Below are 60,948 nucleotides of genomic sequence, written 5' to 3'. Positions count from 1 at the left end.
CTACTTACAATTATTTCCACTCCATCTGTCTATGCCACTGCAAAAACTCACAAAACTGTATTATTCACATTGAAAAAAAAAAAAAAAAAAAAAAAAAATTATTAAGAGCATATTATTGATATTCTATTATAGAAATACTTTTACATTAAAGTTACAGCACAATCATATTTATTTTTGAATAATGTGTGGAAAATCTGATAATCTACTGTATATATTATACCTCACCCACTCATCCAATGGTTTGATCTCTTTTGAGAATTTTGATATGATGCATGTCATAACTGCATCATAGCAAGTGTTTAATAAACCAAATTGAAATTTCTAAAACAAATCTACACTTACCTAAAACTAAACATCCTGTTGAATATGATTTGTGAGGTGGTCAAATAAAAATCTTGAAATTAGTGTAATTCTAGTTTTTCAGTTGAAGTCCAATTAATCTGGTTCATATTTTCACAATTGAACATTTTATAGTTCTTAATGCAATCTGAAGTTTTGTTAGACGCAAGAATGTTTGTGTTTGGTGCAATCTGTGAACTATAAGGCAAATGGACCACAAATATTTGCATAAAGTCTTTATTTAACCCAGTATCTGTGATATAAAAAAAAAAAGAGTGGATACATGTGAAAAGGCATGCAATGAAAAAGATATGCATATCTTAGTTGATAATTCAGTGTAGTGTTAGTTTGATCCCAGAGGGAGGGGGATGTGTTGTCAATGTAAACTGAAAACTTGAAATGACAATCTGTTGTTAAAAATACATAATACCATCACTGATAAGTAATACTCAGATACTTCCAGCAACTCAAAAATGTGCAGCAAAAGTATTTTGGTTATCTCGGAGTTACTATAAGGTAAATTACATTCGATCAACTCTAATCCATCAAATACATATTTTTTTTAAATTTCTAATCATCCAAAAATTAACAATTAAAATAAAAAACTTTACACTTAAAATAGAGTTGAAATATTGTTATGAGTAATGTTTATAATTAGGCATAATTTGGTGAAATTCACAATTCAATATTAAATTCTTTAAAAAATTTTAAAGAGTCGTGCATGTAAGTTACTGCAGCTTTCAAAGGCAAGACATTAAGCACGATACATTCAGCACCTGGTCCATTGATTTCATATCACATTCAATGTCAATGACTTTGGTGTAAATAGATTATGTTCTGAACGTAACATCATGTGAATACCGCACGCAACCAACTTTGTGTCACACTGCTACAGTTTGAAATTGGCTCCAAGTGTTAAAACTGCACGTCATCTCAACAATGCTCACTAAACACGAACCTCTGTAAGCTTGAGGTGACACTCAAAATTCAATCCTACTTTATTTACAATGAAAGTCCTTGGTATAACTGACTCTGCATGGGTTATTTTAGAATAGCAATAACAATTACACAATGTTTGTAATGCTACAAATGCATATACATGTGATTAGAAATGACTTAAACTAATTTTCAGTCCGGTGGAGAAAATAAAGTGGTTGAAGTAACTGTGCAATGCATCAATAGATGCCTGGCATCGCACCGCATAGGACTTTTCCAGAGTAGACTGCTTCATTGATTGTAATGGGAGTGATCTAGATTAGTTGTGTTTGCGATGCACCACACGTTCTCGGTGTAAGCTTGCAATGCAATTCATAAGTAAAATGAAAAGTTCAGGACAGCCAGATGACAGGGTTCCCACACTTTTTGACCAGGGAATTCTAATCATTTGTGATTACTTGGGAGTTTTATGAATCATTTTGATTGACTCACTAATCACTAATCAATCATTCAGATGGTACTTTGAACTGTTTTTTTTTTGCAGATGAAATATTTTACATGATTTTAAATGACCTGATAATTTCAGGTTTTCCATATCCATGGGAACCCTGCAATGAAAAGAACATTAATTGTTCTTTTTTGTACGACTGATAGCTTAAGGCATTCTCAAAACTCTGTATGTCTGTATGAATGTTTCTCTTTATTGAGGTCTATAGCTGCTCTGCTGTGGCATGTAACATGATGTGGAGGTGGGCGGATCCTCTACGATAGGAGACATCTGCTCGTCTACTGGACAGAAGGTCAGAGAGCTCCCGTTCGGTTCCTCACCCTCGGCCAGCTCGAGTCCTCTGCCTCGCCTGAAGTAAGAGTTTCTAGATTGGCCGCTGCCCTCTTGCAGATGTTCCGTATGTTCCTCACAATCTAAGAGTGGCTGGGTGGACTCGGAGCGTGCAAAAACTGGCGTCTGATGGTTGGGGGTCTGACCCTTGTAGCCGCTTGCCACCACGGCCGAGTACTGCACGGTGCTGGCCGTGGTCTGCCCAGAGTCTCCCTCGTCACTGTCAGACACACTGTGGCGGGGTGACGACATGCAGGACGAGCCGCCTATACCGCTGCTGTGCTCCTCAGACAAATATTTGTCCTTCTTGAGTGGCAGCACAGTTTTGTCTTCCTCAAACAAAGACTTCCTGTCAAACACGTCTACTTCCACCACGCTAACATCTTCTTTGGGTAAATCGGTCTGTTGAAAGATTTAGAAGGTGTTATGCTTGGGTGTCAGACATCAGAAATGCGCCATGGGCATGTTTTTGTGAGATTCACCTATAAATAATTTTGAAGGCTAATAGTTTACTGACCTTTACAGAGAAATCGGGTGACCAGTGGGCAATAGAGCTGTCATTGGGGTCCGGGACATGCGGCCACAACAGCTCCTTAATCCTAAACACACACAATAATGACATTTCCCACAACAGACAACCATTTGAAAATGCTTACATAGGAGTGCTTATAACAGACCAAGTATTCTCCTAATTTAACTAAAATGGTTAGAATAATTGCTTTGTCTTTCATTTTAAGAGCAGAAGATGTGATGTGAAAGGGAAGTGGTGACTCACACTTCTCTTTTCCGAAGGCAGAACATGATTGTGAAGACAGTGAAGAACAAGAAGCTGAAGCACACCCCCACCACGACCATCTCCACCTCTCCATCACCTACAGACAAGACACCAATGCATGAGGTCACACCTTTATGTAGCTTCATGTATGCCTTCAATGGATTTCAAATGACTTGTTTGGTAGGGCTATGCAGGGCTGCAGGATTATGACAAAAACAAAAAATCTGAATTGATTATTATGTACCTTGATATTTTAATCATGACTAAGGGAAATTACATTAAAATCCTTATTTTACATGGAGCAACTGTAGCCATTTTCCTTATGTAGACCACACATCCAAAACCAACAAATAGGCAAAATATCTGATTATGAAAGGTGTTTTGTCAGATTACAAATAAATGCATGAATTGCTGAGCAGCCAAACACTGCGTAAAACAGCTGTGCATTCACATGTTAATCATGCACTGTTAATCATGTACATCACTGTTTTAATTATTGTTTTTTGAAAGCTCAACCAATCATCTCCTATAAAGCCGGTCTTCCAGGAAGGACAAAAATAAAGAGATTGTAAAACCAAAGAACCAATAGGCAATCAGATGCAGATCCAATGCAAAAAGCACTCACAAAGCTACATAGACTCCATAGTGTCACTTGTCCAATCAAAAACAAAGAAAATGTGGATGTTACTTAAACCAACAGCGCAACAGTGATGTGTACGTTTTAAGACTTTTATTTGCAAAAATATTGCAATGCTCAAAAGAGTACTATGTAATTTATGCGAGTGTTTGTGACACTGAAAATCCAAAATAAATCCAAATGACTTTTTCACTCTTTTTGAGTGTCAGGTGATGTTTCCTTCCATAACCATTTTCACATGTGTACAAAAGTGAAAGATAAAGCAAGCTTCTGTGCATCAATCTCGCACACTAGGACCAATTGTCATTGCTGAGCAACGTGTCTGTGATTGGTTACGATTAGGGATGCACCGATATGAACATTTTAGGCCCATACTGATTTTAACAAACACCATTGGCCCAACACCAATGCAATACTGATATTTTTCCACTTGCTGTATTTTGTCATCAGATCAGTTTTGCTCAGGACTTGTGTTTTAAAAACGTACAAAGAACTACAAAAGCTTTTTCTCAATTTTCATTGTACACTGATTGGATCTGATGAATAAAAGATTTTGAAATATATATTTTTTTAATTAAAACCAATACAACTCACATTTTACATGTTTGTACTCACAAAATCACAAATTAATTTCATGCATAAGTTGGGCAATTCCATAGAAATGTCAACCATATCATGGAAAAATCAAGTTACCAAAGGAACAAAATGGCCTTTTAAAGTTTATTGTGGTGTATAGGATAATGGAAAATGCCGTTTAGACCGCTAGAGGGCGCCACTTGCTTACACAATGCTGACTGAAGTGCTAACTCAAGATCTGATTGCAGTCTTTTTTTTTTAACACAGCCTTTCAAGCTTTCGTAATCATGCAAGACTTTTTTACAATTTAAATTTTATTTCTGATAAACAATTTTTTATTGATTCACATATACAGAAAAACAAAACATATACACAGAATCAACAATTAACCCCATTATTAAAACCTCCTCTCCCAATCCCCAACAACATCTCAGTGGTCATAGATGATTTTAGACACACACACAAAAATTATAATAATCACACATATTGACAACTACACTTCTCCATTGCCCCTGCCCGAGAGCCCTCCAGAAACGCCAGATATCTGCCCTATTTCCCCTCAAACAAGTCCAAATTCACCAGTCTTCTAAATAACCCTTCTTCAAAGATTGCCACCCTCCCCATCCCCGAGCACCACTCCTGGAATAAGGGTGCTCCAGCCGACCTCCATCCCCTTAAAACTATCTGTCTGGCGATCATGACACTGGTTAGGACCCAACTCTTTATGTGTCTATTCTCTACATTGATGACCGCCCCATCGCCCAAAATCTGAGGGCAAAATGAAACTCAAGTGCCCGATATGTCACACACAAATCTCTGAACCTTCAATCAAAATTCCTGGGTTCTGTCTCCATCCTAAAACCAAGCCTATACAATCTAGAGGGGGTCCAATATAATCAATGTAAAATCTTGAATTGCATAAGGCACACCCTTGCATCTCCAGATGCAGACATGACATTTTTTAGAATCCTATCCCACACTCCAATACCAAGATTTAATCTTTCTCCCATAATCTCTTGAGAGAAGTTGAAGCTCCGTCCCCCAGACTCTGAATTATCAGGGAATAAAACAATGATGCCTCGGGACCTTTTCCAAAAGCAGTAATAACCTCTCCCAGAGTATCTGCTGCTTTAGGGGGTGTAAGCTACTCCCAAAAATTGTACAGAGCAGGTGGCACAGCTGTAAATACCTAAAGAACTGAGATATGAGAATCCCAAAATGTTGAACCAAATTTTCAAAGGATCTCAACACTCCTCTCTAAAATAGGTCACTGAGTGTATTACCCTCCCTCACAATCCACTCTGACCAGCAGAAAGAAGAGTTCTTAATAAATAATTTTGGGTTCAGCCATATGCTTGAGGCAACATTGAAATAAATGTCTGAATTAAACACTCTGGATACTTTTGTCCATACCGAGTGCAAATGCGAGATAACGGGATGTAACTTATCTTCTCTGATTAGTTTGATAGAAAGGCTTTTTTGTAATGGCAAGAACTTCCTGTTCACTACAAAACCAGGGAGGGGCTCTCTCAGGAGGAAGCGACCAATGAGCCAAAGGTCTGAGACCGAACGCATAATAATAAAACAAAATCTTGGGTAGGCCCAGCCCACCTTTGCAATCGGCTTATGCAGCTTACTGAAATGTAATCTGCAAGGCTGCCCCAGACCAAAGAAATTCCTAGTCGACTAATAGGCTTTAGTTTAAGCCATTAGTCGACTAGTCGTCGCATGTTTATTATATTCATTTAATTACTTATATACATATTTTTTGGTTGGCATCAGAATGGTTTGAATTCCAGGGCTGAGAAAGAATGTTATAAATAACATTGCTAACACCGTTTTACATTACAGAGAATTACTAAACCGTAATAATGAACATTTAAAATATAAATTTTACAAGTGCACACATGAAGTGAGCCGCAGATTCTGAATGTGTCAGAAAAACCAGCAAGGAGACTGTCTGAACATTTAGTTAGTTTATAGAGAGAAATGCACATTAGGGTTGTGCCGACAGAGGATGATCTCGGGGATCAATGATGGTCAGAGTGATCGCCAATAGCTGATGCCTTTGACCATTTCAAGACAATATTTGGCTCATTTTCCCATTAATGTATTACATTATTATTATTATTAGACTATTATTATCAAATGAATATTACAAATAATTTGCCCGTAGACAGACGCGCTTGAAGAAACACTTTATTATATAATTAAGAACAGATTACAGAAAAGCGTCTATGTGTGTGTTTATGACGCGCTGTTTGTACGGAAGCGTGCAGTCTCGTGGAACACACGTATGTAAAGGGTTCCCACTCTTTGTTTCTGTCTTCTGAATTTTTTCTTGCAAGAACAGTATCATCTATGAGTGTTGCAAATGACCTCAGACATCGACTGGTAGAGAATGCACAGATGTTCTTTGCCAGAGAGATGTTGCTCTTCACACCTGTCGTAAAGCCACCTTCCAAAAAGTCGAACAATACACATTTTAATTGCACTTAATTTGTTTTCCCAGTTTAATTTGCATTTTTAGTTAAAATAAATTAAAAATAAAAAGTTCAAGATCAAGGTGTCTTGCTTTATTGTGTAGGCATAACCATAACCCTGCTTAACGAAGATTACCCCATAGTACCACCTAGTGTCCAACCAGTGGTAATACCGGCGTTCGTCGTTTTCCTGTGGAGTTTTTTTTTTCTACAACCAAACAACCAAAAAACTTGGTCGACCAAGACTCTTCAAATCGACTAACATTTGGTCAACTATTAGGGGGCAGCCCTGGTAATCTGGGACGTTTACCATTCCAAATGAAGGACTTCGCTATGCTATCATAACAACCAAAAAACTTGGTCGACCAAGACTCTTCAAATCGACTAACATTTGGTCAACTATTAGGGGGCAGTCCTGGTAATCTGGGACGTTTACCATTCCAAATGAAGGACTTCGCTATGCTATCAAATTCCTTGAAATAAGAGAGGGGGACATTTACAGGGCGAGACAGTAGCAGGTAGTTGAATTTTGGAATACATTTCATTTTAATAACATTAACCTTCCCAATCATCGATAAATGTAACGAAGCCCACCTGCCCATATCGTTCGAAAACCTTTTTATTAGGTTTTTATTAGACCCTTTATAAGGGTCAAAATTAACTAAATCAAACAAATTTGCTGGGAATAAATAACCAAATACTTAATGCCCTGTTTGGGCCACTAAAAGTAACCCAGCTGAAAAGCTGTTATTGGGCAGTATGCTGTTAGACCAATTAACTCTGTATCCCGAGAACTTAGACAAGGAATTAATAATTCTGTGGAGGCAAGGCATAGATCTACAGTGAGGAAAAACGTATATGATCCCCTCCTGATTTTGTCTATAATTTTAATGGTAGGTTAATATTCAATTTTATAAATTGAATTGCATTTTAATGAGGTAAATAAGTATTCAACCCCCTCTCAATCAGAGATTTCTGGCTCCCAGGTGTCTTTTATACAGGTAACGAGCTGAGATTAGGAGCACACTCTTAATGGGAGTTTGACAATATTTTAAGGTTGGTGGAAGCTTTCCATTCTTTAATGATTCTGTATAAACTTCTAGCAAAAGTGGAGCCAATTCTGTAGCACAAGATCTAAAATACTCAGTGGCAAAGCCATCTTGCCTGTAGGCAAGGCCTTATTTACATCGCCAAGCTCCTCCAAGGTTATCTCAGAATCAAGATAATTTTTTTGCTAATTCGTCAGTTTAAGGAGTTCTAATGGTTCCACAAACTTTCTAATATCTTCATCAGTAGACAAAGACCTAGAACTATAGAGATCAAGATAGAATTATTTAATTAGCATTATTAGAGTGGTGGTGGCGTAGTGGGCTAAAGCACATAACTGTTAATCAGAAGGTCGCTGGTTCGATCCCCACAGCCACCACCATTGTGTCCTTGAGCAAGGCACTTAACTCCCGGTTGCTCCGGGGGGATTGTCCCTGTAATAAGTGCACTGTAAGTTGCATTGGAAAAAAGTGTCACATTTCGGCAGCATCCCTTCAAGATCAATAAAAAAAGCCCTGATCATCAACGTTAGGTGCGTAAATGTTAGCCAAAATCAGACTTTGCCCCTAAATTTCTGTTAAAACAATAATGAATCTAACTAATTTATCTTTAGTCTGTTTGAGACATTTGAATTGTAGATGCTTGCTTAGTGTAATGACTCCCCTGCTCTTACTTGAGCCAGCACTAAAGATAACATGTCCACCACATTATCTTCCCAAGGTTTTGAGCTTCCTGTGGGGAAAGATGCATTTCTTGAAGAAACACTATATCATATTTCTTACGTTTAAGAACAGAAATAACTTTCAATCTTTTTATGGGGTGTCCCAACCCATTCACATTCCACGTGGAGACAATCCACTCATAATAACATTAAAAATGTTGACATTAGAAAAAAAAGATTGTGTCAAAAATTTAATTATAAAGACCACATTCCACATCAGTGCAACAATCAAACCCTGAAACAAACAAAAAAAAGCACATCCCCTACGAGAGCCCCCGCTACAACTTTGCCGTCGGATTGCTCAAGTTCGGTGCTTCTATACATATTTTGTAAAACACAATTACACAACAGAAGATAATCTATAAATTAAACTCCAGCCAATAGGTGGGATAAACACAAGAACCTGTAGATTCATCCACATAACTGCCCCGAAAGTGTGTTCCTCCACAAAACAAACTCCAGCTTCTAGCAGAACCAGCACACAAAACAATAAAAAAAGCCATTCAGTTTCCTCAGACAGTCAAATGAATGTTCAGTGAGCCGGCCCATTCAACTGCTACATGAGTGCAACAAATTACCCAATCACTCCAATGTCCTGCAAGAAATTCTCCACAGAACAAACTCCAACCAGGCATAAGGCATAAGCACAAGAATGAGCAGATTCATCCACAACACTGTCCCGAAGGAGTGCTGCTACACAAAACAAACTCCAACCGCAAGGTGGAACCAGCACAAAAAGAAACAAAAACGGTGCTCAGATTTGGATGTTCAGTGAGTCAGGCTCAACATGAGAACCACAAAATAACTTAATCATTGACTTTATTTAAGGACATTGCTTGTTGGTGACATGTAAATACTTAATGGCCATCCTTGGTATCTATTCTTAATTTGACCAGGAACATAAGTGCAAAAGTGACCTTCAGCTGATTTTCTTGCATTCCTTGAATCAATAATGTTTCTCTCTCTTGTCGAATTCGAAAAGTCTGGGAACAAAAAAAATGCTGTTATCCTTTTAAGAAAGCCTTCTCTTACTCCTCGCCTAGCATAACATGTGATCTTTATCGGATGAGCTCAGAAATGTGGCCGAGATTGATCAAGGCCTGTGTCCCTCAGTGGATCACCAAGCTGGGACCCTATGAGCTTGCTCAATTTCCAGCTTTTGGTCTGTTATGTCAAGCAGATTCGGAAAGAGCCCTTCCAGGAATTCCAACAATTCGGACGTTATTCTACCTGTTAAGATTCTCCATTAATTCCAGCTTCACCCAGACGTGCTCCAAATCTGCCTTGGTCTGTTATGTCAAGCAGATTCGGAAAGAGCCCTTCCAGGAATTCCAACAATTCGGACGTTATTCTGCCTGTTAAGATTCTCCATTAATTCCAGCTTCACCCAGACGTGCTCCAAATCTGCCTTGGTCGCTAGCAGATTAGCAGCTAATTCCCTCTCCGATGACTCTAGATTAGGGGTGTTGAAATTAATCGTTTCTACGATGCATCGCGATGCGGACGTGGACGATTCTGCATCGATGCAGTAATAGACCATAATTGATTATAGCCTACTGATGTTTTTCTGATGTCATTATTCGCATATGCGCTAGCATAAAATGGCGGAGGGAGGTGAAACACAAAAGCGAGTAATAAAAAATGCACCCACCATTTTAAAAGCCGACATCTGAGCACATTTCGGCTTTTATGAACAAACTGGTAAGCACGAACTGGACAAAATACATGCTGTGTGTAAAGCCTGTCACACATGAATAAATTTTTTTGGTAATACCACTAACTTAAGAAACCACGTTAGCCTTTTTCACCCTGAAATGCTATCGCCTGCCAGCGTAAAGGCGGACCCAGCTCAGCCAAAAATAGATCAAACTAGATCAACTTTGCCGTCCAACTCAGAGAAAGGAAAGACAATAACCAAATCAGTGGCAGCTTTCATAGCGAAGGATATACGGCCTTATTCTGTGGTGGACAACCCTGGGTTTTGCCACCTGTTGAAGATGCTAGAGCCGTGATATAAGCTCCCGTCACACAGCCACTTTACAGAAAAGGTTATACCTGAACTCTACCACGAAACCAAAGCCAAGGTAATAGCGTCAATGAGCCAAGCTAATCAAGTAGCAATAACATGTGATTCATGGACTTCGCTCACGACAGAGTCTTATGTAACAATAATGGCATATTATGTTAGCTTGGACTGGCAGATTTTGTCACATATGCTGCAAACGAGAGCTGTTTATGAGTCTCACACGGCAGAGCTACTGTCTCATGTAGTGGAGGAATGGCAGCTATCAGATAAATATGTAGTGCTTGTGACAGACAATGTGTCGAACATGATCGTTGCAGCTCAAGTGGGAAAATTCCCTCATTCCCTAAAATGCTTCGCACATACGCTGAATCTCGTGTCCCAGCAGGCACTTAAAGTAACCACGCTCTCCAGGCTTCTGGGAAATGTCAGACAAATATCAACATTCTTTCATCGCAGCACCACAGCGAGCCACTGTCTGAAAGTGAAACAGCATATCTGATGTTGCAACAAGGTGGAACAGGGCATACGACATGGTCGAGAGGTTCTTGGAACAACAACCTGCAATCTGTGCCACCTTGCTGTCTCCAGAAGTCAGAAAAGGAGAGTCAGATCTGTGCACTCTCACTGAAACAGATGTGACAAATGCAGAGGACGCTTTAAAGCCTATTCAGAGGGGCATTAAAGCCTATGAAAGATAAAACCACCCTGATGTCAGAAGAGTGCAATCCAACAGTGTCTCTCATTGCTCCTCTAAATGCGCAGCCCCTCTACTTGTGTATCCCAGGCACAAGCGTCTCTGCAGAGCAGATTTTCTCTACTGCAGGAGATGTGGTCACTGCTAAAAGAAGCACTCTCAAACCAGAGCATGTGGATCAATTAGTGTTCTTACAGAAAAAACAACAAATTCCCAAATGCTGAGCAGCGATTCATCTTTGTGATGTTTGGCACATTCAGGAAGTGCCCTGTTCCCAGTGCTGTTATTTTATATTTGTTATTTGCTTATATTTTGTATATTAGAGCACTGCAGAATGTTTTGTTTTTGAAGATTGAACATATTCACAAACTAAGTAGGCTCGGCCTCTATTTGGCCAAGGATTTGGATTATAATTTAATTTAGTGCTTATACATTTGTTAACATTTAAATATTTTTGGAAGAAGTACACTGCACTATATACAAGTACTAAAAGAGCATGAAACTGTCAAGTACTGTACTTTAGTATTTACTAGTGTTATTTTGTTCTAAATGCTCCTGTTGTCTGCTGGGTTCAGACTTAAGGTTTGTTTTATGTGTGCTACATTCAGGAAGTGTACTTTCTTGGGAGCAGATAAAATAAAAAGGGAGTTAATATATCTGACTACTTGTATTTATTGACGAAAATGTAGCCATGTGCAGTAATATTGAAATTGAGGATGCAATGCATCGTGATATTGAATCGAAGACATGATAATCGTAATAGAATTGAATCGTGAGGCCAGTGAAGATTCACACCACTACTCTAGATAATCGTTTTGTTTCTTGACATCCACCACTCTTGTAACCATTTCAGTGAATTTCGTCTCCATGGCCGTGATCGATCAACATACTGCAGCAATATCCTCCAAGTCAGCAATGACCTTCGTCAGCATATATGTCATGCCGATACGTTCCGCAATTCTCGCCCAATCTCTTTCCCCTCTCCGGCCAAATCGACTCCCTGGCTCGAGGCCTCCGGAGAGGCATCAGCTTGAGCACCTAAGTGTCTTTTAATGTCCCCAGAGCCAGATGATTTTGAATTCACGGCGTCACGTGACTCTGCAATTTCAATCTTAACTCAATCAAAAATGCAGCTTTAATGGATACAATACCAATGTCTCAGAAGACAAAATTTGTGGCAGTTTCAAAACATTTTGGATGGTTTTACCTCATCATGTATAGGTAAGTGCCACTTTCACAACTGTCACATCTGTAACAACGGTTTTTCCTCAATGTGAGAATGAGAATGATTATAAATTAAATAATACATGTTCTTAAAGTGCCAACGCTTCTACATTCTGTTACTATTTTTGGATTGTGCAATTGAATTCAAAGAGTTTTTACAAAGTGTGTTGATAATTAAATATAAATATTTTTTTCATATCGGCATTTTCAGGCTTAAAACCGATTTGCTGATGGTTTTAATTTAGTCAATAATTGGCCAATAAATTTCCGCAGCTTATACATTGGTGCATCCCTAGTTACAATGTTCAACCAGTGGAATTTCTTTTTTATTAAAACTGATGCAAATGGAATACTGAAAACTCTTTTCCATAATACGCAAATCCTTGGACAAAGCTGGCAGCTGTAATCATAATATTGATTATTTATTCAGATGCATCATCAAACAATTACAAGAAAACTAATAAATATGAAATACTTACCATACTTTGCTGTTTTGAAATTGAAATCTGAGCCATTTTTGGAGCCTGCAACTGTTGACACCATGATATGAACCACATATTCACTTTCACTGGTCAGATCAGTCAGCACCGATGAACAGAGATGAGCTTTTACCGGCAAAACTGCCAAAAATATCAAATGAACATCAGACAATGTATATAAAAATCTAAATGATTAACGCTTAAACATGCTGTGTTAAACATACATTTCTCAATGTTCCCCGTCTTATAGAATATGGTGTAGCCGGTGATAAATCCTCGCTGACTGTCCAGTGGAATTTCCTCCCATGTCAACTCGGCACTGGTTTTCTTGGATTTTGTAACTTTTGCAGTAGGGCCTTCTAGTGGAGCTAGATAAATAATAAAAAAATGGTTTTTAGAACACTATAGTAATGTGTTATCTATAAAATAAAAACCAAAAGCCTGCATTAAATGAAATGTAAATTTGAGACATATTTGCAATACATACACCCTTGTTTAATGTAGGCTGCTGTGGTAACTGGTCGTCCGGCTTGGCTGTATCTGTGTGTCTTGTTGGAGTAACGAAAATGATCAGTGTAAATTGGATACACTGATATGTTGTACCGCTTGAATGGCTTGAAATCACCTTGATTGGGGAGGGAAACAGTTGTTCTGTCACCTTAAAATGGCAGCTGCATCATTGTTTCTCAAAAACAGTGTAAAAAGTAACAAGTACTGTATTAAAGGAATAGTTCACCCAAAAAGGAAGTCTCTAATTTTCTCACTCTTATGCCATCTCGGATCTGTATGACTTTCTTCAGCAGAACACAAACTAAGATTTTTAGAAGAATATCTCAGCTCTTTTGAGCCATAAAATGCAAGTGAAACGGTGTCAAAATGTTGACGCTCCAAAAATCACATAATTTAGCATAAAAGTAATCCATACTATTCCAGTGGTTAAATCCATAACTTCAGAAGCCATATGAAAGGTGTGGTTGAAAAACAGCTTTTTTACTATAAATTAGAGACTGCACTTATCAGTTAAAAATGACTTGCTCTTATCATTTGATCGTGGCTGCATTTCTCTTGTAGTGCTTTTAGATCTTAGTGCTGCATTCAACACGATAGATCATGACATTCTCTTGAATAGGCTAGAGAATTATGTTGGCATTTGTGGACTTGAATTAGCATGGTTTAGGTCCTATTTCGTGTAAACGAGGGAATGTCAAATCAAACAAAAGTAAAAATATGGAGTGCCACAGGGATCAGTTTTAGGGCCTCTGCTTTTCTCCATGTATATGCTTCCCCTTGGAGATATTATCAGGAATCGTGGAATAAGTTTCCACTGTTATGCCGACGATACACAACTTTATATTTCTTCTAAACCTGATGAGATATCACGATTCTCCAAATTAGCAGAGTGTATCAATTAAATCAACGATTGGATGGCCAGAAATTTCCATCTACTCAATTCCGACAAAACAGAGGTACTAATTATTGGACCAAAAACCTCTAAAAACTCTCGATGGATGTGCTGTTACATCATCTTCAACAGCAAAGAACTTAGGTGTTATATTTGATACCAATCTGTCCTTTGAAAATCAAATATTGGAGTGGTGGTGGCGTAGTGGGTAAAGCACAGGGCTGTTAATCAGAAGGTCACTGGTTCGAACCCCACGGCCACCACCATTGTGTCCTTGAGCAAGGCACTTAACTCCAGGTTGCTCCGGGGGGATTGTCCCTGTAATAATTGCACTGTAAGTCGCTTTGGATAAACGCGTCTGCAAAATGCATAAATGTAAATTTCCAATGTTTGTAGAACAGCATTCTTCCACCTAAGAAATATTGCTAAATTACAACACATGCTCTCTTTTACTGATGTCGAAAAACTAATTAATGCATTCATGACCTCAAGACTAGATTATTGTAATGCATTACTGGGAGGATGTCCAGCAAGATCAATAAATAAACTTCAACTGCTTCAAAATGCAGCAGCCAGAGTGCTGACAAGAACCAAGAAATATGATCATATTAGCCCCATTTTATCATAGTTACATTGGCTACCTGTTAAATTGTGTATTAACCTTCGAATTTGTTAACTACAAAAAAAGCTTTGAATGGTCTAGCTCCGCAGTACTTAAGTGACCTTCTACCACACTATATTCCATCACGTTCATTACGATCACAAAATTCTGGCCTGTTAAAAGTTCCTAGAATATCAAAATCCACAAAAGGAGGTAGATCATTTTTCATCATTTAGACTAAAGACTCATCTATTAAGCCAGGCATACACCTAATTTATCCTTCAACTCACAATTAGGCTGCTTTAGTTAGGTCTGCCGGAACCAGAAACCGGAAACATTTATCATGCCCTATAAAGCTGCAAAAAAATTTTATGGCATCTATTCTAATATTATTCTATTTGTCTCCCTGTTTCCCTGATATGAATCCCGAGGTTTCCAGAGCCGGCCAGATTCACCTCCGTTCCTGATTGGTGTCGGACTCCGCTGCAATGTGTCTCTTGAGTGATGACGACTAAACACAGCTGGTGCCAGCCAGTCATCACTTCAGTCTTTTACTATGGACTTCAGGAGATGAACTGATGCCAACTCCAACCGTAAGACATGGGATACATCATATACCATTGCCTGAACCTGGGACTTAGATAGACCACACCGGACCTCACCGAAATGACCGGCCGGTTGAACTACAATGCACCTCACATATCTCTGCCCGCATCACCTCAGTCTAATGATGGACTACACTCTTGAAACAGAATACACAGACTATCAATGAATTGCCAACAAAAAAATGTATCAGCCAACTAACAAAGGACAATGCATATGTGAATTTCTGCAGTTAATCCAGGATGGACTTCAAAAGACATTACTCATTAATCTTACAGTTCATAAAAAATCTTTTTTTAAACACTGACCCTTAACACTTACTTAGTTTAATCATTTTAAACCATGACTTTAACAATACATAAGTAATATTTACATTATATTCATGATGTTAGCCAGAAGGGAACTGGCCCCCACAGTGAGTCTGGTTTCTCCCAAGGTTATTTTTCTCCATTAATCAACATCTTATGGAGTTTTGTGTTCCTTGCCATAGTCGCCTTCAGCATGCTCACTGGGGTTATTAATACAACTATTATTTAATTATTTACTTTTATACACAATTTACAATCATATTTAATCAAACTACACAATGATGACTAAGACTTTATAAATATTACAGTTTAATTTTCTGTTAATGCATGATTTTCTGTAAAGCTGCTTTGAAACGATGTGTGTTGTGAAAAGCACTATACAAATAAAAATGACTTGACTTTTTGGAGCATCACAATTTTGGCACCCATTCACGTGCATAGTATGGACCTACAGAGCTGAAATATACTTCTAAAAATCTTAATTTGTGTTCAGCAGAAGAAAGTCATACACATGTGGGATGGCATTATGGTGAGTAAATGATGAGAGAATTTTCATTTTTGGGTAAAATATCCCTTTAAGACATTTATACTGTATAAATAAGAACCTCTGTTAACATCTGCAGAGAATCTGCCAATTCTTAATGAACCCATGAAATGGCTTGATTAGTGCAGTTTTCTGTCATGTGTTGACAGATTAAACATTTGACTGGACAAAAATCTGATCAAAATTGAGTCGTTAATATTTCTGGTCTGTTTTTCTTGAAAAGAAAAAAAAAAAAAGACTTTAAATTTTAATTGTGTATCTGCTAAAGGTTAATTTGGTCAACATTTAGGAGCACACTAGACCTCCATGTCAACAAAACTCACATTTTGATTAAATTGGTTCAATGCATGTAAAGCTCAATTGACAGCATTTGTGGCATAATATTGATTATCACAACATTTTTGAACTCGTCCCACGTTTGTTTAAAAAACCATTACAGAAGGGCATCAACAATGGAAGTGAATGGGGCCAGTTCATAACTGTAAAATACTCAGTTTAAAAAAAATAGCCACAAGAAATAAACATTATTGTGTTTACATGCCTTTCGTGTAATACATTCTGTTCTTCGTGATTTTAGTGTGATAAATCACTTTTTTTTTTACAGGTGTTGCATCGTCATGGCAACAAAGTTGTGATATGGGATATAACTACACTCACCAGGTCAGTAAATTATTTCTTCACACAAAATATCTTGTGGCTATAATTTAGGAACAATTTGTATTTTAACGTTTATGGACCCATTCACTTCCATTTTAAGTGCCTTACTGTAACAGCAATTTTTCCTTTTCTGTAAAAAAACAAAAAAAAACAAGGGACAAATAAAAAAATATTTTTTGTGGCAATATAATGCCACAACTGCTGTCTATTAAGATTAACTTGTACTGACCCTGGAATATTCCTTGAAGATTAGAACACACATTTGAAGATGTGCATGTATGTGGGGTGGGTACCAGTCAGTGTGGTCCTGTTGACCTGTGGAGGAACTCTCTGCCAGTGTGTATCTGATTGAAACTCTCTCAGTGGGATTTTCACCCACTCCAGCAGATATTCAGAGACAGGCAGGCTGCTGAGAGGGGGGGGCAGCCACTTCACCTGCAGCTGTCCATCATTCACCGACCAGCTGACATCGTGCACACCAGGAAGCTCTGCAGGTACACAAACCACACCCGATTTTACACCAATACATTCCCCCTTGCTTAGATCGCAAATTTCTCAAGTATGTGGACATGACATTAAAAAATCTCAAAGGAGTTCAATGGTGGTCTGAGTTTTGTTTAGGTTAGTCAAGTTCTTCCATACCAGACACTGTAAACCATTTCTACTAGAGATTGACCGTTATAGTTAAAGAGTCCTGGTGGGTCTGTTAAGAACAGCACTCAAAAACATCACTACAGTGCATTAAACAAGAAACAGCGGTGTGCACAGGTTAAATAACATATTCCTTGCATTGTTCACTTTAATAATAATACGTCATTTCTATAACAGACCTTTATGCTCACGTGAGATGCATTACAGATACGACATATGTAGCTTGAACAGTAAGTGCAAACCACAGATAAACTCACGTGGGATGTGTAGTAGTCTTTGTAGTCGATCTGCCAATAGGCATTAAGTTAGCAACAGTCATAGGCTGAGATAAACATTAGTAATAGTTCTGATGGTATGCTTTCTTGGGTGGATGTATGTACTGTTAATCACTTTTCTTAGATTGTATGATTATTCCAGTAACTTTGACTATCATAGAGCAATAAACACTATCAAAACCTTTTAAAACACAATAGTAGTTTAAAAGAGACAATTATATTTATGCAAATTTGTTGTGTGATTTGAAAATCGTATAAATATATTTTTTTATATATATTTGTGATTTGTATAATTTATATGATTCACTTTATTAAAATATGTGTAGTCTGTATTCTACTGATTATTTAGTAACCATTGTGTAAAATTATATGTTGATTATAAAATATATCGGTTATAACATAAAAAACAAAAAATATCTCTATTTTCTATATGGAACTTGCGCTTGAATTTTAATTTTTTTACATGTTATTGTTTTAATTAACATTTTGTTAAACATTTCAAAAGGCTGCATGAAGGATGCAATAAAATGTGTAGGTTACGGATGTAACCTCCCTTCCCTGATGGAGGGAACGAGACGTTGTGTCGAAGAAGCGACACTAGGGGTCCAATTCAAATCACGCCATGCGCTGAGCCGTCTATGTGTACTGCTGACACAAGAGCGGGCAGGTTTTTTACGTGCAAAGGCGACCAGTTGTGTCAGACTGCACATACCCTTCCCCAACGCCCCATAAAAAGTAGTCGGAATCCTTTTGGTTAACCTAAGCAGGGGAACAAGGTGACGCCTGCCAACCTGGGACGATTCAAGTCCACAAATGCCAACAAGCCTAGCCGGGCCTCTTTTATCTCCATGTTTCTCGCATAGAGCCAAACAGCTGGGGCCATTACACGCATTGTGGGAAGGGGGTTTTACCCAGTTTCCCATTCTTTCAGGGGGAAAAGACCCTGCAGAGACCACACCTGCCCAGAGACAGGGAGGTAAAGTGGCGAATACATCACATGGGCCATTCAGGTCACATGTGGAAACATGGCACGGTGGTACATCCAGCCTCAAGGAGAGGGGAGTTGCTACAGCTGGAACTGCCTAAGGGAGATGCGGGTCCACTCGCAAGGGGACCATACCATGGAAAATACACACAGGAGGAGTCCAAGCAGGAGTCCCGACCTGTGGAGCACCTATTCCAGTACAGGGTAGATTTGAGTACCTGCAGTGGATTGGGTCAGCGAATTCCTTTACCGAATTGAGGACCCACAGGGCTAGGGAGGAATCATCCAGGGATCCGAATATACGGAATCTCCTGGGAGAGAAAGCACATGGTTTTACCTCAACCAAGGAAAAGGGTGCTAGGTGCAAGCGATCCACCCGGCCAGTCCATCATTGTGTTACCGAGTTCTACCGGCTCGGACCTGAGAAAATACGGGACGATACTGACTCAACCCTGAGATTGTAACATCTCGCAAAGGTATTGGGTGTTGCCTAACACGCTGCTCTATATATGTCTGCCAGGGAGGTGCCCCTAACTAGTGCCCACGAGAACGCAACACTCCTTGTTGAGTGTGCTTGGCCCGCAAGGGGGGGGCACGGCCTGGGTGTGATAGGCCAATGAAATGGCGTCCACCACCCAGTGGGAAAGCCTCTGTTCCCTTTACGCTGTCCACCAAATCCGACAAAGAGCTGCTCAGAACGTCTAAAGCTCTGCGTGCGGTCCAAGTAGGTACGCAAAGCATGTACCGGACACAGCAACGAAAGGGCTGGGTCTGCCTCCTCCCGGGGCAGCGCTTGCAGGTTCACTACCTGGTCTCTGAAGTGCGTGGTAGGAACATTGGGCACGTAGCCCGGTCACGGTCTTAGGATCACATGTGTGTCTGCCGGACCGAACTCCAGGCAAGTGTCGCTAACAGAGAACGCTTGCAGGTCCCCGACCCTCTTGATGGAGGCGAGCGCGATCAGCAGGGCAGTCTTTAGAGAGAAGGCCCTGAATCCAACTGATTCTAGTGGCTTGAAGGGGGGTCTCTGAAGGCCTGTGAGGACCACTCAGAGATCCCAGGAGGGGAACAGGCTTGGCCCGGGAAGGATTTAACCTCCGGGCGCCTCTAAGGAACCTTATGATTAAGCCGTGCTTACCCAGAGACTTGCCGTTTACTGCGTCTCTCCAATCTCTCCTGCAGGAATAGGAGCACTGACCAACTGCGCACCTCTGTGTGTCTTCAGCCTGGGAAGAACACCAATTCGCGAACAAGCAGCACTTGCGAAATGCGTACTTGCGCAGCCCCGAGGGCCAGCTGTGTGTCAGCGTGTCTGCCCCGAGGGAGCCTCTGTTCGGGCATACCAGAGCGGGCAGTGGGAGGTCTTCTGGAGGCAAACAGAAGACCTGGGCCTTGCCGAATAGTTCCCAAATCAGCTGAACCGTCTGGGGGTGAAGCCTCCACTCTCCACCGGGTCAGCGTACGCCGCCTTGGCAATTTATGTACGCTACCACGGTGGTGCTGTCTGATCTGACTAGGACATGTTGGTCTCGAACTAATGGGAGAAACTTCCGCAGAGCAAAATAAACAGTCAGCAACTCTAGGCAGTTGATGTGCCAGTGCAGCAGGGCCCCTTTCCAATGACCCGCGGCTGCGTGCTCGTTGTACACGGTGCCCCAACCTGATCTGGAGGTGTCGGTCGTGACCAGGACGCGTCGGGACACCTGCTGCAGGGGCACTCCTGCCCGTAAAAAGCAGAGGTCTGTCCAGGGTTTGAATGTCTGGCAGCAGGCGGGGATGATTGTTACCCGGTGCGTGCCGTGGTGCCATGCTCGTCTCGGGACTGGAGTCTGAAGCCAGTGCTGAAGTGGTCTTATATGCATCAACCCCAGCGGCGTGACCGCCGCGGAGGATGCCATATGGCCCAATAGCCTCTGGAAAAGTTTTAAAGGGACCGTTGTGCCTGGCCTGAAGGGTGGCGAGGCAGTCCAGCACTGACTGTGCACGCTCGTTGGAGAGACGTGCTAACATTGAGATGGAGTCTAACTCTTTTCTCGGTTGACCTGAAGCCCCAAATGGCTGAGGTGCTTGAGCACCTGGTCTCTGTGAGTGCATAGTAACTCTCAGGAGTGGGCCAGTATGAGCCAGTCGTCGAGGTAATTGAGTATGCGGATGCCGGCTTCTCGGAGCGGGGCAAGATATGCTTCTGCGACTTTCGTGAAGATGCGAGGGGACAGAGACATGCCGAAGGGGTAGACATTGTACTGATAAGCCTGGACATACTCGAACGCAAACCGTAGGAAGGGTCGGTGTCGAGGCAGAATTGAGACGTGCAAGTATGCGTCCTTCAGGTCTACCGCTGCGAACCAATCTAAATGCCGGACGCAAGTTAAGATGTGTTTTTGCGTGAGCATTTTGAACGTGAGTTTGTGCAAGGCCCGGTTGAAAACTTGCAATTCCAAGATCAGTCGTAAGCCGCCGCCTTTCTTGGGTACGATGAAGTAAGAGCTGTAGAAACCCTTCTTCATCTCGGTTGGAGGGACAGACTCTATCGCGTCTTTGAGTAGAAGAGTAGTATAGTGCGGAGAAGCCCGCGAAGGGGGGCGGGGGCCTGGCAAACTGAATTGCGTAACCGGGTCGAATGGTCCGGGACAGACAGCGTGACGGGTTGGGAAGTGAAAACAACACATCCAAGCTCCGTGCTAGAGGCACCAAAGGGACGTACCCGGTGGGGCTTCACAGCGGGGTGGAGCAGGTAGTATGGTGTCGGGAGACGCAGAAGCATCCCGAGGCTCTGGTGCCGAGAAAAGAAGCACTTACCATGCTCCGCACACCTGGCAGGGGGCGGGTTAGTGACTGAGGAGGTGGTTCTGTAGCGGCGTCCAGCGGACCCTCCGACCAAATCGTCCCTTTGGTGCCCCTAGCACGGAGCTTGGATGTGTGGCTTTCACTTCCCAACCAGTCACGCTGGCTGTCCCGGACCATTCGACTCGGTTACGCAATTCAGTTTGCCAGGACCCCACCCCCCCTTTGCGGGCTTCTCCGCAGTATAAGCCGAACATGCCAAATCTCTGCGCAGAAATAGCTATTTTATTGAGAATGTGGGTACCGCAGCCCCACGCAGGAGGACGCCCTCGACGTGCAGATGGGGCATGGCCCATGGCGGCAGGCTTGCAGCGGGGCAGGATATGCGAGATGGACTCCGTCTGTTTCTTCACCGCGGAGAACTGCTGGGTAAAGAGGCCGAACAGGGAGACAGGGGCGTTGAGGAAGCGCGGGGATTCATCCGCGTCAGACGCAGCTCTCTCCGAAGCAGTGGCAAGCTCATCCACCTCGAGCTCTAGAGAATAGGCAGGCTGGCTGTAAGGCGAGCCGCTGTTACCTCGAGCACGGACGGGAGTCAACGAGCGTGCCGGGGGGCAGGTGGTCCGAGGGGGCGTACCCGGCGGAGCTGCACCCGCTGACGTCCCCAGATCGCCTCCATCGCCATCCTCAATCCCGTGGGAAGGAGGAGCAATGCGGGGCACGGCTGGAATGGTGTGCTTTCTGTTGAAAGCGAGCTGCGACCGCAATGTTGCCATGATCATGTTCTCGCAGTGAGAACATGAATCACCCACAAACGCTGCCTCGGTGTGATAGCAGAGAATGGAAAAAGCCGCTGAAGTGCGCTGTAGATCCAACAGCAGGCAAAGCCTCAGAGGAAACAGGACCAGGTGTGTGACTCACAGCTGACTGCAACACGACCGTCGGATCCGAAGAACATTTCTAAATGAACGATGTATTTCTCCGCTTTTATACCCGTATGTCCCGTAAGCGAGGTATGCAAATACTGTCTGCCTAATTCCCATTGGCCTTTTTTCATAGATCAGAGGCATATTCGGCGCTCAAGAGAGACCCATAGTGTCGCTTCTTCGACACAACATCGAATTGAGCGACAGACGGGGATCTAAATTTACAATTTTCAGTTTGTAGCCTGATATTATCACTTTCTTCACCTAAAAATTAAAATACACTTTTGTCTTTTTGATACCTTTATCTGTTCTGGGAATTAATAAAGTTGCTTTAGGTGACACTCCGGCTGAATTTGTTGCTGTTATTTCAATAGTGGCCATTTTTCCTGGTTGCAGATCCATGGAATACGTGTGATGTGATCTGAAGTTTTCCAGTTCATTTAATCGAACAACTCGTCTTTCAAACATCTCACGGTCTTGACTGATTTCTAGATCATAGCGCAGTATTTTACCATTAGCTTGCACAGGAGCCTGCAACAGAAGACAACACAAAAAGTTTAACATTTAACCTGTAGTCATCAATGAAATTTCAAACAATGTCAACACTTCAAGTGACCAATGATGCATCACAAGTCTAGATTCTAGACTTTAGCAACCGTAAAATAGGTAAAACTACGTATCCATCTTTATTTTCAATAGAAATCAATTGACATAAATAGACAGGTATAATTATATCCTTCTAAAAAAGGAATTTACCGTCCATATTAAAGTGACGTTTCTATTATGAGTAGTGAGCTGAATGAGTCTCCACAGATCTGGACTGCTTGCAGGTTCTGAGAAAAAAAACAAGTGACTTGATGAATAGCAATGACTCGTTCTCAGTGTTTAGAATTTTTTTTATTTTTTATGATCAAACTCCGGGATCTATCTGTAAGCAATCCAAATAAAAACATTTCAGAGCATATAAATCGTGTCATACTGGCTTCTGTGGTGCGTTCTGTAGCATTGGCACTCCAGTCACTCCAGTAGCTTTCAAGCAATTTTTTAATGCATTTCATCTGCACCACATACTCAGTGTACGGATGCAGGGGCTGCAGTCTGAAGGACTTTGTATGGGACAGCTTCAAGTTTTCAGGCACCTAAAACCATAAGCAAATTCATAATTAAAACAGTATGTTACATAAAACATGAAGTATAGGGCTCTATTTTCTTGAGTGAGCAAACAGCAGCACTACGGGTACGACCACGTGCAACGTCTTATTCAATTTTCATTAGAGCGTTAATTCTAGGTGAATTTTCCCACCAGCATAAAGCGCAAGTGGTGTTAATGGGAGTGCTTGCGCTTCTGTGTGTGTATGTGCACAGACTGTGAGTGTAGAGTTGGGGTTCTTGAATTCAGACTCGAGTCCGAATCACGGGTCCAATTTTAATGGACTTGCATTTTTACTCGGACTTGACTCGGTCTCGAGCCTTTCAGACTTCAGATATTTTTCTGAGTCCATGGCATTTGTGATGCAATGAAAAAATAAAGAAATAAAGAAACAGAAATAAATGAACACATCTCTGTCTGCATTCAGCTGTAGCACCCCCTGATGTCATAGATGCAGCCAGAGGTTTCGCCATGTTAGCAAACACACACACACCTACGCATACAGGCTCAACCATCAATACACTTCAATGTTACTACAGAGATAGAGTGACCAGTGATGGTTTTAAGAGGTGGGTACCAGTGTATTGACAAATCTCTAAAAAAGTAATTATGTCCCCGTTTCAGCTGGTAGGCTCACTGCTAAGTTTTTCTTATTGTGAAGGTTAAAATAAGCTTAAAATATTAATGTTGAGTTTACGGTTACAATTATAATATAGATTCATGAACATTCATTCGGACTCAACTCATAGCGATTGCTATGGACTCAGCCTTGATTGTTTAAAGACTTGGTCACAAAATGCAATTTGCTATTTTCCTGAGAAATAGGTCCATGCACTATGATGTTCTCAGCAAAGAAAAGTCTAAATTCAGTTTGAAGATGGGGCAACTTCATGGTTTATTTTTTCATTTATTATTATAGGTAATATTATTATTACAATTATGTTTATAATTATTACCTTAATATTTACAATTGTATTTATGATCTGACTTGTTTTTGTAATTTTCCACATGTTATCAGAGTGATTTTAAGTCACTGCAAAAGGGCCGGCTGAAAAATTGAAGAGGGTAACATTTTTGGATTTGGAAAGGCTGTTTTATAAAAACATTTTGACCACTTCATTATTTTGATTATATTTTGGTTTCGTTTGAAATGTAATTTGAATTTAGAAATGTTTTGGTTAATTTTTTGGGGTTTAAATACATTAATTCAAAATGTTTAAATCAAAACTGACCAGCCTATCAAAAATACCAAAATTTAATGGCCATGTCCGCTGACTTTGTTTGTTTATAGAGTTAAAAAAAATATGCTTTAGGACAGCAAAATAATTCAATTCAAGACTAAAAGAATTCAAGCTTTTACTGCATTGTTTGAACAAAAGAATGTTGATCTAATTTCAAGTTTGATATCAGACATAAAACAAGAGATTGCATCAGAAAAAAGTATAATTATTACTTCTTCGGTGTATACCTAACAAACCGTCAAAAATACCTTTTCTATTACATTGTGAGATCCATGATTTTATACAGTGACATTTTAAAATATGAACTGAATCAGGCTCTTATACCTCGGTCCAAACGGGGAAGCCTGCTTGGCAGTATCTGATGATGCAACTGAGTTCCATAACATCTGGGTGAAGGGGAGGTTCCCAAGTAACCATGAGAGACGTGGAGAAATTAATCTCACTGAGAACTCGTACATGAAACGGTGGGCTTGGTTTCACTACAAACACAAAAACAAATAATAAAATAAAATGAACTACAGCAACAGACACCAACAGATTATGCACAAAAAACAATTCTGAATGTAACAGCTGAAATTATACCAAAATATGAGGAATCTCTCAGGAGCTTGTCTGAGTGCACCGAGCCCAGCGTGTTATTCACTTCCACCCACACTGTCAAATACATATGATGGGGATACGTTTGCAGGTTGACCGTACAACTGCTTACAAGACGACCTGTAGAGCTGGTGTTAAATGACTCTAAAACAGTTCTAAAACAAAGACAATAGACACACAGTTGCTCTTAATTTGAATCACTTAAAACGTTTGACAGAAAAGTTCAAATAGAAAAATGTGAAACACTTTTAAAGGAAAAAGAAAAGAAACTTTAGTTTAGAAAGTTTAGAATTATTCATTGTGTTGTTACTTTTAATTATTTAAAGTTTTTTCTTTCAATTTATTGATTTTTTTTGCTAGTTTTCACTCTATGGCTTAGTTTTTTTCAGCATTTTCTAGTTTCAGTTCTTATTTTAGTTTGAGTATTTCAGGACTGATTTAAATGAGATCTTTTTAACAGTGTGACATTTCTCAGGGCCTTCGAGTGCCATCGCTGCCTAGTGGCATTTTCATGTTTAATGATGCGGATTGTAAATGTTTGAAATAAAAACCGTACTGTGCATCAAACACTAAATCTAACATAAAAGTCCAGAAGTTGCTGCTTGCAGCTATATTTATGATTGATTTATTTGATGATATGCATGTATTTTTATCAGTACTGAGTGGGTGTGATCCTGGATGGGAGACCTCCAGAAGAAAACTACGGTTGCTGAAAGTATACCATTCACTTCCATTGTATAAAAAAGGTGCAATGAAAGTGAATGATGAATGTGGCTAACATTCTGCCTAACATCTCATTTTGGCATTAAGACAACATGAGGGTAAGTACATAATTACAGATTTTTTTATGTTTTTATTTGGTTTTCGTTACTGATAATAACACTGGTATGTCCAATACTTACTGTTCTGAAGGGGAAATGTGGGCATAAAGAGTGTATGTGGTGTCGAGCAGTGGGTCCCGCGTTCCTGGATCCCAAGAACAATTTAATTTAGGGGAAATAGCCTTGCCTTCTTGCACAGCAATGCACGTAAGATTCTTCGGCACCAACGGTGGGTCTGAAAGTCATAAGAAAAGAAAAGGGCTGATTGCATTTAAAATTTTCTTAGAAATGCCTCTTTGGCAAATATTTTGTCAGCTTATCAAAATCCATTTGAAGAAGGAAAAATTGGCTGGCATTTTCCATTGCTCACCATAAAAGGGTTCAATTGTTTTTTTCCCCACATTTCTAAAAGAATAGTATAAAACCTGCACAAAATATCTTTAAGGGACAGTTATTCAAACAAACATTCTGTCACCATTTACCAATTCTAAGTCTCCTTAAGTCATACGATAGCTTGTGTGTGAGGAATAGTCCCACATTAAGAATAACTCTGTCTCTTATCCTTCACTGAAGTCTCTGAAATCTCAATATTCATTTATTTCAAATATAGTTTGTCAAGACACAATGCGATAGAACCAATGGCATTTGACAGTGATCTCAAACCTGGTGCCTTTATTGAACTGAACATGAGTGCTAATGAGATTTGAAAAGATCATAATTCAGCTACTAATGATTTAAACTTTTCCTCACACAAAGCTGCCGTGTCTCAGAATATATCTTCTTTTATGTTGCACATAAAATCATAAAGGTTTGGAAAGACATGAGGGTGAGCAAATGATGACAGAATTCTCATAGTTAGATGAACTTTCCAAGTTTTGTGTTCAAAACTAGAACCTGACTAGAGTAAAAGAATGAAAAATGCTTTAAACGAGAAAGCAACATTTGATGGGCTAGACACATTAAAACACTCACATCCTGCAATAAGGGAGATTCCGTAGAGACATGACGGTTCGTATGACAAGGACTTCTTAGCTGCACTGCATTTCAACCAGCCGTTCATGTTCCTGCTGATGTTAACTGTAACACTGACAGCGGTTTCATTGATTTTGACATAATTCTGCTTTGGAACACTTTTATTTTTGAACAACCATTCGATGTCGTCGGTGGTGTAGCGGGACCCCTTGAGCAGGTGACAGGTTGCATTGAACTCTTTTCCAACTTCAACTGTAATCGGCTGATCAGAGTCTGGAAGTATTTTGACACAGCTGCTGGACTGACCTATGTGGAGAAAACCGCACTGATCATCATAACAATTAACATGATATAAACATAGTTAATGGAACCATTCAGTGATTTTCAAATCCTCAGATGGGTCACAAGTTTTTTTTAAACTGTTATTTGACTGATTGCACAACTTACCTACAGCATACTGCAAATATATCACGATTAAGAGTAAATGAAATGAAGAGTCCATTGTAACCCCTAGATTGGAATCTGAAAAAAGAGCAGATAAGATATTCATGCTATACGTCCAAACACACTGTAAAAAAAAGATAAGTTGAGAAAACTGTTGAATGAAGTTACTTCACACAACAAAAATGTTAACTTTGCAATATAAAACAAGGAGGAGTTATTTTAAAAATAGGACCATGTGATATTTCAGTTTTTCCTTTTTTAATAAATGTGCAAAAATGTCAACAATTCTGTGTTTTTCTGTAAATATGGGGTGCTGTGCGTACAATAATGAGGAAAAAAAATGAACTTAAATGATTTTAGCAAATGGCTGCAATATAACAGAGTGAAAAATTTAAGGGGGTCTGAATACTTTCCGTACCCACTGTATAACTTCCTAGCTGATACTTAAATGATACTTCCATAGTCCAGCTTTGAGTGTACCATGGTTCTGTACAAGTTCATAAGAGTTGAGCTATCTGCTTCCCTTTTGGTTTTGGATAAAACCTTTAAAACATTTCTATTTTTAGTGATTTAATGTGAGGAATAAAAGACAGTTTGTTGTCAAAAGTGATACCAAGAAACCTGTTCTCTTTAACAACTTTAAACTCCATCCATAAATAGCTCTGGTTCATTGTGTAGCGAACGAAGCCGACATAAATGCATACAGATGGTTTTTGTTTGTGAGAACTTGAAACTGTTCTGTGTTGACCAGCAGTTTATTTTGTTTATATTCGATTGGATTTTTTGCTCAATAGAATTCATGTACTTGCTCTTGTAGCAAATATCATCTACGTATAAACTACAGAGGTCATCAGAACCAATGACTTTTGCAATGCTATTTATTTGAATACTGAAGAGGGTTACTGATAGGATACTTCCTTGTGTCCTTGTTTATGAAGGTTACCTACAAATCAAAGAAAACAGTTACAATGTGTCCTTTTCTGGTAAAGGCATCATGAATATATTTCAAGAAAATAAGTTGATCTGTAGTGCTTCGACCTTTCCTGAAACCACATTGGCCGTTACATATGTGGTGTTTAGATTCCAGAATCCAGAGCTCTTATATAGGCCTACATAGCTCTTGTATACACTGAAGCGGCAGTTTAAGATAAACCCAGACCAGCGAACGTCAAATAACTTTCGTCTGGTTAATACTTTTAAAGAAACATTTCCTTGGCCATAAATCCATAATGTCAAATCAAATGAAAGAAACAAGGTGAATATGAATAACACACATTTATTAAAACATAGAAGAACAACAAATAAGGAACAAGAAAACGGGACTCAGACCGAAACTCGGCATTAACATTTCACTTATAATTAGCAGCACAATTAACTTCAGCACAGGCTACAAAATAAATTATGTTATTGAAATATTGTAAAGTGGTCATATGAACTACACAAATGAACGTTTAAAAAATAATATGCAAAATCGAATAGCTCCGCAACGGATGGCGAAAAATGCGTAAAGAAGTCTAATATCTTTCACCATAGACCATGTTTAAATTTCGATGTTTCTGGCCAGAAATACCAATATATTCACTTTATCTGGTTTTAATAAGCTGCGGATTGGAGTAACTACACTACCCGCTGTGCTGAAGACCCGCTCTGATGGAGTACTGGTAGCACATAGATATTTCCGTGCTAATCTTGACATGAACGGAAATCTTTTGTCGTCCTCTTCCCCATCAATGGTCATTTCTGCCTCGACCTTTTGCTCATCAGTGAGCGTGGCTGCCCAAAGACGACATTTTTTTCTTAGGCGCAATATATTAAAAAGCCCGGATGAGTAGGCTACTAATTAGTTGGGCTAGTAAAATAACGAAATTATAGTTTTTCAGTAAAAAAAAATATATATATATCTATGTAAAGAGATATATTAAAATAAAAAGTGCTTAAAAGTGCACATCTCTTCTTAAGTGGAAGAAATATTTTTCCCCCTTACGTGCAACCTATTGGAAAGCGCGGATGATTCAGTTGGGATAGTAAAATAACGAAATTATAGTTTTTAAGTGGAAAATAGTATTTATGTAAAGACATATATTAAAATAAAAAGTGCACATCTCTTCTTAAGTGAAAGCTAAAAAAAAAAATGCTTCACGTGTCGTGCAACCTACTGATAAAGCGCCGACGAGTCATTAGTTGGGTTAGTAAAATAACGAAATTATAATTTGTCATATCATTTTTGAAAATTATATGAAATTATATAACCCGCCCCGCCCCGCCGACGATATCATCGTCCATCGCGATGTTTTACTGTCAACATCGTCAACTGCCAATTTAGGGGACATCGCCCAACCCTACTAAGCAACCAAATTGGTGACATGACGTTCGGCTACTTTGGATATTGTTAGCGTAGTTGAAGTTGCATTATCACAGCAGAAGGGTTGCTATCATGTCACAATAAGTAAGCAAGAATTTTGCAATTACAGACAGTGAATCTGAGACTTTTATTTGTTCTGTTTGTGTGTCTTATATTTGAGAGGGTTGTCACTCAATGCAGAGAAATAAGTAATAAAAAAGATACCAACGCACTATAGGCTATTGAAGGACTGGCTTTGGTAAGCTCGGACGTTATCGGTTCTGCTGTCGGTACTGGAGAAATTAAGAAAATACATTTATTATTGCTATAAAGAGAAAGTTATTTTATCTCGCCAGCCATTTCTATGTATAATAATATGAAACCATTTGTCTGTGATGCAATTTAGCTATTCGCAGTCAGAGAGAGAGAGAGAGAGAGATCTCGCGCACAGCGACCACAACAATAGCCCCGCTTAATGAGTGACAGAACTAAACATTCAAACGTAGCCTGGTTTAGATCTGTGATATTAGTCTGACTTTATTTTAGATTTCGCCTTCCAAAGATCATAAAAATTATATTTATACATAAGCTGCATTCTGTTTTGCACAACTTCCTTCCCTTCACAGCGGTGCACTGACATTTCTCCCTAAAACTCAAACTTAACGTCAGAATCAGCACGATCGGTGATTGTTGTAAAATGCAGTCTAGCTACTGTTGCTAAATTGCGGGGCGCGTTTAATAATAAAAAGAGCGCAAGAGATACTGTTCCCAAGGCGGCGCACACTCCGAAACACACCGCAACGAGACAAGCAAACTATAGGCTACTTTGGGTTTCATGTGCGCATCTAAACGATCAACTGTACACAAAAATATGTCAAAACGACCGGCTTGGAGATTCACTTAAACACAGTTTATGTCTTAAATGGACGTAGTTATGGAAATAGTTGGGAGAAAATATGGCGCATCAGGAGCCTATTGGACTCGGTCTTAAAGGGGAAGCAGTCTAATGAACATGCTGACGATTGAGACATTACTGCGAATCAAACAACAAAAGGCAAAGAGAAAATCACTTACAGCTCTTGAATGAATAACTTCTGCATTAATCTATCTATGATAAACTATGCAGTGTTATTTTACAATTGATTACTTTATTAGATTTCTTTTTAGACCACACCTGAACAGTAATGTTAGTAGACCTTCCTGAAATTAAATCACTGTGCCTATATAACGTTTATCTTTGTTTAATATATATATATATATTTTATATATATATATACAAAAAGAACCGTTAAGAATACCGTTGAAGTACCGGATCGATAAGTAGTATCGGTAAGATAGTAATACCATTAAAACCTTAACGATACCCATCCCTAGTTATGCCTGTGCTTCTCTTGGATGCTCTGAATATTGGATTACGTGTCTGGATTGCCCCTTAATTAAAGCTGCATTTGGATCTCAACCTTCGTGTCTCGGAGCAGTTCGTAACACCTGCTTTGTTTATTTAATATATTCGTTATACATTATTTATACAATATGTTTTTACATTATACATTTTGAATTTAAGTGTACAAGTGCAGATTGGTCAAGTGTTCAATAAATTTATTTGTTGAGATATTTTGTCTATCTTAAGTAATTATTTGTGTTACATTTAATCTTTCAAATAAAAGGTTCAAATAAGAGGTTAAAAACAAGCAAATACCGACCAAAATAAATCGGCAGCATTAATCGGCCAACGGCCGACCCGGATTTCAAAAGATCGGCATCGGCCTGAAAAGACCCATATCGGTCGACCTCTAGTGGTAATGCACTCAGTGAGCCACTTGATAAGATGCAAGGATTTTTAATTTGCCATCTTTGTACATTTGTTTCTTCCTCTCTGCCTTTGATGGTTACAATGACTGGGAAATGGTCACTTCCACAGAAGTCATGACAAACTTTCCATGATAGGTCTAAAAAATTATTCAGGCTGACAAATTGTTAGGTCAATTGCAGAGTACGTTCCATGTCCTGGATGTAAATAGGTATTCAATATTTATTTAAAAGATATAAGGTGTGGTTATCTATAAAATCTTCTTTCCTTTTGTGTTACAGTGATTACTGCCCCACAAAGTGTTATGACTATTAAAATCTCCCATGAGAATAAAAGGAGATGGGAGCTGAGCAATAAGGTCTGCCAAATGCATAAATGTAAATGTAAATGTAAATGTAAGGTGATCTATGTCCATATGTGTCAAGTTTAAATTTGGAGGAATGTAGATAGAGACAACTGTAATGGTGTTCTGGCGTTCTGCTGTTGCTATTAATATTTATATGACTATGGATCACATCTTTTCTTATTAAAATGGCTGTACAACCGGAATCCCGCTTGTCATTGGGACTGAAAGTGTTAAAACTTGTAAAATTTTTAAAAGAGAGGTAATTGTGTTTCTTGAAGACATATGGCTACAGGGTTAATAATTGCAGTTAGATGCTGCAGCTCCAAAAATTTGCCCTGATACCACGACAGATCCATTGGATGATAGAATTTTCCATAACCTATTAGGGAGAATAAGAATCGTTTTCTTGGTTCTGCCTTTAGGGAATGCACTTCTACTATGGTGTTCATTCTCTTTCATTTCCACATCTTTTTTTTGTTCTGTCTTTGAGGTTTCGTCTTGGATACATTTGATTATGAAGAACTTGCCTCACTGTTTATACCTTAAACACACTGCATGAAAACTAAGAACCAGTAGCATGTATTGTGTTTGTTACGTTCCAGAACATTATTTGTTTTGTGAATGTTGAGTGCATACATGTTTGCCTGTCTGCTTTGTTTTCTGCTCTCCTAAGATGGAGTAGTGGCACCTGATGTTAATCAACACGCCTGAGTGTCTGTGTCTTCTTATTGGCGACTGTGGCCATGTGCTCTGATATAAAAGTTGACCAGTTTGCAGTTATGGGAGAGACATTTTCCCTGCGGTCTCTCTTACTGGGTCCCTTTCTCCTGTCGCAGACATGGGATAATTTCTTCTTGTTTATATGTACAGTATGAGGTATTGTAGTTGAGTTATTGCAAGGGAGTTTTGTTGCACTATTTGTAATTGGGTGTTCATTATTATCCCTGAGTGCAGGGCATTGTATTATCATATGATGTCTTATTTAATGAGTTTATTTTAAGGAAGCTGTAGGGAGGTGGGCGCCAAATTATTTTGTATAACTTTTTTTTCTCCTGTTTATGGTTAGAGAGGGAGTAGGGTTTAGTATGGTCTTTTGCATGTTTGTTTTGTATATAGATTATTTAAAAGCACAGGTGGACAGCTTTTAGACAGATCGGGTATCAAAAAGGTCCAGAATGCAGGTGAAGCAGGGGCTGTTCTGGAAGCCAGTCGTCGTCGGAAAATGGTGATGATCGCTGCAGATGAGTTTAGCCTCCGTGTATCCTGCTTATCCGTGGATTGATTCTCAGTTTAATGTTACTGATCCCACTCATATAAAAGGGCATATTCTAGATCTTGTCTTTAGCTTTGGTTTACATATCAGCTCTGTTTTGAGGACCTCTGTATCTCAGATCATAATCTTATTTCATTTGACCTGCACTTTAATCTAAACTCATCATGTGGTAGTCGGGTAATTCATTCTCGCATCCAAAATAACCAGTCTGCAGAAAAATGTTCTGCTGCTTTTGAAAATACCTCCATTATTATGTCACATATTAATGTCGATGTTCAAATACAATCCTTTAATAAATACTGCTATTCAATCTTGGATGAAGTTGCTCCTATGAAATCTAGAGCAGCTCCTTCGATCAATTCCACCCCCTGGATGAACGATAATATTCATTCTTTTAAACGGATGTGTCGTAAAACTGAGTAGTTGTGGAAATCTACTAATTTACTAGTTCACTATCAGCATTTAAAAGAACTCTTAATGGATTTGAATAGCTTATTATGGATGCCAGAATTAAATACTTCTCCAATCTTATATCTAATAGCAGACGCAATCCCAAAATTCAGTTTGACACCATAAATAACATTGTCTCTCCTCTATCACCGGCTTTTCAAATCTCTTCAGTTGATGAGTGCCACAGTTTACTGTCTTTTTTCATGACTAAAATAAACAATATACGAGATAACATTATTCCCTCTCATTCCCTTAAAATACCTTGTCTCTCCAGGCCAATAATCCTGGAGATTTTTTCTCCTATAACATTAGATCTTACCAAACTGGTTAGTTCTATGAAAATTTCCACCAGCTCTCTTGATGTGGTACCAACTGCTCTGTTCAAAAATGTAATTGACACTATTGGTCCTTGTGTGCTGTCTATAATTAATAATTCACTGATATCTGGATATGTTCCAATTTATTTAAAAAAAAGCTGCTGTTCAACCACTTCTTAAAAAAACTAATCTGGATCCATCTTTGCCCCCAAAACTATAGGCCTATTTCTAAGTTACCATTTGTGGCTAAGGTTTTGGAAAAAGTGGTGCTAATCAACTAACAGCTGTTTGGCATGCCTATAATGCATTTGACAAATTTCAATCTGGCTTCCGTCGGTTGCACTCTACTGAAACTGCTCTCCTTAGAGTTTAAAATGATTTGTTAATGCAAGGTGATGCAGGTAAATGTTCTGTACTGATTCTTTTAGATCTTACAGCTGCTTTTGACACTGTCGATCACTGTATATTAGTGGAAAGGCTTAGAAAAGGTGTTGGTATCTCTGGAACAGCCTTGAGGTGGTTCTCATCATACTTATCTGATAGGTCTTTTTCAGTCAGAGTTCAAAATGATGTCTCAACAACAGCATATGTGTCCTGTGGTGTTCCCCAGGGCTCCGTTTTGGCCCCATTGCTTTTTGCACTTTATTTGTTGCCTTTAGGGCAATTAATAAGTACATTTCCGGGAGTATGTTATCACTGTTATGCAGATGACATTCAACTATATATTTCTTTTAAGCCTTAAGAAGTAACTAAATTGTCTATTATTATAAATTGTAGGGATGTCCCGATACCACTTTTTCCAACTTCCGATCCGATTCCGATATCGGAAATCTCAGTATTGGCCGATACCGATACCGATCCGATACAGTGTTGTTTTTTCACATAATCAGTTTATAATATCTTTACAGTATTGTGTGGAAATAATTGGGTGTACTCTTTAATAGGCTATGTAAAGAGTTAATGTGTTAACTACACATTATTTCAATATAAATGTATAGCTTAAGAAACACTTTATTATTAACTAGCATACTGGCACTCCCTGAGTTCTGATTACACGCACCTGCATATCATTAGTGGCTAATCAATGACTGCATAAATAAATACCCCGCTTTCGCACGCGCTCACTCACTCACTCACTCACTCTCTCACACACACACACACACACACACACACACACACACACACACACACACACACACACACACACACACACACACACACACACACACACACACACACACACACACACACACACACACACACTCACTTTCTCACTCTGTGCCTGTTCTCATTGATAGTATTTCTGAGACTCCAGAACTTTCTACTATGTCAATCATGTGTCTTCATTATTGCCTGCATGTATCATAAAATTGTTTTGAGTTATCTCTTTCATCATATCTATACACTGTCTGGATATTACTTACCTGCTGTTTGCCACTCTGCTTAACTGAATTTACTCACAATGTTTACATCACTGTTTCAATCCTCTGCTCAATAAACCCTGCAGAGTTCATATCTCTGCCTCTCCATGAGTCTCCCGTGACAGCTTTAACTTTTAAACCCTCACCCTTTTTATTCACAGTTTAATTCGCTTCTTAATTAAATTCTGGTTAAATGCACCTCCAGCAGCCTTTCTAAGTCCATATTATAAGTGAACCGAACTGCTGAGCATCTACATCTGAGATGTTCGTTTGTAGCGCACAAATATTGTGCACGGGTGAAGGCTATAAATAGCCGTGCGCGTGTGTGTAAAAGCACCATTCACTACCACGCTGAAGCTGCGCGTGCAAGAACATATATGTTTACTTATTAAACACAGCCTATTGCAATTCACAGAGCTATCGCGTGGCTTCAAGTGGCTTTGAATAAAATGCACTAGTCATATGAACCGCTTTAATGGTGTTTTAACAGTTCTTTTATGTCATTTTTTAAGCTTGACAGTAACGAACATGACTAACACAGAGTATCGGATTTGGGTCGGGCTCGTCGGACCGATACCCGATCCGTCTAAAAACGTCAGTATCGATGCGATACCGATCTAGGTATCGGATCGGGACATCCCTAATAAATTGCATAAACTCTATAAAAGATTGGATGGCTGAAAACTACTTGCAGTTAAATGCAGAAAAAACAGAAGTTCTTATCTCTTCTCCTGCTGGTGTTCTCACAAAGATGATGGAAACTCTTGGTCCTTTATCTCATTTAGTTAAGCCTACCCTTTGAAATTTTGGTGTTTAAATGGGGCAGACCTTGAGCCTTAATCAGCATGTAAATTCTCTTGTGCGTACTTGTTTTTATCAGTTGAGAAATATTGCTAAACTAAGGCCAACTGTGTCCATAGTAGAAATGGAGATGATTATACATGCGTTCTTTCCTCTCACCTTGATTATTGCAGTTCTCTTTTTACTTTATCTTAATGCTGCATCCTTGAAATGATTACAAGTGGTTCAAAATGCTGCTGCCAAACTTTTAACTAAGTCATCAAAGAGATCACATGTAACACCAATTTTAATTTCTTTACATTGGCTCCCAGTACAATTTAGAAATCAATTAAAAATTCTTGTGATGGTGTTTAGAGCATTGAAGAGTCAAGCTCCTGCTTATATAAAAGAGTTGTTGCAACCTCATAACTCCAGTAGGAATCTGAGATCTTCGGAACAGGTCTTGTTATCTGTTCCTCGCTCTAGACTAAAGACTAAAGGTGATGCGCCTTGGAGGTTAGTGCTCCCAAATTGTGGAATGCTCTCCCTTTGGATTTAAGATCTGTGGACTTTGTGGTCATTTTTAAAATTGGTTTTATCTAATTTGTTGTGTTTTTTTATATATGCTGCTTTGGTTTTATATTGTGAATGTAAGCACTTTGTGACATCTGTACTAGAAAGGTGCTATAGAAATAAAAATGACTTGCTTATTTTAATGATGCAATATTTCAGCACTACTAAAGAAGCACATCTCAGATGTAGATGCTCAATAGTTCGGTTCACTTATAATATGCTTTTAGAACGGCATTGGAGGAGCATTTTACCAGAATTTTAAGAAGCAAATTAAAGTACTGTGAACTTGCCTACAAACAGACACATACAGGAATTCCTGGAGAGTTCAAAATGTCAAAATAAAAGCGTGAAGGTTTAAAAAGTGCACGATTTAAATATATTACTGTTGTATTTAAAATTAAAGGCCAATAATATTAATAACAATTTATAATTATTATTATTATTGTCATCATTAGTATTTGTTTACAATAACTGTGAATGAAAAATGGACTGATGTCTTACAACTAAATTGAACAAAAAAAAAGAGATCTGAATCCTTTAAAGTCCGCAAAAATAAAATACTTGTTTCTTTTCTACTGAAGACTTGAAGACTGGAATTACTGTTAATAATAAAGTTTTTCTTAATAAGCTATACATTTATATGAAATAATGTGTAATTAGAGGTTTGTGTGGTATCGGTGCATCCCTAGTTTATGTGTGTGTGAAGCAGATGAACAGAGCGGCACCTCTTGTTAATTCTGTAGCATGCAGCGCATGTGACTATATTACTTAATTTAATTACATCCTTCTGCTGTTTAATGATCACATTTGGCCATATCCTGAGGTTTTTTATTTTCAATTTATCATTGATTTCATCTCAAAACTGTCACATCTCATATACTTTTGCTAATGACAGCATACAACAAGATGATATTGTACTAGTGTTGTCACGGTACCAAAATTTCAGTAGTCGGTACCATTTTCGGTACCAAAGCAAAAACAGGTTACTAAACAACACTCTTTTAATAACAAAGTCTACAAAACATTAGCAGCAGAACTAAGAACAGAAATATGCCATTGAGCAACACTTTAATTTAAATATATTATTTTTGAATTATAACAAAACTGTACAATGTATGCTTAAAGTATTTTTGAACACTTATATAAGATTTGCTTCAACTTTTACTTTAAGTTTTTACCAAGTACAAAAAAAAACCTAAATAAACAAGCATACAATAGAATGAATAAAATACAATTTCCAAACTAATGTGCAAAAAGTGCTCTCGTATGAATAAAGCTGCATATTGCCATTTTTCTTCATAATAAGAAATGCACAGTGACATATATTATGATTAAATAAGTTGCGAGCAATCGCGTTCTAATCTAGCTGCAGACTCATCCCTCGAGAGCGTCCCCGAGGCAGAGTCTCTCTCAGCCGGGTACAGTTTCAATTTACAGTTACCTGGGGATCCACATACCCCCATCATTAGAAGTTAATCAAAGATATTTGTAAAGACCTGCAGCGATGGTCAGCCCCCTATCCTTCCTAGGCCGTATAGAAAGCATATGCATGAATGTGCTACCAAGACTTCTATACCTATTTCAGAGCCTGCCTTTTGGACAGAGGCCAAGAATAAAATAAACAACTCTTCAGACTATAAAACTATAAAGACTGAAGGGCTGATAGGTCTCAAGTATTGCTGCTGGGCAGCGCAAATAAAACCCATTGGGAAATGGATGAAGGATTATGTCGATACACACTGGCTAAGCAAACAGAAAACATTTTGCCAGCATCCCATGTCCTCACTACCCTTTGTAGACACCACCCTGAAAGTACTGAAATGGGTAATGGGCAAGGGCCAATCTAAAAACATTGAATAAAATACAATCGTCATTAAAATGTACTCACTCCACATAGGTTTAAAAAAACTGTAAAATCTTTGGTCAAAACCAATCCCTTGTAAACAAATCGTGCTGCACTTCTGGTTGTATCAAGTTAGTTCTTGCGTGAACATGCCAACGAGCTTATGTTAGGCGGAGGGAACCGAGTCATGTTGTGGACAGGCATCAGAGCGACCAGAAAACTTGCCAGCAAACAGTAAAACATTCTCTTTCAGAATAGCTTATTCATGCAAAGCGTACTGGGAACTTGCAAACCCTGGCAACATTTGGGCAAATATTGTGGTTTTTTTTTTTTTTTTTATGTAGATTGATTTTAAATTCCTTTTTCCATGAATGTCACCAAGTATGTGCATCAACTCCAAAATGCTCATAGGGCAATAATAATTTGTTGGATTTATGGTCCATGCTGTCCCTAGTACTGCCTCTTTATGGAAATCAGATGAGATCTGTGTCTATATGCAGATTCATTTGATTAAATAATATTACTACATTATATAGTGCTTATCGGAGTATTAATGTTTATTCAAAAAGTCAGACATGTCTTATAAATAATGCTATAATATAATGTTAGGGCATTGACAAATATACTAATGAACATTTCTGGTTGTGGATGTATTATTATAGAATAGAAATCCTTTATTTTGGTCACACATTATACACAGTTTTTTTTTATTTTTGCATATATACAGTGAAATTGATTAGTTTTCACATATTCCAGCTAAGCTGGGGTCAGAGTGCAAGGTCAGCCATGATACGGCGCCACTGGAGCAGATAGGGTTAAGGGCCTTGCTCAAGGGCCCAACAGTGGCATCTTGGTGGTGCTGGGGCTTGAACCACCGACTTTCTGGTCAGTAACCCTGAGCCTCAACCACTGAGCCACCACTTTTTATTTTATTTATATTATTATATTATATATTATATATATTATATTATGGGGATGCACAATATATTGATGACAAACTGCTTTTTTATTTATTACCTGACTGGACATGCCAATATTGCAAACAGATGACGTTCGACCATATTTCAACAGAACTAAATAGTTACCCATCTTTTCTACTCAACATTATAATGTAACATTATAACTGTTTTGATGTGTGATTTTACTCGAAGAATACTAAATTCTATATTGAAACGTTTACTGTGAATGCCGTTTATTGTTCTTTTAAATGAGCAGCCTGAATTTATACATTTATAATTTATTTACATTTATAATATCGGATATCTATTACAATTCACAACACATAAAAAAAAAAAAATCACAAAAACTACACCTACAAAAGACTATAATCGTATAGTATATATAGTTTACATTACAATCGTCAGATTGCAAACATTTGATTAATTGAAATGGCACAAGCAAAATGAAAAACAAGCTCAACAAAATGATTAACATAGTAAGCTCATTTCATTTGCTAGTATTACCAAGCGCAATAAGTGTATTAATGTAATAAAATGATGTAATAAACACAGAAACATGATCACTGCAAAGTGTGATCTATAACGTGAACCATACAGAAAACAAAACTAACAAACGATATCACGGAGTTCACAAGAGAGGCTGAACATCACACCTAATATCAGTGATATTGTAATGTTTTCTTACCATAAGAGTGTCATCACATCATGCGAGTTACTTTCTATTTTATCATCTGAAAAACATCGCAGAAGCTCATGGCGACTTGTCTCACAGCTCGTCCTGTGTCGGGGATTTCCGGTCTGATCTGAACACACACACTGAACGCGTGTGGATTTCCCTAAACCTCGCGCTCACTATCACTCAAGACAGTTCCTGTCTGCTACAGATCGAAGTATTCTGAGTATGCGCACAGTAAAAACGATCGGTCTTCTGAACTCCTCTCGTGATTGGTCACCAGAGATGTCAGTTATTCAAATATGTCCTGTGATTCATAATCTATTTCATTTCCAGTTAGTCTCCGCCCACTACCCCGAAAGAGCTGTAAAATGATCTTTATTCAGCCAATAGCAGCTCTTGTGGCTTAAGTTTATTTACATGGGGAACAGGACAAAAATGAGCGAGAACGCTTTCTCTTTTTGTTATTACACTTATGTTTTTATGAAAACTGTGCGGTAAAATGTATATGTAGCTCTACATCTTTATTGTTGTTATCAAACAGTGTTGCGTAATTCTGAGAATTTTATTGGAATGGCCACGCCCTTTGTTGGAAAATGTCTTTGCTTTTGTTCAGGATGTGTTTCGACTGGTGAGAGAAAATAAATCAGTTTCTAAATGACTCCCATCAGTGCTTAACCATAAGTAGCCTATATTGGTCATTCCCGTAATATAAAGGAAGAACTACAAATGGAAAAGTGCGGTAAAGTCAGTTTTATATTTGATATTCGCCACAATACCCATTAAACTCTTCGTGCAAATCACATTTTCAAGCCAAACCAACTTGGACATGCATGAATTAGTTTTCTTTGCCTAGCACAAAGCTGAATTTAAAAAAAATAGTTTTTTTTTAATATATCAATTTGATTAGCCCTATAAATTAATTAAACAATTTAACCATTTGATATTATGACATCACAACAAATATGAAATGTTGTTAAAAACATCCCTTTCATGACACAAGACTCTGTTTGTGGAATTTACATTCTATATGTGTTCAAATAAATATAGTGTAAATGTATTTAATATTCTAATTCCATTAAACTCAATGACCGTTTGATCTAGAGACATGAAACCAACTGTAAAACACTGAATATTATTCTTTATAGAGCACAAGACTTGTTTTTGGGAGTACACATCGAGTACTCTTTATACAGACTAAATTATTCCTATAAATCTATTAAACTCAATGACCGTTTGACCTAGTGGACTCAAACCCAATGGCAAAACATTCTTATTACAAGAAGTTTCAAGATAATGAAGAGTGCTGGCAAAAAAAAAAAAAAAAGAGAGACTTTTTTTTGTTAGTTATTGTTCAAATCCAAAATGACTTTTTTCAGTAGTTGTGCAAAATAAATAGGAAAATAATGATAGAACATCTGAAATTACAGTATAAGTTTAAAAAAAAAAAAATAATAATAAGAAGAAATATTATATATATTTTCTCTATTTTTTTCCTCTTGTCCTGTGCTATGTTTTATTTACTTTTGTAATGCACAGGACACAAATGTTGATTGTTTGTCTGGGACATGTCATGAAACCAGTGTTCACAGCTATCACACTGAATCTGAAACAAAAAAACATAGAAAAACAAGAAACAATAGTTAACACATGCAAAGAGAGAATATAGCACACAGGTCTAAAAGTCTAAACTACAATTGTATTTAAAAAAAATGATCAAAACAGTATCAAAACAAGTTTTTACTCCTTAACAACAGTGATGCCAAGAGCTCATTAACGTTTACGTTAAGTAGTTATTTTCAGATGGTTTTATCTAACACCAGTTCAGTACATTTACTGGAGGAACAGTCTCTTTGCAGCAACTACAGGTTATGTGTCTAGCTCCAGACCAGAATGGTGATGGCTCATATCTCACTCATTATGCGACTTTGAACCAGCAACCTTATGGTTACCAGTCCTGAGCTTTAGACACTGTCACATTAACACCCTGAAATTTACCCAGTTAGTGACTGTTGCTGCTCTCCCCGACTTTCTTGAAAGTTCTTGTAGTCCACAAACAGCACAGTATTCTTCTTTCGAATTTAACAAGAAAATGGTACAAATGTACTATTTTGGGGCATATTTTATTACTGTTGTGTGAAAATTGTTTTACATTTTATCATCACAATACCTGAGGAAGAGTGCAAACTCTGAGCCATTTCTGTCCAGAGCTTTGAAATGGATCTTTTTGAGGTATTGATGCAAAAGGCCTCAGGAATACACTACCGTATATATATAAAAAAAAGTTTTGAGGCACACTCATTTTTTATTATAATTTATTTTTTTATCCACATTTTAGAATAATAGTAAAGTCTGCGGAATAACATAAATTGAACTATGGGAATTATGTTGTGACTAAACAAAATCCAAAATAAATCAAAACGGTGTTAAATTTTAGCATCTTCAAAGTAGTCACCCCTATAGACATGTACTCTTGACATTTTCTCAAGCAACTTCTTGAGGTATCACCCTGGGATGCTTTTTAAACAGTGTTGAAGGAGTTCCCATCTATTTTGGGCACTTATTGGTTGCTTTCCTTTATTATTTGGTCCAAGTCATCAATTTCAAAAACATAATCTTTTTTAATTAAATTGTAGTTTTACATTTATGCATTTGGCAGATGCTTTTATCCAAAGTGACTTACAGTGCACTTATTACAGGGACAATCCCCCCCCGCAGCAACCTGGAGTTAAGTGCCTTTATCAAGGACACAATGGTGGTGGCTGTGGGGATCGAACCAGCGACCTTCTGATTACCAGTTATGGTAATCAGTTTTATAATGATATAAATTAATTTGGTGACACAATTATATTTTTTAATTTCAAAAAATTTAATGAAATTATATTAATTTCAAACATTTAAGCATACGCCTTCTGATCAAAAGATTTTTAAGATCATGGGAAACATTTCAATGAAGTGTTTCAAAACTTCTGACCGGTAGTGTGTGCGGAAATTGAGCAATTGTTTGTTTTGTCATCTGAAGGATTTTAAAAAGTCTTGGTTTAGTACATAGAAAAGAATAAAAGTGTACAGAATATAGTGTTTACACCATTTCCCAACAAGTTCCTCAAACCGCCCCCATCTGCAATTTCTGTACAAACACAAGTAGTCCCACTCCAAATTCACAGCACTGTTTGAGCCAGAAGATGACATGTCAGGCGACTGATACTTTATAAACAGAACAAGGTTTTAATAGTGAAAAAGAGCTGCGGCGTAAAAAAGGCATTTACAGTACATGGAAGTCTTAAAGGAGAAAATCCACATGTTTTATCTTTCTTGGTATTACCTCCAACACAAAGACCCCACAGCTGGTGCCATCCTTTTGGATTGTGCGCTGAATTGTCCCTGGCTTCCATTTTATCCCAGTCCATTCTTGTTTTCCAAGTCTGTTGAGTCACATTCTGAAGTAACCTCTTCAAAATTGTGTTTAATGCAAACTAAATGTTTTTAAATCACAATTTAGTATTAGCATTTCAGTATATATGTAAATTTTTACTGGTATTCCTTTGCAAATAGTCTTGAGTCCTCAAGGTCCTCAGAAATCACAGGATCCACCATGAAAATTTGTCCGGACAGAGCATGGAGATACTGGCCACAAAAGGAATATAAATATATATATAGAGAGAAATGTATGTAGTTTATACATGTATATATAGATATGTATTTACATTTTTTATATTTATATTGTCAATATTCAACTCTAACACATAGTTTGCAGTACCCACCACAATTTCCAGTGACTGTTGCTGATATTGACAAAGGATATTGCTCCATCATAAGAATCAAAATTCACCTGTAAAAACTGAAGCACATTGAAGTGTATTCCTAAAGCTGTTGAAGTTCTACACACAGTTATTGTAGTTTAGTGTAGCACTCGGACAGAAAATAAAAACTCACATTTGACAAAGCCTGTCAAGCCATCTGCTGTCGTGTTCCATGCAGAATTTCACCAATGACTTTGTGATTCAATATGAGAAGTCGTGCAGCCTTACAATGGTGATTCAGCACTGCCCAAATGTAACATTCTATGGCCTTAAGCACTGAAAATAGTTACAAATTTTGTTGTCTGTGGATGTTATATTCTAATGCAAGATGATGTAATTAAACACAAAGAAATGTTCTGATTTCACAATTGCCATAGACAGATGGTAGCTAAATTGTCTATATTTGATCATTTCTCTTCAAATGGCAACTCAGTGCTATAGAAAAGTACTGGACGTGTACTCCCAAAAACAAGTCTTGTGCAGTATAAAGAATAATATTCAGTGTTTTACAGTTGGTTTCATGTCTCTAGATCAAACGGTCATTGAGTTTAATGGAAATACATTTACACTATATTTATTTGAACACATATAGAATGTCAATTCTTGTGTCATGAAAGGGATATTTTTAACAAAATGTAATATTTGTTGTGATGTCATAATATCAAATGGTTAAATTGTTTAATTGATTTATAGGGCTAATCAAATTGATATAAAAAAAAAATTCTCCTTTTTTAAAATTCAGCTTTGTGCTAGGCAAAGAAAACCAATTTGTGCATTTGGTTTGACTTGAAAATGTGAGAGTTTAATGGTATTGTGGCAAATGTCAAACCATGGAAATATAAAACTAACTTTACCGCTCTAAATGGAATAATAATGCGCTCAAGTTATATCAGAATGATTGTATAAGTTAAACGCACATGAACGGCATCACAAAGTCGTAATTACAAATGTGAGACATTTGGGATTGCCTTCAAGGCGTGTCGGTATAAGAATTATAGCGGAAGCTAATTTCTATTAGTAATAATTCAGTTTCACTTGAGGATTGTGACTGTGTGGTTTAGTATGTATGCATTTTTTGTATTGATAATGAAGAATTACAATAAAACCTGCCAAAATAGTATTTAAGCTGTATTATGAGCAACAATTGTTAGCAACAAAACTACATTCCCCATCGTACTGGGTGTTTTTTCAATGCTAAGAATGCGGACGACTTATAATGGCCAGTCTTGCCAAGTTACCTTCGAAAAACAAACTCGGAAGGACAGGAGGACATAGAACACATCTGTTGCGGGCTTTGAGATGTGCTGTGATCTTCCTGTTGCAACAGTTCCCCTCCAAGCACATTTGTAGCCAGAGAACTGCTGGTATTATCACACATCAGTGACAGCATTATTATCATCACACCAGTGAGGTTTTGCAGAACTAGTGACAGACAGAATTAGATGAGTCTGTTAACACTTATTTCTTCCATGCTTGTATTACTTTATTAAAATGATGCTCAACAAAACAAAAATGTTGACGGAGAACAACAACTCTCACTAGCAGTCAGACTTTCACAAGCTTACACCGTGGACCTCTTGAGGGAGGGAAAACACAGTAATACATTTTGCTGCTAGTGAAATGCAGTCTCTTTGTTCACCAAGTAAATATTGAGCTTGTGCATCATTCTTCAACTTTTTGAAGTTGGGACAAATAATTTCAAATTTGGGAAAGAAGTGTGTTCGAATTTCATTATAATTAGGGCAGGTGGTTAAGAAGTGCAGCTCTGTTTCTATTTGTCCTTGGCTACAGTACGGGCATAACCTGCCCTCTCAGGACATGCAGCTCTGTCTGTATTTGCCCTTCTCTATAGTCAGACTGTCTGTCTGTCTGTCTCTGCCCTTCTCTATAGTATGTCTGTGTTCTCTCAGTCTGTACCTCGTCATGTTTTTCCTCAGTTTGTGATCTCTGACTGTACTCAGGTATTCTGCTGTCGTGTAATCTCTGTTTAGGGTCAAATAACATTGTAGTTTGCTTTGTTTTTCTGTTGTTTCATTCCAATAAGTTTGGTAGTTTTCTTTTTGTGTATGAATCATTTGTTTGGGCCGGATTGTGTAGATGGTGTCCGTGTCCTGAGGCTGATTATTATTAGTAGTGTTAGTCTGTTTGTGGAGCCTCAGGACCAGCTGAATGAAGGGACTCTTCTCAGCTTTCACGTCATGGTTTTTAAGGGCTTTAAAATGATAAGAGTTTGGGTCTCTCACCATGGACCATGGAGCAGAGGCAGGCCTGGACCGTGGAGCAGAGGCTTGCTTGTGACATGATATGGAGCTGTCCGGGGTTCGGCTGAAACATGGCGTGGAGAAGCCCGGGGTTCAGCTAAAACATGGCATGGGGCAGACTGAGGTTCAGTTGTGAAATGGCATGGAGCAGTCCGGGGTTCGGCTGCGACATTGTCTGGAGCGGACTCTGGCTTGGCTGCGACGTGGCCTTGAGCGGACTCTGGCGCGGCTGCGACGAGAACAAATCTTAATTTGTGCTCTGTGTTCTTCAGCATTTCATTGAGGATGCCATCTGGTCCATTTGCTTTTTTGATTTTCAGGGCCTGGATTTGATCAATCAGTTCATTTCTGTGATGGGGTAGTCTAATGGGCTTTGGTATTTACCAATTGTATGTTCCATGTTGATCATTTTTTCAAATATTTGGGTTTGTTCTGGGTTAATTTTTATTTAGCTATAAAGTTCTTGATTTTTCCAGGTGTCTCCATTTTGTATGGCAGTTTTTTCATGTTGCTTGTTATTCAGGGAATTCCAATTGTCCCAGAATTTGTTAGAATGTATCGATTCTTCAATAGTTTTTAGCTGATTTTGCATGCACTGTGTACTGAGTGTATTTTTATACTGTTTATGTTCCTCACAATATTGATGGTGCAAATCTGCATTGTTTAGTTGTCTGTGTTTTTGAATTGATAATTGTCTTCATTTTTTCCTTATTATTTTACAGTATAAATCAAACCATTTTTCATTCTCTAGTTTGGTTTTATGGGTTTTCTTAGAGGATTTGAGGTAAAATAAAGTTGCCAAATAATCAAATATGTAATTTATGTTCTCCACGGCCAGATTTACACCATCTCCATCATGAGGAGAAACTCTGCCGAGGAAGTCTATAAGTGAACATACTTTTGGATGGTCCATTTCACATTTTTCTGTGCTGTTTTGCGCCCATCTGTATTTCTCTCTAATGTTGTACAGCTTACTGGGCTGTGAATTTATGTTCAAATTCTCTCCTCTCTCTCTCTCTCTCTCTCTCTCCCTCATTGAACGAGCTGTGCCTGGTGGTTCCATCGCAATGAGGCACAAAGTCCACTTCATGATTATTCACTTTCTCTGTTGAAGTAGTCAACATTCAAATAACAGCTGAAAACACACTTAAAACAATTCCACTCTTACTATTTAATAATAAAAATAAAACATTTCATTTTCTTTCTTCTGTGCTAACTTCTATATTAGCAAAGCTCTTTTCAAAGCAAGTAAATGGTCTGCACTTATATAGCACCTTTTTAACATTAGTGGTATTCAAATCACTTTACACTGCATCTCATTCACACACCAATAACAGCAGAGCTGCCATGCATGGCGCTTGCCTGCCATTGGGAGCAACTTGGGGTTTGGTGTCTTGCCCAATGACACTTCAGCAATTTATCAGAGTCATGTGGGCCAGGAATCAAACCACCAACCCTGTGATTAGTGGCTGACCCACTCTACCACCTGAGCCACAGCCACCCCAAGTAAGATCACTCAGCGGCCATCTTGGGAACACACCCGGGCAGCAATTATCTATTGAAACATGCGGCATGAATGTACAGCTCCTATTTACTTGAATGGGGAAAGACCAAAATCTCCAGTATGGTTGGTCAAGTTTAAGATCAAAGAATATATTTCAAATCAGCAGTAAAATTTACAATGGTATCATAAATTGGGAAAATTTTGGAATTGCATGCAGACCTGAAACAGACACCAGCCATAAGTACACTAAAGATGGAGCAGTAACACATAAATGCTGAATCGATTGCATTAGTGTGGTAAAGTTAGTTTTACTTTTGCAAATTGTGTTTGTACTCAGCTTGAATGCACTTTTGCTTTTGAGACAATGTTTTGTGATGTTGATTCACAAAAATAAATGGTCTGATCTGTTTACACACATAGATGACGTTTCTTAAGGAGTAAGAATATTTTAAGTGCCTTTTTAATTTCACTCAGATAAAGACAAACAGTAAGTAAAACACACACACACACAAAGTTATATCAATTCTCATATTTTGATCCATAAAGTAATTTTTCCTCAATGCTTTGAAGCTACATGGTCAAAGTTTTACAAGCTAACCATACTTAAATGCATGTGACATCAAATAAGAAGTAATCCAAAAGAAAATCCGCTTGGATTACTTTAAAATGTTACTTTTAATATGTTACTGACTTCAATTTTAGTTGTGTAATTTTTAATCAGCACTGTCGCCTCACAGCAAGTAGGTCCCTGGTTTGAGTCCCGGCTAAGACTTGTCCTTTATTTGTGGAGTACACATGTTCTCCCAGTGTTTGTTTGGGTTTCCTCTGGGTGCTCCGGTTTCCCCCACAGTACAAAAACATGCAGGTCAAGTGAATTGGAGACTCAAAATTGGCCATAGGTGTGAATGAGTGAGTGAATGTGTTTGTCTGTGTGTGTTAGACCTGTGATGGACTGGCCACCTGTCCAGGGTGTTTCCCTGCATTCGGCCCAAGACAGCTGGGAAAGGCTCCAGCACTACCTGAGACCCTGCATAGGATAAGTGGCTATAGAGAATGGAAGGATGGAAGTAATCTAACCAACAATGTCTCTGTCTAAAAGGCAATTGGCTATTTTACATGTAAGACGCGACTTCTGTTTCTACTTCTGCCATAGTAGGTGTTTTAGTTTCTCATATTCATTTTAGTACAAGTGACCATCTTGGGTTAGTCTCTGATACTACTCTTCTCTTGGAACATGACAGTATGATACTGTAGCTATTGTTGGCTTTATTTTCTAACAAATTGCTTATGTTCCTCGATTGTAAGTGTCTTGCTAAATGGCTAAATTTAAAAGTAATATAAATGTCTGGCTGTTACAGAAAGCTAATAGTGACCTGAGAAAAGGCATTAATATATGTGTGAGGATGTTCAAATACAGTACATGCAACCCAACCAAATATTATTAGACCGCTTAGAGTTATTAAATGGAGTGTGACAAGAATATTTCTTTCAGTATTACAGCCCAAAGAAAAATCCAGACTATATAAGTAGTAAATATTATATACCTTGTAACAAAAATGATTGATGGGTTATGATTGATGACATAACTGGTATACATTTGACCTTTGCTTCATGCCCCCCTCCCTCCGGTAGTTGTACAGGATGTGGTATGATGTGTTTGGTCAGCAGTTCTGATATCCCCATGCTGTAGCCGAGACCATCTGTGTATTTAAAAGAGTAGACAAATTATTAATCTTTAATGATGTACAATGTTTTTTGGAAAACTGAGATAATAAAAGTAATGTGTGGTATAAGACAAAAAATAGTGATTGATTAAATAATTCATTAATGTTATCATTGAGATGTTTTTCAAAACATGATAAAGTAATGTGCGTGGGGTCATTTTATTTTTTATTATAATTGTAAGACATAAAACGTGTTTAAATGATGCGTCTTTAATGGGGTGCAATGCTTGGTGGAAAAAAAACATGGTATAAGGCTTTACTTTTTACCAGAGGCTACAATGTGTTATTGGCTGAAGCAAAACTCAAAGACAGACGTTCACTTTAAAATAATGAATAAATGATTAACAAAGACAGAGAAACTATGTTTTAAAACAAAGTGTATCAGATTCCCACATAGTCTAGCGGTTAGGATTCCTGGGTTCGACTCCCGGTATGGGAAGCTGTTTCGTGGATGCCCCCTGCGCTTAGTTGGGATATGCGAAAACAACCGCATTTTCATTGGATCTGTAAGTGTACTCTGCACAATGACAATACAGTTGAATCTTAATTGTCAAACACAAAGTCACTTTAAAATGAATAAAACATTAACATACTTAATATTTCAAATTAGTTTAACAAAAGTGTTATTTTTACTAAACACTATATTTCATTTTAGCTGTAGCTTTAACAGAAAGATTCTTACATTCTCTGTTCAGTCATTCCACAAAGGCTTCCAAAACGATAATGGTATCAGAAAGTTGACAAGACCCTCCGGTGGGTAGAGTGGAAGCCTTCTGTTAATTCACGAACATCATTTCTCTTAGGAAGCATGTCACGACACGTAATTTCATGGCCCGGTGGGGTCATCCCGCTCTCTAGGTTGTTAAATCATTAGGCCTGCGTGTGCATTTCCAAAATAGATCAATCCATATTTCAAACAAAATGTTCAACGTCTTGTGGACAGCTTTTTTTTTTTATGACCCGGTGGCTGGACATCCAGCTGTCAGATGCGGGTACAGAATGATTTATCTCTCTCTTTAAAATGCATTTAAACTGTTAAGGTATTTGGTGGGTCAAGATAAAGGGGGTGTTTGTGACTGCCTTGAGGGGTTTTTGTTAATAAGATGTCTGTCATTTGGTATATTGACAATCCTTTTAAATGTTGCATGCATAGATCAAATATACCAAAAGTGGTGTATTACATTCTAAAAGAGTTAACTAAACATACATCCAAGAAATAGTTTACTCATTGAATGTTTGTACTATTAATATTGTAAATATCCATGGGTTTGTTTCTTCACACAAAATCATCTACTAAAAATTAACGAATACATTCAATATTATAATAAAAAAAAACAGCTAAAAACCATGTTCTTTTATTTCTGTAAGTGGTTAAACAGTTATTAAGTAATAGTTATGTGGCGGGACAGTGGTTGGACAAAAATTACACTAAATGTACGAAATGAAGCAAGATAAAGAGATAGACTACGCCACCCCGTTCATAGAAACGGGGAAATTTCATAAGACACACAGGTTCGCTACCACAGAGGACAAGAGACATGGATATGAATACAAAACTATTTTTATTTTCACAACAATAATAAATTTAAAATGTATAAAAACAGGTAAGAGTTCACTACTTCAGGGGGCACCAAACCAAAAAAAATGGAAAATAAAGAGAAACTTTCAGGCTGAGGCTTACCAGTAGGGTGGCTAGCTGCACAGCGAGTATCCTAAGCGCACACACACACACACACACACACCAAGTGCCAACGGCAAAACACTCTGTGAAGGAAACACCACAAAAAGGACAAGGACAGCTAGCTTCCCTACACCGGGGGCCTCCAGTTCCTGAAACAAACAAAAAACAAAACAATTTATTCCACAATTAACAGACACTCAGTTATAGGAAAGCAGATTCCAATGCTGAAGAAGGGCAACAACTGGCGAATTACTGGCCACCAGTTATACAGACGGGTGTAACCCAGAAAGGTTTACACTAAATTGCCAGTAAGGCCTGAACAATAAAGCAGCCAACTGCTATAAAGAAAAGAAATAAAAATAACCCACAAACATCATAAGTCAAACAATACAAAATAGAAATGACAATTAATTATGCTTCAAACAAATTAAATCACAAAACAAAAAGTAATTAGAAAATTCAACTAGGAAAAGCACAGACCAAAGAAAACAACAAATTAACAAACAAACAGACAGTTGGTAGCGATATCGCAAAAAGGTGGGGCTAAGGTGCAACATTGGAAAGTCTCACGCTTAGTGACGGCCCTGAGACTAGCCACCCTTCACCAAGACCACCAGTATTAGCATAAAGCTGTTTACAAAACAAATAATCACACTGTAGTATAGAAGAACAGCAGAACAGACAGTGCAGTCTAAAAAGGTTATCTAGGAAGCATTCGCCCCGCAATCCACAGCGACGAACCGCTCCCAAGCAGATTAACGCACCGGTAGTAGAGCGTTAGAGCCACAGATTATTCGGTTACTCACAGCCCATGTTCATAAGCAAAACGCCAATGTACCAGTGTTCCATCGAAACATACACTTGAACTGTAATACGATAAAAGCATAGGTTACCGGGAGTCACACCAAAACAAACATTAGTCCGTTGAAATAAACATACTGGAGAAAAGACAGCCTGCACCCCAAAAGCAAAGTCGCACCAATCCTGGTCAGAACCTGGCTACAACAAATACACCACCACTTTAATAGTGTATGTGTGTGTTAGCAGCAACATTAGCCAAACAGCTAGTACATACCTCCCACAGAGCTGTGCACACACACGCAAAAGCGAATCTGACGATGACGCATACCCAGGTGGCCCGAACTCCGCCTTAAATAGGTCAGGGACAGCAGCCCATTGGCTGTCACACCCATCAGTCATTTAATAATCACACATAATAATAGGGTGGGTTCTAACCCACCTTGCCACAATCTACCCCTAGCTCTTGCATCGTCGCCCCGACGATGGACCAACTCCTACTACAGCCAGGAAACTACCTAGTGCCAGGGCCTAAAGAGGGCAGAAGCAGCATTAGACACAGGAGCCACCATATCGACACCGGCCCTCACCACTTCCGCTGCCCGAGGGAGGTGGTGTCGGTTAGGATGATAACCGGCGTTAGCTCGCCCAGTCCGTCGCAAGGAAATTCCACTATTACCAGGCTGATCTACTGGTACAGGTTCTATTAGCAATTCTGGATTTGGAGGCACCACACCAAACTGCCCAGGGGCCATATTCTCAGTTAAGCATCGGGGCGCAAGGGCCGGTAATGACACTGGATCCCTTAGTGCTAACCCACCATGTGCCTGTGGGGTTTCAGGTACCAAAATCCACAGATCAACCTCATCGGATGGGGATACCTCCGATGGTAGTACCTCAACCACCAAAGGACCACCTGCAGAAGAATCAACAACAGAATCTCTCCATACCCGGGTTTTCAATAATGAGCGGTGGACCTGCTTTACCCTACTCAAATCGTCTACCGGCGCAATTGTATACACTGACCCACCTGCCTGAGGCGCTCTTACCACCTGATACACCACTGGGCTCCACAGGTCCTGGATCTTATGGCGCCCTCTTACACCATAATCCCGAAGGTAAACCAACTGGCCCTCCCCAATGGTGCATCTCGAACATGCAGGTCGTGCTGCTTCTTGCGACGATCTGCCGCTACCTTTAAATGCTCTCGGGCCCCTTCAAAGGCAACCTCTAATCTGGTTTGGTGCTCCAAAACCCATTCATTCACGCTTCCAGACACCATCTCTTGGCTTCTACCCAAAAGAAAATCGATAGGGAGCCTTGGCTCTTGGCCAAACATCAGAAAGTAGGGCGACTCACCAGTCGTTTGATGAGGGGTGGTATTGTAACAGAAAAGGACTTGAGGGAGAGCAGAAACCCAATCTGTCTTTCGGGAGACGGGTAAGGTGCGCAGGAGATTATGCAAAGTCCTGTTAAAACATTCACACTGCCCATTGCCAGCCAGATGATATGGCGTAGTGCGGGACTTCTCAATCTGGTAAAGATTACAGAGCTGTTGTATTAGGGAGGACTCAAAGCTGCGGCCCTGGTCAGAATGAATGCGACCAGGAACACCAAACTTATAGAACCACTCCACTACCAATGTGCGAGCCACAGTCTCAGACCGCTGGTCTCGAGTGGGGATTGCAAGAGTGTACTTTGTGAAGACATCAGTCATCACCAAGACATTTTCCAGCCCCGAGCGAGATGGTTCCAGCAGTGTAAAATCAATGGCCAGGATCTCATTTGGCCTGGAGGCCAACAAATGACCCATGAAGCTGCGGGCAACCGGCTGCGTATCCTTGGCGACCTGACACCTTTCGCACTCTTGACACCACTGGGCTACATCAGATGTCAAGCCTGGCCAGTAGAAGCGATGCCGCACCAGCTCGGTGGTCCGCTCGACCCCTTGGTGCCCATGCCCCTGGTGCACTTGTGTCAAAACTTCCTTATGCAGGACAGCTGGAAGAACTACCTGGAGAATCTCCTCACCACCATTGGAACGAAACACACGACGATGCAAAACCCCGTCTTTCTCCAGTAACCGATCCCACTGACGCAGTAGGACCAAGGCAGCCTTGGACAGCTGTCGGCGTTCTTCAGAGGTGGGGGGGTGTTCCCAGCCTCCAGAACACCAAAATCTCCTCAATCACCGGATCTGCCTCCTGCAGTGCCTTCATGTCACCCACCAAACTAGGCAGAACAGACACTACAGCTTGGGTAGCTTGTATACCTAGAGCTACCCCTGATGCTTGCCTCATGACCTCTGGAACCTCAGTCCCTAGTAAAAAATCCCTCACCTCACTATGGCTAGAAGGGTCCTGTCTGGAAAGTGCATCAGCATTCCGGTTACTCCTCCCTGAACGATACCGGATATCAAAATGGAACGCTGCAAGCTGGGCAGCCCAGCGCTGCTCAGTAGCCCCAAGCTTTGCAGTGGTAACATGGCTGAGAGGGTTATTATCGGTGTACACAATACACTTCTGCCCTAACAAATACTCTCTAAATTTCTCAGTCAATGCCCACTTGAGCACCAAAAACTCCAACTTCATGGAGCTGTAGTTGGACATGTTGCGCTCAGTGGGCCTGAGACTGCGGCTAGCATAAGAAATGGGCCGTACCTTACCTCCTTGTTCCTGGGAGAGGACAGCTCCTAATCCACCATGACTAGCGTCTACCTCCAGGATAAAAGGCAGGGAAAAGTCAGCAAAGGCGAGTACTGGGGCAGTAGTAAACCTACTCTTCAGCTCATCAAAACTCTGCTGGCACTGCTCAGTCCAGAGCTAGAAAAACCCTGCCCTGCTCTTGTTCTAGGCTTAATGGCGGTCCATTCGGCTACCATTTTATGCAGAGGGGCTGCCAATTTCGCAAATCCCTCAACAAAGCGGCGGTAGTAGCTTGCAAAGCCTAAAAATGAACGCAGCTCAGATGCACTAGTGGGGCGTGGCCAATTAGCTACGGCCTCAATTTTACTGGGATCAGTTGATACCCCCTGTGCTGAGATGACATGTCCCAGATACTTTACCTCACGTTGGAAAAATGCACATTTACTCAATTTAGCCTTCAAACCCTCACGTTCCAGACGACTTAAAACCACCTCCAATCGCTCTAACTGTTGCGGCACTGAAGAAGAGAAGACTGATGTCATCAAGGTATAGGAGTAAAGACCTACACTGCTGGTCCCCAAACATCCGTTCCATTAAACGCTGGAAGGTGCTTGGGGCATTGCAAAGCCCAAAGGGCATGCAATTCCATTCAAACAACCCAAAAGGGGTGCAGAATGCAGTCTTTGGCCTATCGCTCTCAGTGACAGGGACCTGATTGTAACCACTAGCTAAATCCATAGTGGAGAACCAGCAGGCCCCTGTCAAGGAGTCCAACGATTCCTCGATGCGCGGCAGAGGGAAAGCGTCCTTTCGAGTCTTTGAGTTTAACTGCCGGTAGTCGACACACATACGCAGACTACCGTCTTTCTTTTTAACAAGGACAATTGGGGAAGCATACGGACTGCAACTCTCCCTTATAACTTCAGCCTCCAACAGCTGGTTGATGTGGGACTTCACCACCTCATATTCTGACGGAGGTATACGCCTGTACCGCTGCCGGACAGGGACGGTGTCCATCAGGGGAATGTCGTGAGAAATCAAGCCTGTACATCCTAAGTCACCCTCATGAGTGGAAAACACAGACTGGAATCTGTAAAGCAAGTCCCTTACCTGACCTTGTTCTACTTCTGATAAAACAGACAAATCAAGCGCTTCAATTTGTTCTTGAACAACAGGAATCACTTCAAGGGCTAGGGAACCCACGGTGGCCACCACAGACCTGACCTCACTAACTCCTGATGGCAAGCTAACCACACAATCATCATTTAGTGTACCAAGGACAGTATTAGCATAGAGCAACACGTCGGTGGTTCCCACATTTACCACAGGTAGATAAACAGTACCTCGTGTAACCTGCACTAATGCAGGAGAAGCCAACAGACCAGCTGGTAACCCGGACTCTGGGGGCTCGAAAAGAGCAGTACTCTTGGCGTATTGCTCGGAACAAGTAGCTGCCACAAACTTCATCATGCCACCTGGGATGCGACATGGTCTCCGCCCTCGCGCTCTAACTCTTCCTGAACTTACCTCAGGAGTCTGCTTATCAACTAAACGACAATGTTGCAGCGCCTGTAGAACAAAATTTGGAACCTCTGCGGTCGAAGGTGAATCAAAAAGGGCCGGGCCATGTTGCCCAAAAAGCTCCTTGTAGCATCGACTAAGGACATTCATTTCCAGAACACCTGGGACCAGAGTACACAACCCACCAGGAGGGTCCCGTACAACAAGCACACCGCACCCTGCAATTAACTGACCACACAGTTCGATGCTCAATTCCATATAACCGATATAAGGGATTGAAAGACCATTAGCAGCTCGAAGCTGCAGCCATTGGCACGTTTTAAGTCGATCCTGACCCCATGGTTCGAAATGTTTCCGAAAACAACTCTCGGTAATCGTAGTTACCATGGAGCCAGTATCCACCAAACAGGGCACTCGAACTCCGCCAATCAATACGACAAGGTGTGGGCATAACGACATTAGACGTGACATATTTAAGCCAGTTACCTCCCCATCCGTGCTATGGCCCTGAAGCACGGTGGGGACTAGTTTCCCGACGTTGCTGATGGGCCAGGCTGTCTACCTCCAGCTAATGACGGTTTGGGGAGGAAAGGAAGCTTAGAGCGAGAGGGGGACACGTTCCACGTCGCAATCTCTGGCAAAATGACCAGGCTTTTGACACCTCCTACATACAACAGGGCCCTGTCGGGGAGGTTGACTCCACGACTGGGGAGTCTGCAAACGGGCAAAACTTTGTGAGTTTAGTTAACTGTTCTTGCTGGCATTTAAGCATATCCCTCATCTCAACCAACTCAGAGCTCCCTGATGACCTACTCAAACCTACGAATGGGTCCCCTTGCACCCCATATTGAATCCCGTGAGCTGAGGGGACGGAATGACTTCGGGCCATTGTGCTTCCTGGCATACCCTCCCTCTCCCATCTAAGGGCTTCGCTACGAACCTCCAACAAAGTTAACGTAGGTTGACGACATATCAACTGTTTTAATTCACGACGGAGGGTGCTATCAAAAACATGTTCGACGAATTGGTCTCGTAGTAAAACATGTGAATTTGGCATACCATGAGGGGATCGTTGTTTCACTTGCTCAAGGAGACCCATCAGGACAAGGGAGAACTCCAACAAGCTTTCCCCCTCCTGTTGCTTTCTCGAGAAAAAGGCCTCCTGCAATGAAACATATGACTGTGAGCAACCGTACAATTCCCGCAAAGCTGAAATAATTCTGTCTGGGTCTTTACGCTCCACCTCTGGGCGGTACTTGATCTCTTCCCTTGCCTCCCCCTCCAAATGGTCAAACAAGTAAAACGCTTTATCAGTATCCGAGAGGTGACGAACGCGCATACAAGCCTGGGCCTCCTCAACCCACTCCTCAATACTAAGGCCAACTCTGCCATTAAATTTTGGACACTTCCTATCTCGTGGTACAAAAACAAATCGTTCTGGTCGAGTGACATCAACATTGCTGGGTTGCGAAGGAACAGAAGGCCCTGGAACGGGAGGCGGTGCGTCACCGGGACCTGGGGGCACAGGAATACGCTCCTGACGCAACCTCTCATTGTCTGCTCTTAGCAGAACAATCATTTCCATTAATTCTTGTAATTCCTCTTCCATACTTTAACTACAGAGGGCACTTACCAGTGAAAGGTAACAAATGCGATTTTATATACCAGACGTGCACTGCTGCCACACGAAGGTAAATTCAATCCTGCAATACAAATAAAGACCAAAAAAAGAGAAAACAAAGAACAACAACAAACAACAGTATAGATACCCACATCTCGGTCTTAATGTGGTAGATCCTGCCGACTGCGCCAGAATGTGGCGGGGCAGTGGTTGGACAAAAATTACACCAAATGTACGAAATGAAGCAAGATAAAGAGCAGACTACGCCACCCAGTTTCTATGAACGGGGAAATTTCATAAGACACACAGGTTCGCTACCACAGAGGACAAGAGACATGGATATGAATACAAAACTATTTTTATTTTCACAACAATAATAAATTTAAAATGTATAAAAACAGGTAAGAGTTCACTACTTCAGGGGGCACCAAACCAAAAAAATGGAAAATAAAAGAGAAACTTTCAGGCTGCGGCTTACCAGTAGGGTGGCTAGCTGCACAGTGAGTATCCTAAGACCACACACACACACACACACACACACACACACACACACACACACACACACACACACACACACACACACACACACACACACACACACACACACACACACACACACACACACACACACACACACACACACACACACACACACACGAGAGAAAAGCAAGTGCCAACGGCAAAACACTCTGTGAAGGAAACACCACAAAAAGGACAAGGACAGCTAGCTTCCCTACACCAGGGGCCTCCAGTTCCTGAAACAAACAAAACAATTTATTCCACAATTAACAGACACTCAGTTATAGGAAAGCAGATTCCAATGCTGAAGAAGGGCAACAACTGGCGAATTACTGGCCACCAGTTATACAGACGGGTGTAACCCAGAAAGGTTTACACTAAATTGCCAGTAAGGCCTGAACAATGAAGCAGCCAACTGCTATAAAGAAAAGAAATAAAAATAACCCACAAACATCATAAGTCAAACAATACAAAATAGAAATGACAATTAATTATGCTTCAAACAAATTAAATCACAAAACAAAAAGTAATTAGAAAATTCAACTAGGAAAAGCACAGACCAAAGAAAACAACAAATTAACAAACAAACAGACAGTTGGTAGCGATATCGCAAAAGGTGGGGCTAAGGTGCAACATTGGAAAGTCTCACGCTTAGTGACGGCCCTGAGACTAGCCACCCTTCACCAAGACCACCAGTATTAGCATAAAGCTGTTTACAAAACAAATAATCACACTGTAGTATAGAAGAACAGCAGAACAGACAGTGCAGTCTAAAAAGGTTATCTAGGAAGCATTCGCCCCGCAATCCACAGCGACGAACCGCTCCCAAGCAGATTAACGCACCGGTAGTAGAGCGTTAAAGCCACAGATTATTCGGTTACTCACAGCCCATGTTCATAAGCAAAACGCCAATGTACCGGTGTTCCATCGAAACATACACATGAACTGTAATACGATAAAAGCATAGGTTACCGGGAGTCACACCAAAACAAACATTAGTCCGTTGAAATAAACATACCGGAGAAAAGACAGCCTGCACCCCAAAAGCAAAGTCGCACCAATCCTGGTCAGAACCTGGCTACAACAAATACACCACCACTTTAATAGTGTATGTGTGTGTTAGCAGCAACATTAGCCAAACAGCTAGTACATACCTCCCACAGAGCTGTGCGCACACACACGCAAAAGCGAATCTGACGATGACGCATACCCAGGTGGCCCGAACTCCGCCTTAAATAGGTCAGGGACAGCAGCCCATTGGCTGTCACACCCATCAGTCATTTAATAATCACACATAATAATAGGGTGGGTTCTAACCCGCCTTGCCACAATCATTTCCTACATTTTACAAAGTTTATACACGTGTATTAATCGGTGGTCAATCTAAAAATATTTTTATTTTAAGCCATAGTAAAAACTATTTACATTACATGTGCTTTTTCAGATTGAAAACCCTCCCCATTTAAAACAGAATGCCGAGTGTATTTTGTGTGTGACCAAATATGTGTCTAGCCTAAGAGAAGTGGTTTTCTGTTGAGAATTATATCAAAGAGACATGTATAAAATATGTTGGAACTGTCACGGGGGTTCGTGAGATCCCGGTGGGGAATCGTGAGAGGGTGCCACGACACATTGGCTAATTTTATGATCTAGAAAATGTTGTGGCCAAAAAATTATTAACCAACCATTATCACTGCGTAAGAGACACTCTGAATCAAACAGTCTTTTAAAAGAATTTATTCTTGCAAGAAGGACCCAGGACCCATTACACAGGAATTACTCTGTGCCATGAGTGAGACTGTCGGGGAGGGCTTAATTGTTTTTTATACCTCTTTTCCCCAAGGTCTCCAACAGAAGCAGATCCTCCCCCTCTACATTCCTTAGATACAGGGGCATTCCTTTGCAATGACTATCACTGATCAATGAGTATTAAAATGTCTACAACAACAATAAGATGCCGATCGGGTGGACGGGATACCCAGAAAGGCTCTGCCCTATTTAAAAACAGAATTTCGAGTGTTTTTATGTGACCATTCATTTGGGAACGTGTTGGAGACAGCAGCAGATTTTAACACGTGGCATTATTCTTTAAAATAGCATTTATTTTCAGAAGTATGTGTTGATTGTACATTGATTAAAATATTTGTGCTTTACAGGTAAAAAAACGTAAAAACATTTTTTTGGGCTGTACGTAATTCAGGACAAATCGACGAACATGAAAACTTGGATCGCATTGATCAACTATGTAAGTTTACGTAAAGATCATTTTTTCATGTATTTTTATATTAGAAGTGTTTATATATTATGTGACTATATTCTTTTATTTTCAGTGAATGCACCGTTTATTAA

The 60,948-nt window shown here is 39.6% G+C and overlaps 1 protein-coding gene and 1 long non-coding RNA gene across 2 annotated transcripts in view; one reads left to right on the top strand and one right to left on the bottom strand.

Annotated features, from left to right (window-relative positions):
* Positions 1 to 540: 540 nt before the first annotated feature.
* On the bottom strand, positions 541 to 40,681 carry LOC127636499 (interleukin-6 receptor subunit beta-like). The gene is made up of 16 exons (XM_052116993.1): positions 40,535 to 40,681; positions 27,740 to 27,814; positions 27,293 to 27,598; positions 26,402 to 26,555; positions 25,485 to 25,654; positions 25,227 to 25,381; positions 23,491 to 23,650; positions 23,268 to 23,344; positions 22,811 to 23,042; positions 17,184 to 17,378; positions 13,263 to 13,400; positions 13,000 to 13,143; positions 12,776 to 12,916; positions 2,889 to 2,985; positions 2,631 to 2,712; positions 541 to 2,515 (listed from the first exon to the last, which is right to left on the bottom strand). The coding sequence occupies exons 2-16, from the start codon at positions 27,792 to 27,794 to the stop codon at positions 1,976 to 1,978; spliced, it is 2,646 nt and encodes an 881-aa protein (XP_051972953.1). The 5' UTR covers positions 27,795 to 27,814; positions 40,535 to 40,681; the 3' UTR covers positions 541 to 1,975.
* A 19,868-nt stretch (positions 40,682 to 60,549) lies between these two features.
* LOC127636502 (uncharacterized) overlaps positions 60,550 to 60,948 on the top strand; it is a 932-nt gene continuing 533 nt past the window's right edge. Inside the window, exons 1-2 of the long non-coding RNA XR_007969612.1 lie at positions 60,550 to 60,844; positions 60,930 to 60,948. The exon at positions 60,930 to 60,948 is cut by the window's right edge and continues 47 nt beyond it. This is a non-coding gene — a long non-coding RNA (uncharacterized LOC127636502). The remainder of the gene's footprint in view (positions 60,845 to 60,929) is intronic.

This window comes from Xyrauchen texanus, chromosome 44 (genome assembly GCF_025860055.1).
Source record: "Xyrauchen texanus isolate HMW12.3.18 chromosome 44, RBS_HiC_50CHRs, whole genome shotgun sequence".
NCBI classification, from domain to species: Eukaryota; Metazoa; Chordata; class Actinopteri; order Cypriniformes; family Catostomidae; genus Xyrauchen; species Xyrauchen texanus.
This window is presented reverse-complemented; position numbering and strand designations above follow the sequence as displayed.

Excerpts from the sequence above, each read along its gene's own strand:
- LOC127636499 (XM_052116993.1), bottom strand. The coding sequence starts at position 27,794 with ATGGACTCTTCATTTCATTTACTCTTAATCGTGATATATTTGCAGTAT. Across the intron at positions 23,043-23,267 it reads ACGTCACTTTAATATGGACG|GCTCCTGTGCAAGCTAATGG; the intron begins GTAAATTCCTTT and ends CTTCTGTTGCAG. Across the intron at positions 2,516-2,630 it reads CACCCGATTTCTCTGTAAAG|ACCGATTTACCCAAAGAAGA; the intron begins GTCAGTAAACTA and ends ATCTTTCAACAG.